This window comes from Quercus lobata, chromosome 4 (genome assembly GCF_001633185.2).
Source record: "Quercus lobata isolate SW786 chromosome 4, ValleyOak3.0 Primary Assembly, whole genome shotgun sequence".
NCBI lineage: Eukaryota > Viridiplantae > Streptophyta > Magnoliopsida > Fagales > Fagaceae > Quercus > Quercus lobata.
In genome coordinates this window covers 78,199,694-78,256,747 of record NC_044907.1, presented here as the reverse complement: position 1 = coordinate 78,256,747, position 57,054 = coordinate 78,199,694, and the positions used below count along the sequence as shown (strand labels likewise).

Sequence of the window (57,054 nt, the reverse complement as noted above, 5' to 3'; positions counted from 1 at the left end):
TCACATATGTCCTAACATTTACTTTCTTCTCCCAACCACAGGGAAACTCACCTGCATACCAGAACCATCCTTACTCTTTCTCCCACCACTCGAATGTAGCAGACTTACCCTGCTTCTTAACATAGGTAATCACGGATATGGTAGGGAGGAGTAGTCGAGGGTTTGGGGAGATGATGGCATGCAAACCTTCAAAAGGAATAACCACCTAGTAGCTCCTCGCCAAAAGAAGTCATAATTGCCTGCCAATATCCATGCATTTGGGCAGTGCGAAGGCCCACTCTCTGGGAACTGGGGATGGTGAATACTGTGAAAAGTTTGCTCCAAAACTTAAAGGTACTAGGGCGCAGAAAGGGACAAACTGAAGAGGTAGTGTCCCAAACTAACGTAAAGTCATCGGGTATGTCATGGTTAAGCCTAAACTGCCTTCTCACTCTATGGGCAGAATAATACACATACCGAATACCTTCGTCAGCCAAAAAAGGCAGCCACCCGGCATTGGTGGCAGCCAAGTAAATGATACCCCTCTCATCATAGGCTACCAATAGAGTAGTCGTCCTAGTAGTGGCCATGAAAGGCCACATCACAAAATCGACACAAGTATACCCAGTGCTGAAATCCTTACAAGCCCTCCACGAAAAGCACACCTCCTTACAAAAAAAACTCCATAGCAGGATGTCTGAAAGGCTTTAGTCCAACCTAACAATATGCCAATGGAAACTCAATAACAAAACTATCATAGAAATCTGTAATCACCTTAGGGCAAGACTGGAACTTCTTCTTGGCATGGCGAACTGGCTTGCACTTAGCCAAATGCCTAGCACAGTGCTCCCAGAGAAGGTGCTACAATATGGTACTATGAATGGATGAAGTAACTATATGGCGAGAACCTGCTTGCCTCTCATCACTCTACAAAATATCCAATTGAACATATAGGTGGCCCAAAAACAGGGGAGGGGGAGAGGGGGGGAGGGGGGCAATGGCAAACTAACTCCAACAGAATTCTTTATGGCTAATTGAAATTAAACAGGCTTCAAAGCATAATGTGGGCGCAAATACAAAACAAACTTACAGAGCCAGAACGTGATGAAGGCAACACGGAAAGCGGCAGTGGAAGCCTTTGAGAAAGCCTCAATCCAATTAGAAAGCTTCGTGTTCCCCCCGCTAAGCCCTTTTCTCAACTCAGCCTCCACGGCATCCTCCTTGGCAGAAAGTTGAGTATCACAAGGGTTTGCATTGCCGAGAATATAGACCAGCAACTGGTTGGCCACATCCTCCAAAGTCATGGTGATCTCACTGCAAGAAAAGAAAAAGGTGTGAGTGGCACTACACCACTAGCGAACCAAATGGCAAAGATTGAACAAGTCACGGTAGTTGGACAGGCACCAAGAAAAGACTATGGCTTTCAACATGCCGGCCCGCTATAGCATGCCCATGAAATCCGTATCGGAAAACTCTTTGTCAACCCACTCCTTCCAACTAAGCGATGTACTCGACTCGAATTCGAAAAGGATGGGCACGGGTAACATATCTCCCTGATGAATAGCAAGATCGGGGATGGAGGAAGCCAACAGAACCCAAGAAATTTCAGAATCATGCTATTCTAGAGATAACCAAACATAGCCCCACGAAGGAGGCGAATGGTCACCGAGTCCCACCGGGAAGTGTGAATGGGTATTGTGCCATGGATCGATGAAAGGAGGGCATTCAATACCACGGTCGCGACTCCTTTTCTCCTCCTTGGAACAATCCGATTCAGAATGGGGAGCCTCCTCACCTTTCTCAACCTCCATGGGTAGGTCATCAACAACGATCTCCTTTCCATTACAGTGGGAAGAACCTTCACTCTTTGTCGGCAACATAGAGGATAGATTATGTGGTGAGAGTGATGGGTGAGAAAACTTGGGGAAGATGAAACGAAGAAAGGAGTAAGGGAAGGAAAATGGGTTGTGAGAAAAGTAAAAGTAGTATGAAGAAAAGAAAGAGAAGAGGTTGAGACAAATAAAAACATTAGGAAGGGAAGTGACGGACCAACCATCAAAAGAGGTGTTGCATTAAATGAAGCAGAGGCAGTGATTTAGAATAGTTGATAAACTGGGAAATCTAAAAAGACAAGCTTGTTCATAGCAGAAAAGTAAGCAAGATGGGGACCACTATTTAAAACACCCGCGAAAGGAAATTGCAAAAGTACTTGCATATGAATTGCAGGAGCAATCCACATGCTCAAGGGGTTGAATATTAATGCCCATTTTTGACAAAAGGCCTAATGGCAGAAGAAACCCAACAATAAGGAAAATGAGAGGAAAAAGGAGTATAAGTAGTAAAAGTAAGGTAATAAGCCCAATGGACCAATGTGGCAAAAATGAAAGATAGCAGGCTCATGGAAACAATAAGAGGTAAAAGTGAAGTAAATGAGTCGAGAAAGCCCAATAAAAGAGATAGTAAACCCAATGGGCCAACATGATAGGAATGACAGCCAACAGGCCCAAGGACACAATAAGAGGTAAAAGTGAAGTAAATGAGACGAGGAAGCCCAAGTAAAGAGGTAATAAACCCAATAGGCCAACGTGACAGGAATGACAGCCAACGGGCCCATGGGCACAATAAGAGGTAAAGGTGAAGTAAATGGGTCGAGGAAGCCCAAGAGAGGAGGTAATAAATCCAATGGGCCAACGTGGTAAGAATGACAACCAGCAGGCCCATGGGCATGGCAGGAAAAGGAACAGCAAAAACGGAAAACCAATGGGCTAAACAAGTGGGAACTTTTACCCAAATCAATGCCCAGTACATGAGGAAATGAAAGGAAGTAGTGCGAGCCCAACAGCCCACACATCCTTCACATCGTGGGAGATAAACACAAACCCAGTATACACAACAAAATAAGACAAGGCAAGAACGGCAAGAATGGCATGGGAGTAAAAGAAAACAAACGCAAAGGATAATGGAACTCACACAAGGGCCGGGGAACCAGCTACTTGTACCCAGCCAATACAGGAGAGGTGGGCCCTCGGTTAAGGGATTCAAAGGGTGTGGTTTGGTGGTGGGGAGAAAATGGGGTCAATATTGGGATTCCTGCTGAAGCTTCTTTTGGGAAAATGTTTTACTGGGATAACATTTCACCCAAAAGAGGCAAGCAAAGGGAAAGGGCCACTTGATGCATGCCATAGGTATAGGTATAGAGAAAGCCTCCAATCCTTATCAATTGAGGAAGGCAGATATTGAGAGAAGAGAGAAACAAAACAAGGAATTTTGTCTAGAGATGGAGAGTGGTGTAGCAAATACACTTTGAGTGGAGGTAGTGGCCGGGCAATCAATAGGTTAGTAGGCAACCCTAGGGAGATGCCCACAAGAAATCAAAAAAAAATTGGTGAAGCCTCAGGGACAAAAGGAAGAAATCTCATAGAATCAAGCAGTATAAAAGGAAGAGAGGTAACCATGAATAGAGGGACAAATGGAGAGAAGAGTAAGAAAGAAACTAAGAACCATAGAACAAAATAAAACTAAGTGGTAAAAAAGGAAGAAAGCAAACACAGCTTGTCTAAGAGATGTCATCAGCATTCCTCAAAGAGGAAGTGGCCTCAACCTGCAGCTTGTTTAGGGCCGCAATCCACCCTTTGGCAAAGTAGACCTAGAGGTTTTTTTGCACCTCGGGCCACATGGTAGAAATACAATCAGTTTGGCCATGATAATAAGTAGCACGTAGTTGATCATTATTAACCATGACATAGGCCACCAGCTTAACAATCATTTCCCTAAGAGCCTTCTTAGTTCCCTTGAGCTCTTTCTCCAAGGCATCTTTTCTCTTAATAATTGCCTTGATATTCTCCTCAACCTTGGCACGAAGCCTCTTGAACCCAATCACCTAGGTCATTGTATCCGAAATATTTTTGAGAAGGTCTTCATTGTTAGTCGACACCTCCTCTAGCTTCTCCTTCGTTGCTAGGTACCTGCTCTCCACCACGGCGGCGCTTTGATAACCCTAGAAAATAGAGGTTAAGGGTTGGAGTTAGACCTAAAGCATAATAAAAATTAGGGAATGAGAAAAGGGACTTACCATAAATGCCTCCCACTTTATGTTTAGAAGAAGGTCACCATCTCCCTACTGCTCTTAATGCCTCACGTCTTTAGGAAGAAGCAAAGCCTTTCCCACGCATTCGGCCACGTGGCCCTCGCAACCTTCCCTCCATGGCCTAGCCCTTTTAGTCACGGGAAAGGGCTCTCCATCCACCATGAATGCTCTAATGTAAGCAAGGGCTCTTAATTCCATGGGAGTAGCTTCCTCTTGAATGGGGGAACCCTCTATATGAAGAGGTGGTGCCTCGGAACTTGAGTTTCCCCCGGCACCCTTTTGATGCTTTCTCCCACCTTACGACCCTCGGGATGAAGCTGCAGGAGCTTTGGTAGCCCGAGGGGCAAGTAGAGCAGGAGGAATTCGAGCTTGAGAAGTAGGAGGGGGATCTTGGGCTCGAGTAGGCAAGGGTGTGTCCAAGATTTGGCTAAGGGAGACCGTGCTCCGTTGATAAGACATGTCTATAGGAACTCCTTCAACCATGATGGAAGGCTCGGTCTCAAGGTTTTGTTGCTTGGAAACAACATCAGTGGAAGAAGATTTACCTTTCTTTCTTCTTCTTCTCCAAGGTTTATCAGCTGGGATGGCTACGGTGATGCCAAGATCTTTTGGTGTAAAAGGAGGAGCAGATCTACTGCGTGCTCAACCCTTGGTCCTCCATGCAATCTCTATGGGGGATAACACGTATCCTATGACTCGAACGTCGATATAGGAAAGCCGAGGGCCTTTATCCTTGATCACATTATTGGCGTTATGAAAACTCCTGTACACGTGAGTGTATCCGACGATGAGGTGAGCTCCTTGTAATTGACCATCCAAGTGGGCTTAGATCGAGGATCTCAAGAGCTTGTTTAGCTTGATGGAATTAATCAATTGCTTTCTCTTCTAGAAAGCATAATCCTTTGAAAACAACAAATGAAGAAAAGGTGGATTAAGTAGAGGAAAGAACTAAAGACAAAAAAAAGTTTTTGAAAAGAGCCTAGTAATTCTACCCACTTGCTCTACCCGAGAAAATTGGGCATAAGAGTTCGTTGGGGTGCCATTTCCCTGTGATTCAAAAATAATCTCCCTTCGTTTCTTTATTTGAGTCTGGGAGACAGGTGATTAGCCTTACCTCCCAGTGACATGTCTTAAAGTAAAACCCCGAGGTTTTGATATCTCAAAAGCTATACACATAATTGATGTTGTGCTCGGTAAGATTGAGATAGAGTCTCCTATTGAGCTTGGCTACACTACTAACTACTCTAAATGTGTTGGGAGTGCATTGATCTGGGCAAACGTTGAAATGCCTTAAAAAATTTGTTAGGAGATTGCTCATAGGAATTTTAACTTCCCCCTCTACAAATGCAACCAGTGGGATAACCACCTTCCCTTTCTCTTTTACAAAATCCACCTCTACCTTAGGGCAGTAACTCACCCCAACATCATCAGGAATTTCATACGCCCTCCTAAACCCAAATAATCCCTCAAGTGTATCTACCAAATATTTGAATTCACCCATCTCTTCTCTACCCAAACAAACTATAATGCTTAGAAAGGAAAATGAAAGGAAAGAGAATTAAGTGGAGAAAAGACTTACTAATTGGGAAGATTGAAATGAAGCACTATAGGAAGCTCAAACGTGCCAATAGCTCTCTTTTTCTCCCAAGAGGGTAGAATCAGGTCTGGGCATTCCCTTTATATAAGGGAGGGAGGAGCGAGAAATGACGAGAGTGGCTCTTGGTTTCCCGTGCCTCCTCAATTCCCTAAACGCCAATATCTCGCCACTTAAAAACACATGTGTCATTCATCGAAGAATGAGGAAACCAGTCACGTCTGGAGCATTTACTGCATGGCTGCACCCCTTCCCATCAATGATAGTTAATGATTAACCTATATCTCGAGACACGATCCCTACCTCATCATTAATGAAGAAGAGATCATGAGGGGCTAATGTGTGGGGATGGTTACAAGCTCGGCTCGAGGACTACAAGCTCGGCTCGAGGATTGAGGCCCAATTGACCAACTTAAGAGATGGGCTCAGCCTAAAGTATGGCGGCAAGTAAAATAGCCTATGAAGTAGAAAGAAGCCATCCTAGCCTACTAGCGTGGAAATCCGAAGCAACTTCCTTCCCTTAGGTCAATTACCGAGGTGACATGCAAAACCCTCTTCTCGAAGTAATGAAGGTACCACGACTAACTAGTTCCCTTCTGAACCAAGGTTTCCATTCTATTCAAACTTACCCTAAGAGACATGGCAAAGAGGACACTAGAACTAATGCAACAATCACCTCCACATTAATGAGGCCCCTCATAAAAAATATATATATTTACTAGCCATAACCACCTCCATCATCGGCCATAACCACCACTATGGCAACCACAACACAACGAAGAAAAAAGAAGAAAAAAACAAAACCACAACCACACACCCATCATCACAAGCCCCCACAACCAGCCATGACAATCCCCCATCACAACCAAAACCACTGCCCACTACCACAACCAAAATCCACAAAACCCATAGTCACTACCAGACACGACAACACACCATCACAACCACAATCACAAACCATGAAACCCATAGCCAAAATCCACAAAACCCTCTGCCAAAGCTGAAATCATGCACCACCACCACCCCCACAGCCACCCATATGAACACATACACAAAGAAAACCTAATCATAACCAACACACCCAAATTTCGATCTCAATCACGATCATCATAGCCAAGAGAGAAGAGGGATGGACTCAAAGTGCCATGACGGAATTGGTCATTCGCGGTGGCAAAGTGGAGATGAGTGGAAGAGATGGAATAGAGAGGAAGGGTGAGGTGGAGAGAGAGAGAGAGAGAGAGAGAGAGAGAAGCCTTGGTGTCGGTAGCAGCAACAAGGTGGTGAAGAGAGACACTTAAGGAGGAGAAAGATGGAGAGACAAATTAGAGGAGAAATGAGAGATGAGAGAGAAGAGACTGAGAAGGAGTGTGCCAAGCATGAGAGAAACAAAGAAATAAATAAAACTTTAGTAGCAAGTTGCTACAATAACCTGGTACTAGTACCAGGTTACTGTAGCAATTTGCTAAAAGTTTTTAGCTTTGGCACTATTGATAAGAGACTTCCTTTTTTTTTTTTTTCTTTTTTTTTTTTTTTTTGGTGTTTGAGGTAATAAAATAGCTAAAAAGCTATTTATGATCACCATTGTGATTGCTCTAAGATAAAACAGTAACAACGTAATAGCTTTTACTGCAATGGTATTTTTGGTATTTAAAAATATATATATAGCACCCTGCCAACCTTCACATGTCCATATATGAGGGTGACATACTAAAGTAACCATATCGAAATTTGAAAAATTTTTGTAATAAAATTTGAAGGGCGTCAAATTATTTTAGGATAGTTATAATATATACATGAAGGAATATGTACGGTTCGGTTCAAGATTTTAGAAAACTTTGTAAAAATATAACATGAAAAAAAGAACTAAAAAAGAAAAAAAAACTTATATAAAGGTATATTATGAATTTAAACGAAGAAATTCAAGACTAAAAGAATGGTTATATAGTAGTAGCACTAGTTATAGGCCTATGCACTGCACGTTGCACGGTTTTATTTTAAAGTTTCTTTTCGTAATAAATTCATGGTATTATCATTGTGATGAATGGAACCCTTAATTGTTACTTAAAAATATTAATAAGAAGTAACAATGGTAAGTAATTAAAAAAAAAACTATAATTAAGGATAGCAAAATCATTAATTGTTTTTTGCTTCCAACCTTTGCAAATATACATTTTTATTTTTTTTTATTTTTTTTTTATTTTATAATTTGATAGTTCCTCTAGAAACACAGCTATAGCCCACCTATATTTGATAGTTACTTAAAACGCGGCTATAGCCCACTTATAGTTGCATTTTTGCAAACGCAGCTAAAAAAATGCAGCTATAACTCGTTTGCTTTGTAGTGTTCTTACGTTTTGATAACAGATATATGAATGGTTTGGGTACAAGTCCATTAATGTAACAATTAAAAAAACCAGAGCAATGTTCAACTCATATGCTAAGTAAGAAGAGAAAATATTCTCTTACACTCATTTTACATTCACTATTATATACAATATTTTATCAACTATTTTACACAATATTTATAAATATTGTTGCATTGATGTACACATTTAAAAAAAACGAAAAATGTAATGTCCACATTTAAAACATGAAAGTGGATGTAAAAAAGTACATGTGAGAAAATAAAATCCCCATTACGAAGAAGGGCGAGCTCAATTCCAATGTTATATGAAAGGAGGTAGCTGAATTTAGGTTAAGTCTTCCATTATTTAATTATATTTATATATATAAATTTAGATTAGTTGTCTAGGTTTATAGTTCAACTGGCATCTTCTGGTACTTCTTATTGAGACATCTAAAGTTCAAATTTCCCCACCCCAATATAATTATCAAATTAAAACTAAAGAGATATAGATTAGCTTATAAACATCACAATTGCTGTTAAAGATGACATTTTCCCTCTAGTCTCTACATCTAGATTCTAAACACGCTAAGTATTTTCTATCCTCAATCTTTTTACTTTTATATTTCCTTATTCCTCTTCTATTTCCTCTCCTTCCTTGCATCCAAACATAGTGTAGGAGTCCGGTTGACCCTATTTATATGTTTTTCAAAACGTGTTTTTTGTGCATTTTGCAAAAGCTACTTATTAAGAAAGTGGGGCCTAATGGACTCTTGGGCAAAGGTTCGATATATACTTAACTATCAAGGCCAGTAAAATGTAGAGAGAGATAGAGCTTTCAATTAATTAATAAAAGAGTATTTGCAAAACTCTTCCACATGAAATTTAGTTAGGAGAATCCAATTTTTATTGGGCATTAAGATTCTTGAGAATTTAATGTATATAAGATTGAATAAGAATGTCTAGAAAGTAATGTTACGATCCAAGTGCCCCATATGGTTTAAGTGCAAATTTAACTATAATACCCGGAAAAAAAAATTAAAATAAAAGGAAGGGTATTTAAGTAAATCTTTTGTGGGGTCAATTTTTATAATTTATAATTATAAGAAAGTTTTTAGAAAATAAAGTTGAAACCCTAACAATATATATAAGCTTATCATGTCAATGTACATGGAGAGATATTTTGAGAGAGAAGATTACTCAAATTACTCAAATAGAGAATGTTTGACTGCACAATTAAGGTAAGAGCTTAAGAATTTCTTTCTTGTCAAATCTAAATTTTATTTAGAATTAGAGTATTTCTTTTATGTGAGTATTGTGGTCAATAGTGAAACTATTTAAATGTTCAAGAGTTTGAATAATATAAACGAAGTTTAGTTTTATTTTTGGGTAAACTGAACGATGTACCTGCAGATTTTTCTAGGTGATGAGATTTAATCTTCTTTTTATTTTTGTGTTTTATTGCGTTATGCAAAGATAGAGTCTATAAACTTTTGGGCTTAATGGTCAGGTTTCTCCACGGTTTTCTTTGATAAATAGTACCGGATGTGTACTTCTTAGGGTATATCGCAGAACTGTAGTGGTATTGGGGGAAAATCAGAAGCCTAGTAGTCTAGGCATGCTTGGAGATTTGACATAGAGTCACGTGTGTAACAAAAACAAATCAACGAGAAAACATTAACAAAGTAGAGCTCAACTTCTTTCTTTCTTCTGCTTACTATTATTATTTGTTTATTGATCTTGGTAGAAGTGAATAGAAAAGTCAATGAGGTCTGACCAGTAATTAAAACAAAAAAACAAAAAAAAAAAAAACAAAACAAAAAAAAAAGAGAAACAAACAAAGGAACACATGAAATTGAAGATGGCCCACGTGCCTACATAGTAATAGGAGTTATAGTCTTATCTTTGGGGCTTTAGTTGTGGCAGAAGGAAAAATATATATATATATATATATATAAAGAAAAATATTATGAATAGGAGGAATTTTGATGTGAGATAACAATAGATAATTATTGGATATTTTTAGTAGTCTTTCTATCTAGCTAGATACCATTATAATTCTTTATTAAATTATTTGATTATTGAGTAAGAATATTTGAAAATTGTTGTAGGTGATATCTAGAGATTTTAGAGGAATTGTTAAGGAAAAGTTTCTTTTGGAATAGTTTTTGGAAGTAAGTAATCTTATCCCAATTGGGTTTTATTTTGCTTATATTAATTTTTTTTTTTTTACTACTGAAAATTGTTTATAATTATTAGAATTTTATTTCTATTGTATTACTGATTTCAAGTAAAAAATCATCACAAATATATCTGATTACTGAATATATGATATATTTTATTTAATTGTTTTTTTTAGCTACATTGATTTAAAGTAAAGAATATAGAAATATCACAAATATATTTGAATATTGAATATATGTATGTATTTGAATAAGAAATATGTTTGTTAGAAACGATGATGTTATATATATATATATATATATGATTATGGACAATCTGACTATGAATTGATTCTGATACCCAGCCAATGGGGATTGTTCATTGGTATTCTGATACTCAAATCAATGTGGGTTATTCATTAGTATTCTGATACCCAAACCAATGGAGGTTGTTCATTGGTACTCTAATACCCAAACCAATGGGGGTTATTCATTGGTACTTTAATACCTAGCTAGTGAGGGTTATTCATTGATATTCTGATACCCAAACCAATAGGGGTTATTCATTGGTACTCTGATACCTAGCCAATGGGGGTTATTCATTAGTACTCTGATATCTAGCCAATGGGGGTTATTCATTAGTACTCTAATGCTCAATCACGGGGATATAACATGACCATAGTCATAAGATTGTTAAGAATATGAATTACGTTTGAATATTTGAACTATTTTGAGCCCTTAAAACTACATATGTGATTTTGAAAATGTTTGAGTATTTGAACTATTTTGAGTCACTTAAACTGCTTATATATTTTTGGAACCTATTGTAAGTTATAACTTTTGATATATGAAAAACTGACTACTTTTTGTACCATCTATGATATATTTATAAGATTAAAGTATATAATCTATTTGCAACTTATTATTTTAAGACTATGAAACTTTTTTAGTTATTTTTTAAAACCCATAGTATATTATAACTTTTGAAAACTCATATTACATTTTATTACTTTACAGATCTATTGTTTGATAGAACTTATTAGGATTTTGGTTACTTATTGAGTGTCAGCTCACCCCCTTTTTCCCATCCAGTTTCAGATTGTGAAGAATAACAAGTCTTGGGAGTTTTGATGTTGTGTTGTGAACAGGAAAAGAAACTCAGTGATTTTGGGATTGGATGGTCTTCTAATAGTTTTAGTTTTATATTTATTAGCCAATTAGCATTATGTACATGAGGTTTTGATTTTGTTCCTATTAAATTATTGGAGATCTATCTCATAAAGAAATTGTTGAGATATTCTGGATTTATTTGATTTAATTTTTGAGGATAAATTTTTAGTTGCTAAGAAGGCCTTGCACACTTATAGGGTGCTTACTATATAAGCGTGCGGCGGTTGTCACATGCCTATCTTTATAGTTGGGTTCGGGGCGTGACATTAACCATGTATATATAAAATTTTGGGCACCATTTCCTTGCAAGGCAGTGCAAGCTAGTTTTCAAGAGCGAGTTTTACTCATTAGTCTGTATCACTTGGTAACAGAGTTAACCACCATATCGTGTAAGCTAGTTTTCAATGGTGAGTTCTACTCATGAGTTTGTATTATTTGGTATCAAAGCTAGTCATCACGCCTAGTAATCAAATGTAGCTCGTTGTGTATGAGATCAAATTAGCTACAGTTTCATGATTGAATCTCAGAGGGGTGACCTAGAAGCTAGATTAATATGTTTTGATAAATCATTGAATAATTGATAGGTGAGTTAAGCCACAAAAAAGAAAAATGGCTACTATTAGGTCAGTGTATTGGGTGAGTGGCGCCACCAAAAAGAAGAAGGGCTAATATTAGGTTAGTGTGTCGATAGAGTGAGCCATCGTGAATGTTGGTTGCGAAGCATAGTGGTATGTTACAATCCACGTAAAGCAATTACAATCCAAGTGGTATATATATTAAGCAAGGTTAAGACGGAATGATGAATAGTGGCCTATTAAACCGAAAATCAAATAACAATTATTTTTTAATCAGAAAATCAATTAACAACATAAAAGGAAACCAAACCAAAAATCACATAATTTGCGAAGCGAAACCCCAATTCATATTATAGGAAAAGTAAAGTTTAGTGGATATTCATCTGCATGCATGTAAACATTTGATTCCCTATTTATAACCTAATACTGGAATGTTCACTAATCCTCATCACCCGAGCTATGCATCTTGTAATTGGAACGGTTTCATTTCATTCCATTATAGTATGTTAAAAAAAAAAACACTTGGCAGGGAAGGACGTCAATGTTCACATGAAGATATATAATCATGTGCGAAGTGGTAATTGGATCGCTACAAAAGACTTTTTGGCGCGCCACCCGGAAGTAATTAGTAGTAACATTACAGATGTGGGAAAGACGTTACTTCATATGGCTGTTTTCCTGGGACATAGGCATATAGTGAAGGAATTGGTGGACCAAATGTCGGTAGAACAGCTGAAAATAACAGATAGATTGGGTTACACAGCCCTGGCTGAGACAACTTTGATTGGAAACAAGCAGATGGCAGAGTGCATGCTTGGAAAGCACATGGACTTGATCAGCATTACAACTAAGTGAGGTCTTCTTCCAGTTGTTCTGGCTGTTTTCCATAGGAAAATCGAATTCGCACGCTATCTCTATCAGCACACTCAGCTGCCAAGTCTGCAGGAAAAAGATGGCTACAACGGTGGTATACTTATTATCATCTCTCAATATCCATTCGCCGTTATTATTCCAAATCTTCGCAGAATATATTTCCTTATTGTCTAATTATTTTTATTATTATATCTGTCCACCTGTGCAACACGTACAATAGATATTGCTTTGGATTTACTACGACGTGATCCAAGCTTGGCTTTTGCTCTAGACAGAGACGAGTCCTCCCCTTTGAGCGTATTGGCTTCTATGCGTTGTGCATTCAAGAGTACCGACCCGCTTGTGTTTTGGAAAGAATGGATATACGAACGTAAGTAGCACCACTCTCTTTCTCTCTCTTTAATTATTTATTTTAGGTCTTTCTCTTGCATTTCATTAAGTTGTGCACATAAAATTAATAGATTTTAATTTATTTTTTTAGACCAAATTGATTTTGTTAGTTTTTAGACCCCTTAAAACATAATTGGATTAACCTAGTTAATTAACCAAGTTATTACTTAGTCCAAATTCTAGATCTAGGTTATCATAATCAAACAATTATATCATGCATAGTAGCAGAAATATAAATAACACAATGATATGATAACCCAGGAAACCACACTGGTAAAAACCTGGGAAGGATTTAACCTAACTATCCTCAAGATAAACCTGAATCCGCTATGAAAGAATCGAAGTTTTACAATAAGACTTAGACCACTAACATCCTAAGTCCTATTGCTACCCACCAGTAGAAACTTACTGACACGACCACGTGCAAGCTCCGAGACCATGGACTCCTTCTTTCTTGGATTCTCCAACAAGTACAAGAACACCTGCTTGTGTTTCTTTAAACTTCTTAGTGCAGCAACTAAATGATCATCAACCTCTCAATCAAATCTCCTTCTTAATAATCCTAAGCATGTGTGAAGGCAACCACCTCTAGATCTCACAAGAGAATCACACACAGAGCAAAATAGAGAAACATCAAAAACGTGGTTAGGGTTTGCCTTTTATACTTAGGACAAAATATAAAACCCTACACATTTTAATAGGTTAGGGCTGAGTTGGAAAAAATCTGCAGAAAAAACATTCTGCCCAAGATTCGATCGATCAAGCCAGGCCGAAAGTCACTAATACTTCTGCAGCCACTTGATTCCAACTTTACCTACAACGCACACACTTTGAGCAAGTCTAAACAAGACTAACAACTGTTTTGATCATAGTTTGCCAACATTACACATTAAAGTTCTAAATACATTAATTCCTAAGTCTTTAGAACCTAACAGATTTTAATTTTTAAGGATTAAAATTAATACCATCTTCCAATGGATTGCAATATTGACCTTTCTTTTTCTTTCAAATTAGTATTTGTAACAATACAAAACACAACTGATCTGTATGTCGGCTTTACTATTGGCGAGAATGCAAAATGTATCGAAGTAATACAAATATCACATTCTCCATCCTCTCAGCTATGGCTTTTGTTTGTGAAAGGAACACAAAATTAGTATTATGTGTTCGAATTTGGGTCTTCGAGGCCTTCGTCATCATCCTCTGATTGAAATCTCTACAATTCCAAGCAAGGATAATCTTCGTGCTAAGGTTAGGCCTTAGTCAGAAAATTTATAAAACATGTATATTATCACACCCCAAAACCAAAAGGGTCCAAAGCTTGAGAAATACATTCCAAAGGTATTTGCAAATTTTTCCTTTTTGACAATTCAAACTGTAGGAGATCTTTCTCTTCCTTTCTTCTCCACAGGATAAGAATATATAACCATATTAAAATCTCCACATTACAAGTTAGAGTTCTATAACACATTTATGAACAATAACTAAAAATCATGTGCCTCCATATAATACATGAATATATTACAAAACTCCAATTGGATTACACAAAGTCACAATCTTACCAAGAATAAGGAACCTTAACATCAAGTCTAGGCTTACCACGCTTGATAACAAACCTCAAGTGCCCAACCTCCTATAGAATCAATCATGGCCTCATTGAACATAGCAAGATCGAGTCACCAACCATTTACAACACAAGTCTACAATTTAACATAGCATACTAATCATCATCAAAGAAGTAAGCTCCATAACCAAGGTATAGCTAATTGATCTGAAAAATTATTAGAGGATGGGATGAGCTAAAGCCCCAGTAAGTAGCAAAATTAATGGTGGTGGGGGAAATGCAAGTTTCATGTTTTAATTTGGGAAATTCTAACTAAATACTGGAAGATTATTTCAATAATAGTATGACAAGAATGATTAAATAATAAAACACAAAATTTCTCAAAGTAAATACCTTGAAACTATATACTATAATCTGTGAGCATTAACAATATAATTCCAAAGTATCTAACATAGAAATCTAACATATGGTAATTTATCACAAATATACCACACTACCACATTGACCAGTCAAGGGATCCACTCATTCACAATTGGCATGATATTGTTCTCTCTGATATGCAGTCTCTTAGCCCCATGGTTAGCAGCCTCACCCATACCCTCTAGGTTTTGTCTTTCCCCCCATGAGCAGTAAAGAGAACACGTCAAATAGGACATCTTTTGCATATGGCCTTTTGGCCCCATGGGTAGCAGCCTCACCCACACACAATTAATGAACCTCTTCCTCCCATGGGTAGCAGGGAAGAATGTGTCATCCAAAGTGAAAGGGCACTAAACTAGATCTAATTTCGTTGTCACAAAGATTACAGAAATCAAATCGGGTGATCACCAGAAAATCACACATGACATAGAGTTAAAACAATATAAAGCTCACAGGTTACGTGTACTTTCGAATACATGGTTTATATTCAGGCAATTTCAGAAAAACCTTAAATAACCAAAACTTCCACAAAGTTTGTAAGGTTTCCAAATTCATTCCTTGTCAACAAGATTTTCTATCAATTTTTCAAATAATACAAGACAAGATAAGCACCTTTAAATTTTCCAATATACCATAAAATCCATGAATTCCATATCAAAGATTAAATCAAAAGATGCTCATATTTTCCATGTCAACAATTCATGCATTTCCCCATATGTAATACCAAAAATGATGCACTTTCATATAAAATCATATGTTGTAGGTTACAACACAACACTTTTTAAGAAAACATAGTTCTATAAGTAATTTTCCAAAATGTGTTTGACCCAAAAGAAAAACATCGTTTATACAACATGGTTATTTTCCAAAAATCTCATTAAAAAGCTATTTACCTTGTGTAAGGGTGAAATTCCCAAAACTAACAGTGGGCCTGGTGACCCACGTGAAGCCTAACCATGACCCAACGGGGAATAGGGGCCCAAATGACTTCTGGCCCAACCCTGTTAAGCCTGGTTCGTTTTAGAAGACATCCGAGGAGGAATGCCTCCTCGGACACGCAAATATGGGCCCAATAAGCGTCCCCTCCGCAGTGAAGAACCCATCCAGGCGAACGTGGGTAGGAGGGTGAGCCTCACGCAGCAGGAAAAAGGAAAATGTAAGACATCATGGAGAAGCCACAACTGCCGCATTAAATGCAAGAAAGCTACCTTTTCAGCCGCATTAATGTGGAGAAGACAGGCGAACAATGTTACATTGGCCAGTGCAACTCACAGAAGGATAAGGGAGATGTCCGATGGGACAAGCATTCAAGTGAAGGTCCAGATGGCTAACAAGTGTAAGGTTCTTATCAATTCAAGGAGGCTATATAAGAGAAGGAGATCCCCATGAACAGGGGATCAGAGGGTGAAGAAAAAAAAGAGAGAGCAAGGAGAAAGAACTCCATAGTCTGTAAACAGAGTGAGAGGTGCACTTATACTTCTCCTCGGACCGATATCCTATCAAACGTAAATGGAATATTCTCACTTTCAACGTGTTGCATGGCGTACATCTAACTGACGTTCACTTCGTCTAGTCCTAGCTCTGTAACCCATTCTCTACAAATTCATTGTCTGGGGACTTTTGGGCCAGAACCACTTACTTGCTGGACCTGGGCCCCAAAAACCGCCCCTACAATTGGCGCCGTCTGTGGGAAGAACTTGTGTCTCAACAAGTGAAACAGTAAGAGATGGAAGGATCAGGTCCACGCCAAACCGGACGTACAGAATCTCAACGGCAGGACAACTCTTTAAATCTCGAGCGAGGGAAGGACCAAGATAATCAACGAGAGGGCAGTGTGAACACCTCTCACACGAGTAGGAGCCGCTCAAAAGGGAAAGATCATGCATCCCATAAGCAAAACGAGCGAAAGGCTCTACAGCAAGAGATTGAAGATTTGAAGAAGAAGTTGCGTCGAGTGCAGCAAAAACGTCCTCCACCCGCCTCGGACACTAGCAGTGTAGAGGATGGCGAATACAGGCGAAGGTCAAGAACCCCTCCGAGCGAGACTTTTTCCTATGAGGAAAAGCGGCCTCGCAAACGCAGCCACAAAAGCCCGTCTTACCAAGGCCTGGCCAATGATGCCATGAGCAAGGCCCTGGATCGCATCTCCCAGTCGCCGTTCACGCGGTTTAATCAGTGCTTCCTCGGCGGTTCAATCAGCCAACGTTTGTCATATACAATGGTCGAACTGACCCAGTGGAGCATGTAAGCCAATTCAACCAGAGGATGGCCGTCCACTCCAGGGACGAGGCGTTAATGTGTAAGGTGTTTCCATCCAGCTTGGGACCCCTGGCGATGAGATGGTTTGATGCCCTCCCGTTGAATTCCATAGATTCCTTTAAACAGCTGACGTAGGCTTTTGGTTCCCGCTTCATCACCAGCACTAGAGAACCGTTGCACTAGAGAACCGCTTTTGGAAGGAGAAACGCTGAAGGCCTACTCAGACAGATACTGGGAAATGTACAACGAGATAGAAGGAAACTACGATGACGTCGCCATTAGTATGTTCAAAAGGGGCCTGCCGACAGAGCATGGCTTAAGAAAGTCCCTCACTGGGAAGCCAGTCACCAGCGTGCGCCAACTCATGGGCAGAATAGACAAGTACAAAAGGGTCGAGGAGGACCAACAGATGGGGAAGGGTAAAGCAAAGGTTGTCCCTCAGGAGAGGAGGGACTTCAGGTCGAACCGCTTTAACAGCAGTAACAGGCCCAGAAGAGACTATGTGGAACAGTCCGGACCTACCGGGGCTCAGGTAGTCCGTGCTGTGTTCCGAGAACCGTTACACAAGATCCTGAAGAAGGTGAAGTGCGAACCTTTCTTTCAGTGGCCAAACAGGATGGCAGGCGACCCCTCAAAACGCAATCAGAATCTATACTGCGCGTACCATCAGGAGCCCGGTCACACCACCGACGATTGCAGGAATCTGAAAAACTATTTGGATCGGCTTGTCCGAGAAGGAAAGCTGAGATATCTATTGCACCGCCCTGAACAGTCAAATGTCAAAACCAGACAAGGCACATTGAGGCCACTCCTTGGCACGATAAATGTCATTCTTGCCGCGCCTGGGAGAACCAGTTCCAGCCCTTTCAGAGTAATGTCAGTGGGCAGGTTCCCGATGGAGCCAAACGAAAGGGAATCCAAGAGAGCCAGAGTAAGTGCCACGCCATTAATTGGGTTCACGGAGGAGGACAAGCAAGGAACTATTCAACCCCATGAAGATGCCCTAGTCATGACACTCAGAATAGGAGGTTATGACGTGAAAAGGGTGTTAGTTAATCAAGGCAGCGCCGTGGAGGTAATGTATCCGGATTTGTATAAGGGGCTGAACTTGAAGCAGGAAGACCTGTCGCCATACGATTCACCCCTGGTCAGCTTTGAAGGAAAAATCGTCATCCCGAAAGGCATGATTAGGCTGCCTATGCAAACAGACTCAGACGTAGTGGAAGTGAACTTCATTGTCATAGATGCATACTCCCCCTACACAGCTATTGTGGCCCGGTCATGGCTTCATGCACTAGGGGCTGTGTCGTCAACCTTGTACCAAAAAGTGAAGTATCCGTCAGGAGGTCAAGTCAAAGAAATAATAGGGAACTAAGGAATGGCCAGACAATGCATGGTGTCGGCAATCTCACGACGACCAAATAGCAAACCTTCCACTTTAGCCAAGAACGGCTTATAGCAATCAATGACCCCAGTCCCAACTGCGGATAGTGGAGGACCGGCCATGGAGGTGAGCTGTGAGGAGCTGGAGAAAGTTCTCGTCGAATCAGACCCTGAGAGGTTTTTTCAGATCGGCTCGGAATTACCAGCACAGGAGAAGTCGGTGCTAATTGATTTTCTTCGACGGAATGAGGACGTATTCGCCTGGGATCCCTATGAAGCCCCCGAGGTTGACTCAGATCTCATATGCCATCACCTTAATGTTAATCCGGCCATAACACCAAAGAAGCAACCTCCTCGACTCCCGTCAAAGGAACATGCAGACGCTGTGAGAGAGGAGGTCGTAAAATTGAAGAAAGCTGGGGCTATCAAGAAAGTATTCTACCCCGAATGGTTGGCAAACACAGTCGTGGTAAAGAAGAAGAGCGGGAAATGGCGGGTCTGCGTAAACTTCACGGACTTAAACAAGGCCTGCCCGAAGGATCCTTTCCCAATGCCGCGGATAGACCGATTGGTGGATGCGACTGTCGGACACCCCCGAATGAGTTTTTTGGATGCTTTCCAGGGCTACCATCAGATATACCTGGCTGCCAAAGACCAAGAAAAAACTACTTTTGTCACCCCAGTTGGCAACTATCATTATAAGGTGATGCCATTTGGCCTGAAGAATGCTGGGTCGACCTATCAGAGGATGATGACTAGGATGTTTGAACAGCAGATGGGTAAAACCGTTGAAGTGTATATAGATGACATGGTAGTAAAGAGCAAATTGGTGGCCGACCACATCAGAGACCTCGATGAAGTGTTTCGAATCCTGAGAAAGTACAAGCTACGACTGAACGCATCCAAATGTTCATTTGGGGTGGGATCAGGAAAGTTCTTGAGCTATATGGTAACCCACCGAGGAATTGAAGTTAACCCTGACCAGACAAGAGCCATTCATAGCTTGTAGCCTCCTCGGAATCCCAAAGAGGTCCAGAAGCTTACCGGCATGATAGCTGCTTTAAACCGTTTCATCTCCCGCTCAGCGGACAGATGCAGGCCTTTTTTCCTCCTATTGCACAAGTGGAAGGGCTTCGAGTGGACTGAAGAGTGTGCTTTAGCTTTCCAACAGCTCAAGGAATACCTCGCCCGACCATCGATCATGTCCAGTCCCGATGCCAACGAGGTGTTGTTCGCATACATCGCAGTCGCCTCTCATGCGGTGAGCTTAGTGCTAATCCGAGAAGACAACGGCACGCAGCGGCCCGTGTATTACGTAAGCAAATCGCTGCAGGAGGCAGAGAACTGGTATCTCCCCCTCGAAAAAGCTATATTGGTCGTCATACAAGCCACGCGGAAGCTCCCCCACTATTTTCAGGCACATACAGTAGTTGTGCTAACCCAACTTCCACTGAAATCAATCCTCCGCAGCACCGACTACACAGGTAGAATAGCTAAGTGGGGAACAATCCTGGGCACCTTCGACATTAGATACATGCCTCGCACCGCTATAAAAGGTCAGGTCCTTGCCGATCTAGTAGCTGAATTTGCGGAGCCCACTCTAGAAGGGGTGGAAATGTCGGGGTCACCAAGTGCTGATGGGAAACTGGTCAGCACGGTCTCCCAGCATGAGCGCAATAGGTGGAGAGCACACATCGATGGTGCAGCAAACCAAAGGGGCTCAGGAGTGGGGCTCGTTCTAGTCTCTCCCGAAGGGATAACCATAGGAAAGTCGTTGAGGCTCGGATTCTCGGCCACAAATAACGAAGCCGAGTATGAGGCACTGTTGGAGGGGATGTCGATGATCCGGAAATTAGGTGGAAAATGCGTAGGCATATTCTCGGATTCGAGACTCATAGTGGGACAAGTAAATGGGGAATTGGAGGCGAAGGATGAAAGAATGCAAGGGTACCTTGCTCGGGCTAAACACCTGCAGACCCATTTCGATGACTTCCGTTTAACGCATATACCCAGGAGTGGGAACACTCATGCTGATTCTCTCGCAACACTGGCCACCTCCTCGGCTCAGCCCCTTCCGCGGGTTATTTTAGTTGAAGATCTCTGCCGCCCAACAACAGAGGAGGCCAACGGTATTCGGGTACATAACGTCGAGGTAGGACCTAGCTAGATGGACTCTCTGGTGCTGTTCTTAAAGCACGACACCTTACCGGACGATAAGGTTGAGGTTGACAAAATCAGGAGGAGAGCTTCTCGATTCTGGCTGTCCGAGGACTCCAAACTTTACAGACGCTCGTTCTCGGGGCCATACTTGCTGTGTGTGCACCTAGGGGCTACGGAACTCATCCTGGAGGAGTTACATGAAGGGATTTGTGGGAGCCATACGGGGGGCAGGTCCCTATCCCACAGGGCCATGACGCTGGGTTACTGGTGGTCGAGCATGCATAAAGAGGCTCTGGAATACGTGAAGAAGTGTGACCAATGCCAAAGGTTCGCCCCGAACATACATCAGCCGGGCGAAGAACTTAACCCGTTGTCCAGCCCTTGGCCATTCGCACAATGGGGCCTAGACATACTAAGGCCGTTCCCCAAAGCGGCTGGGAACAAGAAATTTCTTCTCGTCGACACCAATTACTTCACAAAGTGGGTCGAAGCTAAGGCGCTGGTAAACATCAGGGACGTCGATGTCAAGAAATTTGTCTAGAAAAATATTATCACTAGGTTCGGGACCCCGCACACCCTGATCTAGGACAACGGCCTCCAATTTGACAGCAAAGCCTTTAGGGAATACTGCAATGAGCTGGGAATTATCAACCGATACTCCACACCGGCCTACCCACAGGGTAATGAACAGGCGGAAGCCATCAACAAAACCATAGTGAATGGACTGAAGAAGAGGTTGGACGACGCGAAAGGGAGGTGGGTTGAAGAGTTAGCCCATGTCTTGTGGACATACCGCACCACACCTCGCAGGTCCACGGGAGAAACCCCCTTTTCGTTGACCTACGCAGCCGAGACTATCATCCCACTGGAGATAAACTTCCCAACCCAAAGGACAACTACCTTCAACCCCATTGCTAATAACAGCCTTCTGAAAAAAAGCCTAGATCTCCTCGAAGAAAAAAGGGAAAGTGCAATAGTTCACCTAGCCTATTATCAGCAAAAGCTCAAACAGGGCTACGATGCCAAGGTGAAGTCAAGACCATTGACGCCTGGGAATCTAGTACTGAGGAAAGTCCTGGGCACCGCGAGGAACCCTGCATGAGGAAAGCTTGGACCAAACTGGGAGGGCCCATACCGTATCACTTCCGTAGCCGGCATTGAGGCATACTTTTTGGAAGACTTGTACGAACATGTAGTACCACATCCATGGAATGTAAATAACCTGAAAAGATACTGTTATTAATGAAAGACACCATATTTGACGCCGTGCTACTGTACAGCTACTTGGGCTAAGTGTTAAACAGAACCCAAGTCCTGCATGGCTCCTCGGACCACAGACTTGGGGGAAATTAACCTCGCAACGACTTTCACTAAGTGTTAAACAGAACCCAAGTCCTGCATGGCTCCTCGGACCACAGACTTGGGGGAAATTAACCTCGCAACGACTTTCACTAAGTGTTAAACAGAACCCAAGTCCTGCATGGCTCCTCGGACCACAGACTTGGGGGAAATTAACCTCGCAACGACTTTCACTAAGTGTTAAACAAAACCCAAGTCCTGCATGGCTCCTCGGACCACAGACTTGGGGGAAATTAACCTCGTAACGACTTTCACTAAGTGTTAAACAGAACCCAAGTCCTGCATGGCTCCTTGGACCACAAACTTGGGGTAAATTAACCTCCCAATGACTTTCACTAAGTGTTAAACAGAACCCAAGTCCTGCATGGCTCCTCGGACCACAGACTTGGGGGAAATTAACCTCGCAACGACCTTCACTAAGTGTTAAACAGAACCCAAGTCCTGCATGACTCCTCGGATCACAGACTTGGGGGAAATTAACCTCGCAACGACTTTAATTAAGTGTTAAACAGAACCCAAGTCCTGCATGGCTCCTCGGACCACAGACTTGGGGGAAATTAACCTCCCAACGACTTTCACTAAGTGTTAAACAGAACCCAAGTCCTGCATGGCTCCTCGGACCACAGACTTTGGGGAAATTAACATCGCAACGACCTTCACTAAGTGTTAAACAGAACCCAAGTTCTGTCTGGCTCCTCGGACCACAGACTTGGGGGAAATTAGCCTCGCAGCAATTCTGTTTAAATTATTGACTATCATTCTTTACACATTCATTCATTCACGCTTGGTTTTCAACAATTAATGGCAGAATAAACATTCATTTATGATAAAAACAGAAGAGAAAGTAAAACAACAAGAATAAAAGGAAACGACACCATTCATTAAAATCCCCAAAAGCGATCCTTTTACAACCCTTAAACAGAACAAAATATGAAAAGTCTAACAAGGAAAATCCTACGCTACTTTCCCAAATCGGATCCCTGAGCAGGCCCGAGCTGGTCATCTGTTGGTTGTGGCCCCGAAACAGTCTCCTTAGCCTGTGCAACAACCTCCCTGATTGAAAGACTGTCCTCGGGCAACTTGTCCTTCACGGCCGGCTGCGCATCCTCAGCTTCAGGCATAGCAGAGTCCAAGGCCAAAGCCTTCGTTGGGAGAGGCTCTTCAGTCACGGCCTCGTCGGGGATCTCACGAACTTCCTCAGGAAAAAAGATATTCTCAGCTTTCCTAAGATCGGAATCCGCTGGGACTGCCGCCCAGTCCAAAGCTACACCCCAAGACAGGGTAATGTACTCCCTGCATACAGTAGCCACCTCCTCGGCCAGCCTGACCTCAGTATCCTTGACCCCGCGTTCATAAGAGGCTGCCACTGCCTTCTCAGCCGCCTCCCTGGCCAAGCGGGCCTCCCCCTTAACCTTTGCAAGCTCGGCCTTGAGATCTGAAACCGTCTGCTTCTCTGTCCTAAGATTTTCCTCGGACTGGTGGAGCTATAAGCACAGATCCTCAGCCTGCTTAGTGGCATTTTTTAGGCCGGCTTCTGCGCTGTCCCGCCCCTTATTTGCCTCCTTTACTTCATGGCTCAGGCTATCGTTTTCCTTCTTGAGGTCACCAGTAGCCCTCTCGGCAATGCGGCGGGACTGAGCCTCACTATAAAGGTCCTCACGTGCCTTTTTGGCCCACTCCTCAGCAACGAAGATTTGCTGAGTGACCTGCGCCAGAAAAATGAAGGCTTAATCAAAGAGAATGGTGAATAAATGGATGTGTAACAAGAGAACGAGATAGTAAAAGTTTTTGCTTACCATTGCCATGTCCCTCTTCAGCGACATGAAGAGTTCTGGTTGCTGAGTATCCCGGAACCCCTTCATGTCGCGAGGCAAAAGAAGAGGCTGCTGCAGGGCCTCAGCCAAGAATGACGCCTCTCGTCGTTGGGATTCCCACAAGGTTGCATCCCAAGAAATTGGAGCGCCATCCAGTTCAAGCCGCGGCGACCATATCCGTTGTTCCCTCCGAATGACGCCTCGTCTCAGCTATCAATGGACTTGGTCTAGAAGAGGGTAGGAACTCCAAAGCCTCAAGGGAAGAAAAGTGATCAAACGAGAAAAAGGATTGGAAGATATCTTGGATAAAGGAACCAATGTCCTCTTCATTTGAGAGCCAAACATCTGAGTTGTTCTTAATCCCATAGATCATAGTCCTCCTTCTACAGACTAGGGTAGAGACATGGAAGAACCTAGTATTTCGATCCCTTTCGAGAATGTAAGAAATTCTAGACTTCAGCGCCCAAAATTCTTACTCTTGATCCAGAATAGAGTTATACTCCTCCATGAGCTGCTTCTCTAAGGACAGAAGGAAATTATTGGGGTTAGTGGCTATGGCACGCTGGGCACCTTCAAATCTAGCTAGAACAACACGCTTCCTGTGGAACAGGTTTCCAAACACATTTTTATTCCAAACCTTAATTCTTTCAACAAAAATGGGGACAAAAAGGGAGTAAACCCCATTACCATCCCACCAGACATCATCAACAACATTCATAAAGGAAGGGTGGGACATCCAAATACGCTTAAATCTAAAAGGGTGGTTCCTGGAATGTGCAATGCAGGGGTCAAGGGATAAGTGGATGGGATAATGGTTCGAGTGGGTTCTGGGGACATGGGAAAGAATAGCCTTAGGGAAAAGAGTTTTCCAAGCCGGGTTAGCCTAGGCCCTATCTAACCTCTCCAAAATAAGCCCATCAAGCCCTCTTTTATTAGTCCAAGTGAAGCGAAGGCCTACAAAGCCCAAGTCAATCATGTTACAACTATCCATAAAATTATAAAATTTAGTGGCCTGATGAACATTTACCCAATTATCACCGAATTTCTCTCTACCAAAGACAACCTCATTGAAGTCCCCCATAATCAACCAGGGAAGGTTATGAAGACTAGCAAGAATCTCAAGGTTATCCCAAAGACAACGTCTCTCAGCAATTCTAGGACTAGCATAATTCAAAGACAATAACCAGACACAATTAGAAGAGAGGGGACTTACTAATGCGTGGATTTCCTGCTTAGTAGAATTCAAGTTTTACACATTCACCTCATTTGTTCACCAAAGGAGCCAGATAACACTCGCTAGCCCAATGGTATTTGTGAAGTGCCAGATAACACTCGCTAGCCTATGAGCAATCAAAGCCTTTCAAACACCATCCAAACGGGTTTCAGAATTGAGTAAGCCACAACCTTCTATCATATGGGAAGAGGTATTGAACAAGATCCTTAATATTTCACTAGATGAGATTTTTTTCTTGTAGTTAAAGTGGAATGTTTTTTAGAGGCCTATTAGTTAAATTATATATATAAGAATAAGGAGGAGGGTAATTTTTTAAAAATCAAGAGGGGTTAGGGTCCCTTTCCCTCTCTTCCTCTACCAATGCAAATAATATTTAATTTAAATCATAAAATGAATCCATGTCAAATGTATAGAATCTTAATACTAGAGGAATTCTCCCATCCGCCAACCCCCTAAAGTGTTGAATGCAAGGTGAATACTTACTCTAAAAATTTCAAAAGATTATACATTTAAGGTTTCTTAAATATGACATATATGTTAAGATAATTTGTTTATGACAACTTAGTTAACTACTCTAAGCTCTCTTGAAGTTTGGAGAAATGTCAAAGACCTTTTGCATTTTTACAATGATACTTTCCCCATACGGTTATTTTTTTTTTTTATTAATTTGCTTTTAAATAAATCTTATTCTATTACCAATTTGGTTAGTAAGCATATCTTGTGATTATTCTAGATGATGATTTAACTTGAAAGAAAAAAAAAATATATATATATATATATATATTGACTTAATTTGTAATGGACAAAAACGTTCATAAGCGTTATTTGTTATAAATCAAAATCTCAAATGGTAAAATGTCATTAACAAAAACAAGAAAGGGTTTTGACATTTCTCTCAACCAAAGGGATGCTATCGAAATTTACCCTAACTTTACTTTAATAAGGTAAACTATACTTTGAATTTGACAAATATGGGATGAATTTTATTTGGGCCCCCAAATTTAAAATTTATTATTATTATTTTGGTTTGTCCAATATTATAAAAAATAAAATAAAATAAAAAAGGACATTTTAGTCGATCTGTAATTTTTTTTCATTTTTTGCGAGGTTAATAATGTTGCATTGGTAATTGAAGTGGCATTCTTTAGTTGATGTGGCATAATTAAACATTATTTCTTCTTTTCTTATTATTACTAACTAGTAAGTTGCTTGTGCGATGCATGGATAGCATTATAATATATTATGTAAGATGGTTTTAGAGAATGTTGTATCAGTCACATCCTTTACAAATTTACAAATCTACAACATTTGACCTTAAAATCAAAATTACCACTGTGAAAGAGTTCCCTAAAACTCTAAGACTGACTGAGAATGGTGGCTAAGTTCGAGGACAACGAACCTCCAAGAAGAGAGAGTGAGAGTGAGAGAGAGAAATACAAGTAAAACTGAATGTGTATTCTTATTGCTTATCGACAAAGTACATTTATCTCCCTGTTTATAAAATTCAATATACTAACTGAATACATCTCTTAACAGAATACAGGTATAGCTAATAAAACTACTAGCCAGTTGTCTTAGCCAACTAACCACATATCAGCAACTAACTAACTGATTAAGCTATTGAAACCACATCACCAATTACCCTCAATAGCCATCACAGCTAGTGTCTTAACAATTTCCCCTCTCTTAGAGCACCTTGCCCACAAGGTGGGGAAATTAGTGTTAGAGATTGTACAAACTTTCCCAAGTGGTAACATTAGTACTGCCTCCTTGCCATTGAACCAAAACCAGTGTGATAACCTTGTTTCAAAGTCGGTGAGATCTCTGCTACAGTACTGCTACTGGTTTCACATCACCAATTACCCTCAATAGCCATCACAGCTAGTGTCTTAACAATTTCCCCTCTCTTAGAGCACCTTGCCCACCAGGTGGGGAAATTGGTGTTAGAGATTGTACAAACTTTCCCAAGTGGCATCATCAGTACTGCCTCCTTGCCATTGAACCAAAACTTGTGTGTTAACCTTGTTTCGAAGTCCGTGAGATCTCTGTTTTGCAGCACTGCTACTGGTTCAACATTGATGACTCCTTTTGCTGTCATGGCAAGATGGGTGGGAATAGGAATGACCTTCTATCCCAATTTAGCTTTCAAGCATGAGACATGGAAAAATGGGTGCACTATAGCCTCTGTTGATAGATCCAGCTTGTAAGCTACTTCCCCTATCTTTTGTATCACTCGGAATGGACCATAGTACTTAGGAGCTAGTTTCCCAAGAGTCTTGTGACTAAGGGTCTTTTGTATATAAGGCTGCAACCTTAAGAATACCCAGTCTCCTGTTGAAAATGATCTCTCAAACCTATTCTTATCAGCTTGAAGTTTCATTCTCTCTTGAGCAAGTACCAAATTATGCTTCAACAACGAGAGAAACTATTGCCTAGATTTCAAATGATTAACCACAACTTCAACCTGTGTAGTACCAGGTATATAATCTAGTTGCCTGGGAGGGAGGTAAACATACAATGATTCAAAAGGGGTTAATTTGGTAGAGGTGTGAAAATTGGTATTGAACCAATATTCTGCCAAGCGTAGCCACTCCACCAAACTAGAAGATTTGTCAGCTACAAAGGTCGTCAAGTATGTTCCAAGCTCTTTCTAACCACTTTAGTTTGACCATCTCTCTATAGATGGTAAGTTGATGGCATGGCTAACTCAACTCCTTGCAATTTCATCAATTCAACCCAAAAATGAGAAGTAAATATGGGATCTTTTTCACTCACAATTAAAGAAGGCATTCCATGGAGTTTCAGAATATGTTGAACATATAGGTTTGCTACCTTAGAAGTTGTGTAAGGGTGGGCTAAAGGAATGAAGTGAACATACTTGGTGAGCCTGTCCACCACTACTAAAACCACATCCTTCAAATGAGACTTAGGCAATCCCTCAACAAAATCCATGCTAACAGCTAACCAAGGTTTGGAAGGAATAGGCAAAGATTGCAATAAACCAGCAGGTTTACAATTCTTATGTTTCATCCTCTAACAATTGTCACATTCCCTGATATACTGTCTTAAATCCTTCTTCAAGCCAGGCCAATAAAAGTCTTGGTTAAGTTTGTGCAAGGTTTTAAGATATCCAAAATGTCCCCCTAAAGGACCATCATGTACATGCCATAAAATAGAGGGTTTAAGCCCATATTGTGCCCCTAAGAAAATCTTACCCTTATACAATACAAGCCCATTCTGATAAGAAAATTGGCAATTCTCCAGCTAAATGGAAAGCTGAAAGAAGGTTTTGGACAAACTAATCCGTCTCATAACTAGCCTTAAGATCCTAGATCTAAGTAGGAGTAGAAAAAGAAATAATAAAAAAGGTCCCCTCAGTAGGAAACAAATCAAGACCCTCTACAGAAAACAAATTAATAGTAGAAACATCCATGGACTCTTCCCTTTGTCTTGACAAAGCATCTGCTACCACATTTTCCTTACCCTTCTTATACTCAACCAAAAAATTGTAACCAAGGAGCTTCATAATCCATCTTTGTTGAGCTAGAGTACCCACTCTTTGATCCAGCAAGTATTTATGACTCTGCTGATAAGTTTTTATAACAAAAGGTTTACCCACCAAGTAGTGCCTCCACTTTTGAATAGCTACCACCATAGCAAGGAACTCCTTTTCATAAGTAGAAAGAGCCAAACTACTACCTTTTAAGACTTGGCTGTAAAACGCAATAGGCTTTGGATCTTGCATTAGGATAGCATCAAGACCAAACAAAGAAGCATCACATTCCACAGTGAAAGTCTTGGAAAAATCTAGAAGGGCTAACACTTGAGGATTAAAAATAGCAAGCTTGAGTTGTTGGAAAGCCTGAGCAACAAGGTCAAACCAGACAAAAGAGTTCTTCAAAAGAGCAGTCAAGGGTGCAACTATCTGACCATAACCTTTAACAAATTTACTATAGTAACTAGTGAGACCCAAAAATCCACTCAAGGCTTTGAAATCCTTAGGGATAGGTCATTGTTGCATGGCTACAATCTTCCTTGGGTCAGTGTTCACACCCTCCCTAGAGATGAGATGCCCTAAATACTCCACTTCCTCACAAGCAAACATACATTTGGATTTCTTGGCATATAAATGGTGTTTAGCTAATAACCCCAAGACAGTTCTAAGATGCTCCACATGGTCAGGCAAAGATCTACTGTAAACCATAATATCATCAAAGAAAATCAAAACAAACTTTCTATGAAATGGCTTAAACACCTCATTCATTAAAGATTGAAATGTTGAGGGGGCAATTGTTAAGCCAAATGGCATCACTAAAAATTCATAGTGGCCTTCATGAGTTCAAAAAGCAGTTTTAGGGATGTCTTGCTCCCTTATTCTAATTTGATGATATCATGATCTCAAGTCTAATTTAGAAAAGAGACAAGCCCCATGAAGTTCATCCAACAATTCATCAATAACAGGGATAGGGTACTTGTCTTTAATGGTAGCTTGGTTTAAAGCTCTAAAATCGATACACATTCTCCAAAAGCCATTTGCCTTCCTTACCAATAGGACAGGAGAAGCAAATGGACTCTGACTATTTCTAACAAAACCTACTGCCAACAACTCCTTCACTATCTTCTCTATTTCATATTTTTGGTAATAGGGATACCTGTAAGGTCATTGACAGATTGGTTGTGTTACTTCTTTGAGGTTGATTTGATGTTCATACCCTCGAACAGGAGATAACCCCATTGGAGTGGCAAAGACTGCTCTAAATTCCAGTAATAAAGCTTCAACATTCATAGGACTCGGATGCTAAACCACTGCAGAACCAACCCTCTTTTAGAATCAACCCTCCTTTAGAAGGTTTCTTAAAGAACTGAGCCCGTTCTTGGAAGTTAGAGCCTACAACTTTAATTCCCTGTAACACCACCTGTTGCCCACAATGATGAAATTCCATGGTCAAGAGCTTAAAATTCCAGATGGTTAATCCTAATGTACTGAGCCAAAGAGTTCCTAAAACCACTTCACAACATCCTAAGGGTAACGCATGTAATTCCACCATGAAAGTATAACCTTGCACCTATATTGCTACATCTCTACATACCCCTTGTGTTTTGATAACATCTCCATTAGCCACCTTAACCTCTAATATTTGAGTAACATCCACTAAAAGCTATAATTTCGGCAACAAAGCAGTATCAATGAAGTTATGAGTACTACAAGAATCTAAGAGAATGATTAACCCTTCTCCCATAATCATGCCATTAACCCTCATTGTGCCTGGAGTGGGACTACCAACAAGGTCATAAAAAGAGTAATCTTAGCCTCTTCTATTCCCTCATCCTGAGACTTAATGACACCCACCATACCATCTTCTTCCATTCCAGTAATTTGCACCCTTGAGTTAGATCGAGTTTCAGTCATGGTGGATGCAAGGAACTAGGCTCTGATACCAAATGAAAGTGTTCCCTAAAACTCTAAGACTAACTGAGAATGGTGGTTGAGTTCGAGGACAGCTAACCTCCAAGAAGAGAGAGAGAAATTCAAGTAAAACTGAATGTGTATTCTTATTGCTTACCATCAAAGTACATGTATCTCCCTATTTATACAATTCAATTTACTAACTGAATACATCTCTTAAATGAGTACAAGTATAACTCATACCTACTAGCCAATTGTCTTAGCCAACTAACCACATATCAGCAACTAACTAATTGATTAAGCTATTAAGACCACATCACCAATTACCCTTAATGGCCATCATATTTGTCTTAACATGCTGTCACTCAATATAAAATGCATGCCTCCCTTCATTGGTTGTAGCCAACTCGTACGGGTTAGAATTAGATGAGATAACAATGGCAGACATGCACCAATAAGCTAATCCATTTTCTCACTCTAAAAGGCTACCCTCTATTGAGGATAAAGGATTCGTCTAGGCGTAAGCCATTCAGGCCCATTCCCTCAAAGTGGATAATTTCTACAACAGGATCCTCCTACGAGGTTACCCACGTTAAGGAAGTGGTTCCCTCCTTGGTCTTAGTCCCGTAACACAACTCAACATGGTAGACTAACCTTTTCCTTCTTTGATTCCATTACTTATCATTATTATTTCCTTTCTTGTCTTTGCAATTTTACTTATGATACGAATCTTGTTGTTGTGTTGTCCTTTTCCTAGAGGATCCCTTATTTACTTTGCCTAACAATAAACATATTTCTTCTATTATTATTTTATTGCATTTGTCTGCCGTAACTCTTTTGCAATAGCTTCGCCTACCATGAGCATATGACCAAAGTTTCAGCAAAAAAGGGGTATAGTTTGTGCACAAGCCGGTCCGAGGTGAGTTGCAATTGGACTGGTCCTGACTCTCCTATCCAGAACACTTGGGCCTCAATGCAACAGGAGGCAGCCCAGCCCAAAATGGCAAAAAAGGCCCACCACAAAAGTTTAAAGTCTTTAATTTTTACCATCATTATATAAATACCTAACTGTATAATTCACTCACCAATTATACTGCAAGGTATACGCATTCCATCTACTCATGCCACCAATGAAATTCCCATAAGTATTGGAAACTCAAAAAACGGAGAAAATTATCAAGTAAGAAATATTGGATTAGGTACGTTTTTATCTAGACTCTCTTTCCTTAACATGTATGGTATGCTCTAATATGTACTGTAATGGAATGTCTATTTATCAGTTATACAATTATTGACATAAAATAACATACATTACAAAATATAAAATAAAATAAAACCCCAAAAAAAATGTACCAATGTTTTCTCAATTCTCTAACACTTTAAACTGCATGGCTATTTTTACACTTTTTGTTTTTGGATGAACAAAAAATGGGTAAGGGGCGACCAACATGGCAATTCTATCTGAATGTGACTATAGTAGCACCCTACCCACTAGGTTCAGGGCCCAGCTAGGGTGCAGGGGGACCACGGTGAGCCATAACTTTCTAACCTCACAAGGAATACTAGTGAACCTTGAACTGCTAAGGAAGGTAACCCAAGTGAGTCCATATTCAGACTTGAACCTTGAACCTCACACTCAATGCATCTTGTGCATCACCTAAGACCACTAGACCACACCCTCGGTGGTATTGGCTATTTTTACACTTGTAAGTGCAAACTATTGATATTAGATTTGAGAATAAAGCTACCGCATCAAATTATTTAATTTTTGAGGTTAAATGTGTTTTCTGAATTAATTAGGCAGGGTAAATAAAGTACAGCTCTCTATTGTTTTTAAATGGACTGATTTCCCCCCATCTTTGCAGCTCGTCGGCTTGTTTCGAAACTCCTTATAATATTGGGTACGCTACATTTACTCAATCAGTAATCTCAAATCTTAGTAATTGATTCTGTTCAACTTTTTGCATGCTCTTTCTTTTCTTTTTTTTTAGTATTTATTTTCTTAATCTAGTTGATTTAGAAAACTTCGTTTTAATCATTGACATAGGGATCAAACAAATTTATGAATTGAAGTTGCTTCATTACTAATCTGCCCAACTTCTAAGCCAAGTGTGCGATGAGCTACCGGGTTTAAGTGATTAACAATTGTCAGATGCTCGTGTTCTTGATGCTGTACTTAAAGCTATCCAAAAAGGGAAAATTGAGATTGTTATTGCTGTAATGAGCACAAAAAATGAACTTGTGTGGAGCAAAACAAAGGAAACATCAAGAAACACATTTATGTGGGCTGTTCAACATCGTCAGCGTAAAATATTTTGCTTCCTATACCGATGTCATAAAAAGAACGCAATATTGCCTTCAGTAGATAGCAAGAACAATAACATGTTACATGAGGCAGTCTAGGGCCGGTTGAACAATAGATACAATTAATGCAATGGTCTAAGGCCCCTAATAAAAGAAAGCCCCCTCTTGTATAAAAAAAAAAAAATTATATATATATTTTTTTAATTACAAAAAAAAAAAAATTAAGTACTTTTATTAGTCAATAAAATGCATTAAAAAGGTTTCATTGTATCCTAAAAAGAAAAGAAAAAATAGTCAAATTTCAGCTTATAAAATTAAATTTTAAAGACAAATTCATTAACTAATTCTTGAAATATACTAAAATCAAAACTAATACCAAAAAAATTCATTAATAATACAACGTAATTGTCTTGAAATATGCTAAAATAAAAATTATAAATTTCTAAAATAAAAGAAAAAATCTCTCATCTCTCTATCTCTCTACCTCTCCATCTATATTCTTACCTTTTTTTTCTTCATCTTGATTCTTGATCTTTTTCTATAAGCTCAATCATTCTTTGTAATAACTTAAAATCATTTTTTTGTTCACTGCCCTTCAATTCATAGTAGATTCAAAATTGAAGAGGGGCAACATGGGTTGTGGCCATAGCAGAAATAACCCCTCTCTCCCTTTCTATCTTTCCGAAAATTAAGATTGAAGAGTTTGCTTTTTATTCAATTTAAATATTTTAAATTATATTTTTTTTAATCTTCTTCACTACTTGATTGATAGGACAACACATCTTGCACAGCCCACAACACTGCACAGTAACAGTGCACACAGCTTGATAGGACAAGATTACACAGTTCACACAACACTGCACAATCTTCCTAGAAGCCACAACACATCACAAGGCCATAAGGTAAGCCCATAGTTCACACTTCTGACTTCACAACTGTCCCCCATACACCACACGGCCACACACTAATTAATAAGTTATCACATTTTTTTTTAATGCAAACTCTTACTTTATCAATTATTATAAATTATCACACCAATTAATAATTTGATGTATATCATATCAACTCATTTGAATTATAATGATACTAATTTATTGAACCATGTAATAAATTAATTTTTATTTGTGCAGGTTTAAACTTTAAAGTGGTTACTGTTTTAGAAAAATTGCAATAACTAGGTGCTATTATTCTATGCTTTAAATTTTATTTTTAGTTAAATTATCATTTTTAATTATAAATTGTGTTTTATTTATCTATACAAAAGCTTAATAATTTTGCATCTCAAAAAGCAAGAAAAATAAATTCTAAGTAAAAAAAATTCAATAAATATTATTTAATTAATATTTAAATATAAAAATGGCTCATTTAAAATTTTCGCTAAAGGCCCCCAAAGTTATTTAGCCGCCCTGGCAGCGATTTTAGATTCTTCCTCTGGACTACATACCGTTCCAGGTGCAGCTCTACAGATGCAAAGAGAACTACAATGGTATAACGTAAAATCACTCAGTTTGTATTATTTTGATCTAATCCCTCAGCTTTACACAATTTAGTTTTTTTTTTTTTTTTTTGGGGGGTAGGGGATGATACTTTATTCAAACCGGAAGTCGGAAGAGACTTGTCTTTAACAAGCTTTTCACTCAATGGCATGATCTCCTCCCAACCGGTCTTTCTAAGCACCAATTCATGAAATTCATCTAAATTCTCCTAAAAAAGAAAATGATCCCTATTTTAGACTTGCTTCTACACAGAACACAGTCAGTGTCACCATTAAATCTTCAATGCTTCATTTGTTATCTCGCATAAAACTGTGAAAGACTCTTTAACATTTTGTTTTTTGAATCACGGAACTAATGACACACAGAACACCCAAAAGGCTTAAATGCTTAACTTATTATATGTCTTTAAAATGAATACCACTGATCTAATATAATATTTTTTGTTTTAATTTAAGATAAAAATAAAAAAAATAAAAATAAAATAAAATAAAACTACTATAGTCTAATATGAATATGCATGTGAAACTCATTTCTGGGGGAAAATGTATTTAATATCAAGTGATACCATGTACAAGAGTTAGGCTCTTTTGGATATACACCACTGTAAGTTTATTTAAAAAACCTTCTCCCCTCTTCCGTATATATGTGTTAAAAAATACTTAGTTTTCTCAACCAAAAAAAAAAAGTGATACCATGTCAGTGATATCAAAATTTAATAAGTGAGAGACATGTCTGAAAAAAAAAATAATAATAAAAAAATAAAAATAAAAAATAAAAAATTCTCACTAAAAAATGAAAGACATATGTTAGTAAGTAGTTATTTTTGCACATATATCTTTCATTTATTGAATTTTGAAATGGATAATGTGGTATCATTTGATTCAAAATACATTTTCCTCTTGTAGAATTGAACTCGCCTTGCGTCCTACCTCACAAGAACTAATACATGCAAAGTGATCATCACACCAAGAGTGCAGAGTACAATATATATATATATATATATATATATTGGTAACAAACTAGTCTAAATTAAATTAAGTAAAGTCTCTTAGGTCTTAACGAAGTGGCATCTTATAGTTTTTCGCTATAGATATTACAAGCAATAATAGATTTTTTTTTGGGTAATGAGAATTTTCAATCCTACAAATCATTCACTAAGAATAAATTGAACCATTGATCTCACTTCTTTATAGTGAGAGGCAGACCCGGCCCAACAAAATTTGGGGCCTAAGGCAAAAATTTTATATGGGGTCTTTTTATATGTAAACATTAATTAAATAAAATTATATAATACTAATTAAATTAAGACTAATTTGATGTAAATACAGAAATTGATGAATAATACTAGTTAAACTAAGATTAATTCCATATAGAAGATTGAATATTATAGTTGAATCAAAAGGAACTTACTTTAACTTGAATATATGATTATGCATAGTTAAGTACAGTTGTAATCTAAATTTTAATTTTATATATTCTTTCTAAGAGAAAGAGATAGGTAGATATTATTTGGTATGTGGCTTAGTAGGAGATTAGTCGTCATTAATGATTTATCACATTTACTGCATTTTATTTGAAATATCTTAGGGTTTCAATTGGGTTAAATTTTTATTGATCTCCTATTTTAAAAGTCTGGTTAGAAATGAAAAAGAAAAATACTAAAAATACTACAAAATGTTCACAATAAATGTGATTATGACTGTATTTGATGAATTTCAACAACTTAATTTATTTGCGTTTGAATTACTTTTTTATTTGATTGGTGATATGTCAGTTAAATCTATAGTAAAATTTGTGGTATCTTTAACATCACTCTTAAAAAAAAGTACCAATTATTTAAAAAATGTTATATTTTTATAAAATTTTGGATATTTTACTAGGGAGATGGGATCTTTTTTTAGTAGAGAAATTTTTTATTTGTTGTGGGGCCTTAGGCCTAGGCCTAAGTTGCCTAGGCCTTGGGCCGGCACTGGTGAGAGGAAAAAGACGCCAAGTGACAAAGGTGTTTCTAATATAATATTTTATCTCAACCATTCCATATTTGTTCATGAGGATTTGCTTAATTAACATAGGAGGTGGAGAGCGTTGTCTATCCTTCTTTATTAGAATCTACAATCAAAATGGTTGAACACCCTGAGAATTGTTAACGGAGACCCACAAAGAGTTGGTTGGTAAGGATCAAAAAATTAATGGAGGACACAACAATTTCTTGTATAGTGGTTAGTGCTCTAATTATTACTATTATGTTTGCAGTAACAATTACCATTCCTAGTGGCAACAATTCAAACACTATTATTATTTTTGTGTGTATTCTAATAAGTATTACTATTTACTAAAAAAAAAAAAAATACAAACTTGCAAATATTCTTACACAGCAAGGTGTTTATGCTTTTTATAATATTTGATGCACTATCTCTCCTTTCTTTATCAATTCAGTATTGATGTTTCTTGGCATACTCACGTCACGTTATGCAAAAGAAGATTTTCTTAAATCCTTGCCCAAAAAGATGGTTAAAGGCTTTTTACCCTTATCTTCTTCATAGCAACCATGATGGAAACCTTCTGTGATTGTCTTTTTATTATTTTACACAGAAAATCATGAATAGTCATTCTTGTCATTTGTCAGAAATTTCGCCTATTTACCTTGACGCAATTTCGCCTCCTTATTGACATGTTCAACTCAACTTTTGGATCTGGAAACTTTGACAGAAATTTGGACTCTTGGTTGTAAGTTTTTCATTGTGACGTAGGATTTATTGGTGTTACTTAAATAATTGGCATATGGGCAGAAATTTTTTTATTTATTTTTCCTTTTCTTTGGAAAGATAACTTGTGAAATTTCAGCTTGTGATGCATAACTTGTGAGTTCCTTTCTAGACCTAATTATCCTTAAAATATTTGTTCATGCTTATTCTTTTCTTACGTCACACGGTATCATCTCATTGTGCAAATTATGTCAAATTGGCCAAAGAGCTGAAATCAAGAAAAATAAAAGAATAATTAATGTTGTTTCTACAACATTTTCAAAGCCAAAGGAAGTTTTTTAAGGAGCTACATGAATTGGACTTATGCGCAAAAATCTTCTCATTCCTAAGCAGAACTCAACAATACACAGAACGACCTCAAAAGCCGATACTACACAGAACGGGCCTACAAGCCTTCTCTTGCCTCACGAATTGGGTTCAGAAGTCCAAAGTTCTTCACTACACGGATCAAGCTTGAAGCCTATATATAAGTTTTTTTCAATCAAAGCCCGAGGACTCTTGTCTACACAAAATGCACTATAGGAATTAAAAACTTCAATTTAAAAGCCATTGGGTTCACTCAAACTAATTGGGTTAGAGGGCCACGCTCAAGGATCAAGCCGAAGAAAAGCCAAGGCAATCCAGCCCATCAAGAGAGAAGAAAGCAGAATAAAAGAGAAAAAAGAAGTAACCAAATACTGGGAAATTTATGTGTCCCACGTTTGAGTGATAGATTAAACTCATGTCTTAAGTTTCTTATTTCATGTCCTAAATTTCCTATTTGTGAAAGTTACATGTTAGGTGTAACATTCTTTAGGTAACTCTCAATTGGTATAATCTCGCTCTTTGGTTAATAAATACCATAAAGTTACAATTTTTAAGTTCCTTGATGGAAGGAGAGTTATGGAAATCTTAAATTAAAAGGATTCTTAATCTAGCCTATATATATAGCCTATTTTTCCATCAAAATGTGATATGTGAAGTAAAGTTCATAAACTCAAAGACCCTTTTTATATATACATTATCATATAATAAGTCTTCTTTTTCTCTAAACATTTAAACAACTATGGGTGGAGGTATATTTATGTTTCTTTTCTTCCTTGGCTCTAAATTTATTTTACATTATACACTCTATGACACCCATCACATGCATGACCTTAATTCATTTTGATTATCCATTTTCAATTATTGAATGGAAATTAAATTAAACAATACGATACTAATTAGAGGTATGTAGTGTGTCCCACAGTGGCATGCAAAATGTTGTTGAAGTAGCATTTTTTTAATTATATACTCACATTCCGTAGTAGTCTAGTAATATATCTGTGTGCTTAGTCTGATATCTGTGTGCTTAGTCAGCACCAGCAATACTCGGTGTTTTGTACACCGACAATGTTCCTTATATGCGACCATCATGCACTAGAAATAGAACTATGCATGTTTGCCAATGCAAGTATCAAGTATGTGCATGGAATGGTAATCCTAGTATATTTGGAGGATATGCCTTGGGCATATGCGAACATATGTACGTTGTCAATAATTCCTTACCCAATTTATCATTCGCCTACATGAACTTGGAGATTCCATCATCTGGTGCCATAATTTAACACTATTTCACTCAAGATCATAAAAGGCATGATGTGACCAATGTCTTAAAACTCTTAACATCATTAAAAAAAAAAAAAAAAAGCACTTACAGCATTCACTTGCCATGCGTACATTACCTTACCCTTGAGAAGGTCACTTACAAAGAACATCCTCCACCGCATGATTGAAGATACGACATTCTGTGAGAACCCCAATTAATGGACTATATAATTAATTTCGATTCTGGATATAAGATACGTTATTTTTATAAAGTCAATGATCTTAAAAAAAATTCTGGGTATGTTTGTATACCACCTATTTTGCTGAAATTGAAAAATTATTGCTGAAAATACTGTAGATAAAAGTAAAAGTTAGTTGAAATAATACGATGAGACTGATAAACAGTGCAAAAAAGTGCAGTGAGACCCATAAATAGTAACAAAAATAAACTGAATAATGAAATAATTTTTATTTTTAGGTGGGGTTTGGATAGTGTCTGCGTTGCGCGCTTGTGTTGTTTTTCTATGGATTCCGTGCACTGTTCATAGGACCTGCAAGTACTTTATTCAGCAAAAACAATTTTAAAACTGGATCCTACGGCACTATTCACATATTTAAAAATTATTTTGCAATAGTGTTTTCAGTTTTTAGTTTTCAGTTTTTAGCAATAAGCAGTATCCAAACAGATCCTTAATCTCTTCCCAAATGCACACTCTATGTAAACCACACAAAAAATCAAATAAATGCTACATGTAATTTCTATTTTGAAATTGATCAAATTTAATGGTTTAAATTAAATATTGCAAGTTTAAAATTTATCCACAGTCACTTCGTTTAAAATTTTAAATGATGTGATACTCAATACACGATCAGATTTATAAAATAGATTTCAACCGTAAAATAGATTCCCTCAATCCCTTGATAGGAGTTGTGCACTTGTGCACTGATAGTAGCTGTGTTCTCCTGAATTGATAAGTGCTGGTAGTTAGTTACAGTGGTTAGCCTTACCTGCTGAGCTGGCATTGTATTGAGCTTGACAGTTAGGATAAATTGGTTAGTTAATACTAGTTGTAACAGATTGTATTTGGGAAGGGAATTGTACTGTAAGAAGCTCTAGCTCATTGCAAAGAGGCATATCAGAAATGTTCAGAAAATTGCTCTCTTCCTCTTTTTATCTCTTAGTTTCTCCCTCTTCCTCTTCTATCTCTTAGTTTCTCTTTCTCTGTTTTTACATCTTAATTCCAAGGAGGCCTGGTTCCCACGAAAAATTACTTCAATTCCATAAGAATCTATGCATTATTATCATCCCTATATTTAATGTGATTATATATATATATATATATATGTTTTACAAAATTTATTTCATTCTTTTTCGGTTTTTAAAGAAAATGGGTAGGAGAAACCAAGTTTTTACAATAAAGACATCTTGGATTTAAATCTCTTTACTCCAATTATCTGCCAAATTATCAAAAGAAATTATTACCAGTTGTTATTGCTTTATATATAGATATATATATATTTGTATATTTGGTACTCAGAAAAAATACAATAACACACAAGGACTAGCTAGACAAGTAATAATTGCTAAGTAATAAATGTAGTGGATTTATGCAAAGCAAAAAAAGTATTGTTAAATATTTCCCTATAAAAACATTGTGCACTATGTACTATGTCAGATGGGGGTGCATCATGAGGCCCACCCTTGTGTGAAAGGGAGGGAGTATATTTCCGGAATACCCAATAATAACCCCAAAAAATTATATTTAGTAAGAAGTTATCCGTAACATTGCCATACGGATGTGACCCTATACAGATGTGACCATGGCAACACTGCATAACTCAAATCTGGAAAGATAAATGGGTTCCAAAACCAACGACATTCAGAAGTGTAAGTCAAGAATAGAGCTTAACCTAGACAATAGTGAACTGGTCTCGTGCCTCATTGATCATGACCTGCATGTGTGGAGAACAGAGTTAGTCCATAGCATCTTTCTCCCCCATGAAGCTAAGATAATACTTTGCATCCTACTCAACGCCCTTCCCACAGAGGACCACCAAATTTGGTTAGCCACTGCAAATGGTGACTTCTTTGTGTAAAGTGCATATCACATCACCCAAAGAATTCTAAATAGCCAAGACAATGAGCAATGCTTTGACAATTCGCCTATGACTACAATTTGGAAGTCTATCTAGAGTCTAAAGTGCCCAAACAAAATCAGGAACTTCATTTGGCGTGCTTGCAAGAATATTCTACTAGCAAAAACTTGGCTTAGGGACCGCCACATTTCAACAGAAGTTGATTATGACTTGTGTGAATCAACTGAAACGCCAGAGCACACCTTTTGGGGTTGTGATCTCTCTAGGGAGGTATGGAATATCTGTGATGTAAAGCAACCCAGCCCTTCATGGAACCCAAAGGATTTCATTGATCTCTTTTGGCTGCTGAAAGAGAAAAACGACCACACAGAACTGGAAGTTCTTGCAACAGCCGCATAGGGCATTTGGAATAATAGAAATGATGTTAATCATGGAGGCGCCTCCAAAACTGCAATTGTGATTATGAACAAAACTGCAAACCTCAGTGCCCCTTGGCCTACCCAAGCACCGGCCTCTTAGAAGCCCCTACCGTCTGACTGGTATAAGATCAATGTCGATAGTGCAGTGTTCAAGGATGTTGTATATATAGATATATACATGGATAGGTTGTAATAATGATGTTTGAGTTTGCAAGGAATGTGGGAATTGATAGTTGAATTCGAGGACAACTAACCTCCAAGAACAGGGATAAGGGAGAACAGAGATAGAGAAAGAGGGAATAGAGAGAAGTAGTAGAGAAAAGAAGTATTCAATTAACAAAACTATTCAATGATCCTTTACAACCCATTCCCGAGTCTAATACTCTCAGCCACTCACTCAATGCTAGCTGTGTAACTACCTTAACAACTAATCATTCTAACTAATTCTTACATCAGCTAACACACATCTGGCACATCACCACTACAGTAATACACGTGTCACTTCCCTACAATATAGGTATACAATGCTAACTAATCAATACAGTCATTATCTGCAACATAGTCCTATACACACCCAAGCTGCACTAGAAGCACACCCTTCATCAGTTGAGCACGCATGCTCCATCAGCAACACACGCCCCCCACATCATCAGCCTAGGCACACTCTCCAGCACCACCCATGCAGCACCACACGCATTAGCCATCAGCACCACACGCACTGGCCATTAGCCCCACATGCACACATACAGTTGGATTACTAACAATGCCCTCTCCTTCAAAAAACCTTGCCCACAAGGTGTGGAAACTTCTTTTGCAATTCAAACAAACTCTCCCAGGTAGCATCATCCTTGCTCTCACCCTGCCACTACACCAGCACTTGAGTGATGAGTCTGCTCCTCAACTGATGAGTTCTGGTATCCAGAATAGCCACAGGCTCAAGGGCAAGGATCTAATCTGCAGACATAGTAGGCAAGGCAGGTCTAGGAATCACATGAGCACCCAATTTAGCCTTAAGATTTGAAACATAGAACACAAGATGAATTTGTGACCCCTCAGGTAGATCAATTTTGTAAGAAACCTAGCCCACCTTCTGCACAATCTGAAAAGGCCCATAAAAATGAGGAGCAAGTTTCCCAAACTGTCTGGACTGCACTGAGGGCTGCTTGTATGGTTGAAGCCTAAGATAAACCCAATCCCCCACCTCAAAGGACCTATCCACCCTCTTTTTGTCAGCAAACCACTTCATTCTCTCTTGTGCCACATTTAAATTGTGTTTCAACAAGGAAAAGAATTATTACCTATCCTGCAAATAAGAATCAACAGTTGCAACCCTTGTCACACCTGGTACATACTCTGCAACCTTAAGAGGAGGATAGCCATAAAGTGCCTCAAATGAAGTGAGTTTAATGGAGGTGTGGAAGTTAGTATTGAACCAAAACTCAACTAAAGGTAGCCAAGCCACCCAAGAGTGAGGTCTATTAGCAACAAAGGCCCTCATGTAGTGCTCTAGACTCTTATTTACCACTTCAGTCTGCCCATCAAATTGGGGATGATATAAAGAAGACATAGCCAAGTTAGTTCCTTGTAGTTTCATCAATTCAGACCAGAATTTGGAAGTGAACACTAGGTCCCTATCACTCACAATTGTAGAGAGCATACCATGTAACTTGAAGACATACTGCATGAACAACCTAGGCAGTAGTGTAAGGGTGAGCCAATCGAATGAAATACACATACTTGGTGAACCTGTCCACCACCACAAAAACCACTGACTTCTGTTGAGACTTAGGAAATCCTTCCACAAAATCCATGCTAATGTCTAGCCAAGGCCTATTAGGAACAGCCAAGGACTGCAACATACCAGCAGGTAAGCAAGTTTCACTCTTCAACCCTTGGCAAGCATCACATTCCCTCATAAACTGTTTTAAGTCTCTCACCATACTAGTCCAATAAAAATCTTTCTTAAACCTTTGAAAAGACTTCAAATAGCCAAAATGACCCCCTAGAGGACTAGCATGTACCTGTTGCAACACCTGGGCCTTCAAATCCTGAGATGAACTACCCAAAAACAGTCTACCCTTGTAAAACAACAAGCCATTACAAAAAGTAAACCCAGCTGGAATGTCACTGCCTGACTGAATAGCAAGAATCATTTTCTGAATTGCAGAATCAAAATTATAAGTCATCTTGAAATCATCCAACCAAGTGGGAGTATGGAAAGAAATAATACAAAGGGTTCCCACATTAGCACCCTTAACAGCCCCATCCTCAACAGCCTCCCTCCTTGAAAGTGCATCAGCCACCAAGTTTTCTTTCCCATGTTTATATTCAACCAAAAATGCATAGCCAAGGAGCTTAGTAATCCATTTTTGCTGAGCAGGGGTCCCAATCTTCTGTTCAAACAAGTATTTAAAGCTTTGATGGTATGTTTTAATCACAAAGGGACTGCCAAGGAGATAAGGTCTCCATTTCTTCACTGCCACCACTAGAGCTAGCAATTCCTTCTCATAAGTTGAAAGAGCAAGGCTTTTACCCTTCAAGGCTTGACTGTGGTAAGCAATTGGTCTTTGGTTCTGCATTAGGACAGCTCCAACACCTACACCAGATGCATCACACTCCACCACAAAGGACTTACAGAAGTCAGGTAAAGCCAAAACAAGATGATTTGACATTGCATCCTTAAGAAGTTGGAAAGCATGAGAAGCTTCAGAGTTCCAAATAAAGGAATCCTTGCTCAACAAGGTTGTTAGAGGGGCAGCAATTTGACCATACCCCTTGACAAACTTCCTGTAGTAGATTGTCAAACCCAAAAATCGTCTTAAGGCCTTAACATCTTTGGGAATAGGCCACTGCTGCATAGCAATAGTCTTCCTTGGGTCTTTTCTAACCCCATCACCAGCAATAAGGTGTCCTAAATACTCCACCTCCTTACAAGCAAACACACACTTTGATTGTTTAGCATACAATTGGTGTTTCACCAAAACTTCCAACAACAATTGAAGATGATGCACATGATCACTCAAATTCTTGCTATAAACAAGGATGTCATCAAAAAATACCAAAACAAATCTCCTTAAGTAAGGCTTAAAAATGGAATTCATGAGGGATTGGAAGGTGGAAAGTGCATTGGTTAGGCCAAATGGCATTACCAAAAATTCATGGTAACCTTCATGAATCCTAAAGGCAGTTTTAGTAATATCCTCCTCCCTCATTCTGATTTGATGATACCCAGACCTTAAATCCAATTTAGAAAAAACAGTTGCACCAAACAACTCATCCAATAGCTCATCTATGACAGGTATGGGGTATTTATCCTTAATGGTTTCTTGATTTAAGGCCCTATAATCAATGCACATTCTCCATAAACCATCAGCCTTCCTAACTAAAAGGACTTGTGAAGCAAAAGAACTGCTACTGTTTCTAATTAAACCAGCAAATAGTAATTCCTTAACAATCTTTTAAATTTCATTTTTTTGGTAGTAAAGGTACCTGTAAGGCCTCTGGCAAATAGCTTGAGCTCCCTCCTTTAAATTGATTTGGTGTTCATGATCCCTTAAGGGAGGCTGCCCCTCTGGTGTAGCAAAAACTTATTTGAACTCATCCAACAAAGCAACCACTTCTTCAGGTAGTTAATCTGTACCTTCTGCAGTTGACAATTGAGGCTGGAAGGAAATGTGTAGAACCAGCCCTTTCTTAACTGATTGCTTCAAAAAGGTATCCCCATCTTGCAATTGAGATCTTGTACTTCTCAACCCTTGTAGCAGAACTTGCCTGTGGTTATAACCAAAACTCATTGTAAGCAGTTTGAAATCTCATTGAATTACTCCTAAAGTGCCCAACCACTGAGTCCCTAAAACCAAATCACACCCCCCCCCCCCATTGGCAACACATGCAAATGTACCAAGAACTCATGCCCTTGCAACCAGATTGGCACTTCCTCACAAGCACCTTGAGTCTGGATCAGATCGCCATTGGCAACCTTGACTTCCAAAACTTGAGAAGTGTCAACATTAATGTGCAAATGTGACACCAAGGCAGCATCAATGAAGTTGCAGGTACTTCCTGAATCCATGAGAATGACAAAGAACTTATGCTTAATCCTCCCCATGACTCTCATAGTGCCTGAAGTAGCAGTGCCACTTGATAACGCCTTAAAATGTATACTTGTTATATATTTATATGGGCGTTATCTCTTTATTACTATGCTTAATTTGTATAATTAAGCCATGATTTGCATTAGTCCCTATTATTTATCTTTACATAATTTCTTGAATAAGATGCTATTTATTGTATGTAATTTTCTACTTTCAGGAAATCATGTGAGAAAGATGAGTTTACAGGAATTTGTGAGAGAATGAAGGTCAAACTAGAATTAAAGTGGAGCTAAAGGACCATGCTTAAATGTCTAAAGAGGTGCAGCTGGAGTGCTTGGATCGTCTACCATGATTGGAAGCTTCAAATAAAAAAAGAAATCAAAGAGGCAGAATCTGAAAAGGAAAAATCTGATTTGAGCACTGATCAGTATTTTGGGCATATCTCTCTCCTCAAAAATCCAATTGACACAAGGCTTGATGGGTTGGAACCGTGACTTAAATATCTACAATTTTCCAGTTTTGAGTTTTCCGAAATTCTCAATTTTTAAAGGCCGAAATTAACTCACAAGTTACTGCTGTAAACCTGGACAGAAATTAAAATAGTAAAAGTTTTATTTTCTTTGGACACTTAGACATTAGGGTTTTGAAGGGAGGCTGTATAGAAGGAATTTTGGAAAAGAAAACCTTGTATTTTTCTTTCTCTAATGGCAGCCTAAACTCTTTACTAGGGCTAGGGGTTATGTTTCTTATATACGGTATGAATATTCAATGTGATTCTTTCTAAGATTTTATCAACAACATATTTGATTGTTAAATTAGATTTTTTTTGATGTATTAGTTCTTCCATGCTTTCAATAAGTTCAATCATGTTTTTCTTATTTTTTAGATGAATTTCTAATAATTTCAAATAGAAATCAAGTTTTAAAATGAATGGGTTTTTTCTGAAAACTTTTCTAACCGCATTATCAATCGAGGTTATCATACGTTCTTGAATTGTCTCAGTTCAACCGAATCATAAGTTTTTAATTGTATAAGAACAATCAATTATGAAATAGATATTTTCTTAGATCACAAAGAATTTCATATCGATATAGGGAAACACCCTGATGCCCTAGTATTTACATTATTGATTTAAATTAGTTTTTATTATTATTGTTGTTAACAATCACCAAGCAAAAGTATTTTTCTTCTTTACCCAAATTTTTGTTTAATTATATTGTCTTTGAATCTATCCTACTCCTTGTGGTTCGACCTTGGTACTCCGAGAATTATATTGCTACGATCTCCTGCACTTGGGAGTGAGCAAGCACCACTCAATGCACAAAGAGTGATCTCAGCACCCTCTTGGTCCTGCCCAATCTGATCTACACCACCATTCTCCTCCAATTCAGTGATATGCACCCCAGAGTTGATGTTTTCTTGAGCTAATTCCACATAATCCAAAAGAAATAACATTGCATTCTTGCATTTGTGGCCAGGACCCCATTTCTCATCACAATTATAGCATAAACCCTTCTTCTTCCTCTCTTCCATTTGATCAGGAGAAATTCTTTTAATTGGCAGCCTAGCTTTAGACTCCAAAAAAGTAGTTTTAGGTGGAGCACCTAGAATAGAAGGCTTTCCCTGATCCAACTTAGCATTCTTCTTACAACTCCAATTATATTTCTCTTGTATTTTTGCCAAAGCAAAAGCCTCATTCAATGATTTTGGATTGAGCTTCCTCACTGGCAACCTTATTTCATCTTTTAATACACTAAGGAAACAACTCGATTTATGAGTAGCAGATAAGCCTTTAATACTATTGGACAAAACGTCAAATTGAGCCTTATACAAGGCCACTGAGGCAGTCTGCCTTAGCCTAGTGAGAGTTTCTATAGGATCATCATAGGCTGTTGCACTAAATCTTATGTGCAAAGCTTGAACCAATGACTCCCAATCAACAAAAAGACCAGCTTCTTCACTATCTTGAAACCATATCAAAGCCTCACCCTCCATGTGAAATGAAGCAAGCATCAACTTCTCTGTAATTGGGGTGCTGTAATACTTGAAATATTGGTTGGCTTTGTAAGCCCAACTAGCAAGATCTTCCCCAAAAAACTTTGGAAATTCCAACCTCATAGGGCAAGACAGAGCAAAAGATGAAGAATTGGCGTATCTGGTTTCACCATTTGTTGGAGATGGAGGCAATACTCCTTGATCAGAACCACCACGCCTCTATACCAGAATTGCCAATCGTTGATTCGTCTCATTCAAAGTTTGTGTGTGCACTTCTTGAATTGTTCGCATTTCTTGAATTTCTTTAGCATAATGATCAAACGTAGTCTTGACTGAAGCAATGGCTTCCTGAGTAGCAACAATGCTTGATCGTGTTTCTGCCATAGCCAAGGAAAGCCAAGTTCTGATACCAAATGCAAGGAATGTGGGAATTGATAGTTGAATTCAAGGACAGCTAACCTCCAAGAACAGGGATAAAGGAGAACAGAGATAGAGATAGAGGGAATAGAGAGAAGTAGCAAAGAAAAGAAGTATTCAATTAACAAAACTGTTCAATGATCCTTTACAACCCATTCCCAAGTCAAATACTTTCAGCCAGTAACTCAATGCTAGCTGTGTAACTACCTTGATAGCTAATCATTCTAACTAACTCTTACATCATCTAACACACATCTGCCACATCACCACTACAGTAATACACGTGTCACTACCCTACAATACAAGTATACAGTGCTAACTAATCAATACTTCATTATCTGCAACATAGTCCTATACACACCCAAACTACACTGGAAGCACACCCTTCATTAGCTGAGCACGCATGCTCCATCAACGACACAACCCCCCCCCCCCACATCATCAGCCTAGGCACACTCTGCAGCACCACCCTATGCAGCACCACATGCACTGGCCATCAGTCCCCCATGCACACATACAATTGGATTCCTAACAAAGCTTTTACTCGATCAATTGAAATGATGAGGAAAATAATCCTTAAGTCTCTGGATGATTCGATCACTATTCGATTCCTACTCGATCAATCGAAAAGAACATTCGATCGATCAAAATGAACCCTCGACCAATCGAAACTTGAAAAAACTGAATTTTCTGCAGAATTTTCTAGTGGCTGTTTTGAAAGTTTGAAGATGTTTCAAGTCTTGTGAACGGTTTTATAAAACATTTTAACTCTCTATACATGTCTTTTGATGAAATATAACCCTATGGGTATAAATGGAGGCTTATGTTCACTTGAAAAATACAAGAAAATCCTATGATTATTCTCCAAAATTGCTATCTGTAAAACCCAACAACTTGGTTGTATCCTAGGGACAAGTTTGCGATAACCATTTAGCAACAAGAGTGTGGGGGCAAATATTGTTTAAGGATAACAATTTTGTGCCTCCAAGTTATCTATTTCTGTTTATGTTTTGTGTTATCCTTGTACTTCCTTTATTACTTTTTATATTATTCCCAACAAAGGAGGCTACGTGATAATAACTTAATTTTGCATATTTATATCATTATTAGAAAGTATTATCATACTTATTTTGAGTTAATTCATGCATTTTATAGTTGGTTTTGGAATAATGCTGAATAATCAATTTTGTGCTTAATTGAATTTTAATGTATGAATTTGTCTTTTGTAGGATAATAAAATTAAATAAGTGGATTTGTGCAAAGAAGAAATCTAATGGACTTCAATTTTACAAGGGCGATGATGATGTCAAATAAGACCAACCCAATTAAATTCAAGTCCAAATGGAGTAAGGAATCAAAAGAAATTTGCACCAAATCCAAGTCTAATTTGAATTAGGATTCCAGCTTGCACACCAGTTAGTATTTGGAGCATAACTTTTGAGTTAAATGTCCAATCGAGATAATTCAAGTTGGGATGGAAAGCTAACTTAAAGGGTTACAACTTTATAGTTTACCAGAAATCCGAATTATGAAGTTAAATGGGCCAAGGAAAGGGGTGAAACCCAACCGTTTATTGGTATGTTCTTAACAATTATTTATTGGTTTTAATGCTTATATTTTTATATTTTTGATTGTTTTACTCATCTAGAAAAGTGTTTAGTTCTTTATAATTCTTTCATTTATCGTAGACTCCAAGCACGTTAAATGCTTAGTATTCCCTGCGAACTAATTCACTAGTTCCATTTTGCCTAAAATCAATCAATTTCATAAAATTACCTTAGACAATTAATTCTTGAGTTCTTATTGTTAAATCATCCGACTAAGATCATCCTTCATATGAATTTTAGTTGAATAATAAAATAAATATTGTTAAGACTACCAATAAATGTATTGTGTGTGGATGCCCAAAACCTTAGCGCCTTAATATATTGTTATTTTCTCTCAATTTAGATTAACTTTACTAAACCATCAAAAATCTCTTCAATTAAACTTTATTATTTTAGTTTTATTCTCTTGTGGTTTGCTAATCAATTCCCTTTTCTTATGGATTCGACCTCGGACTTACGGAGTTATTACTTCATGACAATCCTGCACTTGAGAGCATTAGTTAAGTCGCAGCAAGTTTTTGGCGCCATTGCCGGGAAATTAGGCAATTAGAGAAGCGTTCCACTTCGTTTGGAGAGGTTTTCGGCATTAAATTTCTTCACATATTTGGTAATATCTCTCCAACTCTTTTCTTTTTAAGCAGTTTAGTTTTCTTTTAGAGTTTTTCTTTTATTTTTACTTCTTTTTATTGTTAAAGGTATTTTGTTTTGTTTTCTTTTTCTTTTTCTTTCTTGCTTTACTTTTGCATGCGTGTTTGTTGTCGTGATAGTGATAATCGCTTGATTAGAATTGAGTCTAATAATTTGTTTGGAAATTTATCTAATTCTTTCACACATTCTGATACACTTGATATCATGGCGGACTTAGAGAGTAATCATGTTAACGAGAATAATTTAAACAATGAAAACTTCCATGCTCACCAACCCATTAGAACTCTCAGGGATTATTTGCAACCTACTAGGAGTAGTGCACCATCATGCATCATTTTTCCAACTAATGCAAATAATTTTAATTTTAAGCCCGGTATGATTTCATTACTTCCTAAATTTCATGGCTTAGATTCTGAAAATCCTTACCTACACTTTAAGGAATTTGAGGAGGTATGTTCTACCTTCTATGACCAATCATGTAATAAAGAGACCATTAGGTTGAAGTTGTTCCCTTTTTCTCTTAAAGACAGGGCAAAAACTTGGCTTAATTCTTTAAGACCTAGGTCAATTGGTACTTTGCAAGAGATGCAAACTCAGTTTTTAAAGAAATTTTTTCCAATTCATAGGACTAATGCACTTAAAAGACAAATAATGAATTTTTCACAAAAAGATAATGAGACATTTTATCAATGTTGGGAAAGATTTAAAGATTTGCTTAATGCTTGTCCACATCATGGCTATGAAACTTGGCGTATAATTATTTTTTTCTATGAAAGTTTAACTTCAAAGATGTGCCAATTTGTAGAGATGATGTGCAATGGAGAGTTTTTGAATAAAGATCCTGATGAGGCTTTTGATTATTTTGATCTCTTAGCTGAGAATGCCCAATCTTGAGATACCACTAATACCTCAGATAGGTCTAGAGCATCCACCAACCCCTCTGGGGTTGGTAAATACCAACTTAGGGAAGATGATGACCTTAGTGCTAGGGTGGCTAGTTTAACTAGGAAGCTTGAAGTCATGGAATTAAGGGAGGTCAATGGAATCAATACTGTGCCTAAAATTGATGAAGTTTGTAGAATTTTTGATACCATGGAACACTCTACCAATGAATACCCTATAATTCCAGCTTTTAAAGAGGTGTTGCATGATCAAGCAAATGCTATGAACATGGTAAAAAAATCATACCCTTCCCCCTATTCAAAGACATACAATTCAGGGTGGAGGAATGACCCAAATTTTAGTTGGAGGAATGATAATGTGGTTGCACCTCCTACACATTGTTCTTCAAATTTTGTTCCTTATAATCCCCCTCCAAAGAAGAGTCTTGAGGACACTTTGCAACAATTCATGCAGACTCAATCCACTATTAATAATCAGAACTCACAAGCCATAAATGACATTAGGAGAACTCTCACTAAATTGACCACATCCATGAGCACAATAGAAAAGGGTAAGTTTCTATCTCAACCACAACCAAACCCCCAAGGTCAATTTTGTGTTGATAATTGTAGTTCCTCTAAAAATAAAGTGAGTCAAGTTAAATCTGTAACTACTCTTCGTAGTGGAAAAATCATTGAAAAAGATATTCTTAAAAGCAATACACATGATGAGTCTTCCAAAATAAAGAGTAGTGATGAAATCCTTGAGCCTAAATCTAATGAAATTGAAAGGTGTCCTATCCCTGCTCCTTTTCCCCAAAGGTTGATTCCACCTCAAAAAGTGAATCAAAATTTTGACATCCTTGAAGTGCTTAAGCAAGTTAAAATGAACATTCTCCCTTTGGATGCCATAAAGCAAATTCCATCATATGCTAAATTTTTGAAAGATTTATGTACTGTTAAGTGTAAGCTTAATGTACATAAGAAGGCATTTTTGACTAAACAAGTTAGTGCAATCATTCAAAACAATAGACCTCCTAAGTTAAAAGATCCAGGATGTCCCACTATTTCATTTGTGATTGGTAATTCAAAAATAGAGAAAGCTTTGCTTGATCTTGGGGCAAGTGTGAATCTTTTGTCATATTCAGTGTATGAGCAATTAGGTCTAAGCGAGTTAAAACCCACTTCCATAATTTTAAAACTTGCCGATCGATCTGTGATTGTTCCAAAGGGTGTTGTTAAGGATGTCTTGGTTCAAGTGGACAAGTTTTATTTTCCTGTTGACTTTATTATTTTGGACATTCATCCTGTTTCTAATGCTAATTCTCAAATATCTGTGATTTAGGACGCCCATTTCTTGCAACTTCTAATGCATTGATAAATTGTAGAAGTGGAGTCTCAAAATTATCTTTTGGGAATATGATCCTTGAACTTAATATTTTTAATACTTGTGAGCAACCTAAGGATGAAGAGGATTGTGCATGAAGTTGACTTAATCAAAACACTTGTTTAAGAACAATTCAACAAAACATGTTTTTCAGATCCATTAGAAGCTTGTCTAGTCAATTCATGTGATTTTATTTTTGATGAGAATTCCGAAATTGCATACATTCACTGTCTTTTGGAATTTGCACAGGAATTGGAAGCAAGCAATTGGAAATTGAAATATGAGGAGTTTCCACCTTGTGAGATAACGTTGTTGCCATCTAGTGAGCAAGTACCGAAATTGGGATTGAAGCCCTTGCCTATTGAGCTCAAGTATGCTTTTCTAGAAATCGATGAGACTTTTCCTATGGTAATATCTTCTAAACTTGACTCTTCGCAAGAAGGTAAGTTATTAAATGTTTTGAGAAAACATAAGAGTGCCATAGGATGGAACATAGCTGACATTAAAGGAATTAGCCCATTGGTTTGTACTCACAAGATTTATTTAGAGGACAATGATAAACCGTCTAGGGAGATGCAATGTAGATTGAAGCCTACAATGAAAGAGGTAGTTAGGACTGAAGTGCTCAAATTGTTAGATGTGGGTATCATATACCCCATCGCTAATAGTAAATGGGTAAGTCCTACTCAAGTGGTGCCTAAGAAATCTAGAATAATTGTGGTAAAAAATGAGAATAATGAGTTAATTCCAACTCGTGTCACCACAGGTTGGCGCATGTGTATTGATTATAGAAAATTGAATGTAGTCACTAGGAAAGATCACTTCCCTTTACCTTTCTTGGATTAAGTTTTAGAGAAAGTAGCGGGTCATGAGTACTATTGCTTTTTAGATGGGAATTCTGGGTACTATCAAATTGAAATTGCACTTGAAGATCAAGAGAAAACCACATTTACTTGTCCTTTTGGTACTTTTGCATTTAGGAGGATGCCATTTGGTTTATATAATGCACCTGCCACTTTTCAAAGATGCATGCTAAGTATTTTTAGTGACATGGTTGAGCATTATTTAGAGGTTTTTCATGGATGATTTTTCTATGGTTGGTGACTCTTTTGATGAATGCCTTTCAAATTTGCAAAAAGTCTTAACTAGGTGTGAAGAAAAAAATTTACTATTAAATTGGGAAAAGTGTCATTTCATGGTCACAAAAGGGATTGTATTAGGCCACATTGTTTCTTCAAAAGGCATAGAGGTGGATAAAGCAAAAATTGAGTTGATTGCTAATTTGCCTACACCTAAGACTGTTAAAGATGTGAGATCATTCCTAGGACATGTTGGATTTTATAGGAGGTTCATAAAAGACTTTAGTTTCATATCTAGACCTGTGTGTAACCTCCTAACAAATGACACTCCCTTTGAATGGACCCAAGCTTGCCAAGAAGCTTTTGATAAGCTGAAAGGCATGCTTACCACTACACCTATCATGCAACCACCAAATTGGACTTTACCTTTTGAAATTATGTGTGATGCAAGTGATTATGCGATTGGAGCTATTTTAGGGCGAAGAAAGGATAAAAAAATCTCATGTAATTTATTATGCAAGTAAGACTTTGAATAAAGCTCAAATGAATTATTCTACAACTGAAAAAGAGTTGTTTGCTGTGGTATTTGCCTTAGATAAATTCTATTCATATATTATTGGTTCTATTGTTGTTGTTTTCACTGACCATGCAGCTTTAAAATATCTTCTTTCAAAGAAGGATGCAAAGCCAAGGTTGATTAGATGGATTCTTCTACTACAAGAATTTAATATCACCATCAAAGATAAAAATGGAGTAGAAAATGTGGTGGTAGACCATCTGTCGCGCTTCACCTTTAATGAATCCATGGATGCATTGCCCATTAGGGATTCATTCCATAATGAACAATTGTTTTCCATCTCTACTTTGCCTTGGTATGCTAATATAGTCAATTTTCTTATCATAGGCCAAACACCATCTACTGGAGTGCTCAAGATAAGAAACGCTTCATGGTTGAGGTACGCAATTTTTTCTATGATGATCCTTATTTATTTAAGTACTGTCCAGATCAAATCATTAGGAGATGTGTCCCTGATAATGAAATATTTAGTGTCATCTCCTTGTGTCATAATGAAGCTTGTGGTGGCCACTTTTCTTCAAGGAAAACTGTTGCAAAGATTTTGCAATGTGGTTTTTATTGGCCTAATATGTTTAAAGACACTCATCATCTTTGCAAATCTTGTGAGTCTTGTCAAAAGGTTGGAGGAATAAATCGTAGAAATATGATGCCTTTAAACCCAATTTTAGTTGTTGAAATTTTTTATTATTGGGGCATAGATTTCATGGGTCTATTCCCTCATTCTTTTGGATATCTTTACATTCTAGTGGCTGTAGATTATGTTTCAAAATAGGTTGAGGCTATTCCTTGCAAAAAGAATGATCACATAATTGTTTTGAAATTTTTAAAGGAAAATGTTTTGTCAAGGTTTGGCATCCCTAGGGCAACAGGGCCGGCTCTATGGTGGAGCAAAAAATGCAACCGCCTAAGGCCCCAAGTTAAAAAAAAGGCCCCTAAATTTTAACCAATAGGATTATTTATAATCAATAAATAAAATAATTTTTTTTATTAGATGAAAAACAAATAAAAAAAATAGAGAAAAATGCAACGTCGTCCACAATATTTTTCACAACACTTTTACAACTAATGCTAAGTAGCAAGTTGTTACAGCCTATTGTTGATGGCAAAAAAATAATTATAGTGATATTTTCAAATAAAAAACAAAAAGCAGTTTAAAATCTAGGATTTGTTGTAAAAAATATTGTGAATGTTGCACTTCTAAAAAAAAAAAATAATAATAATAAGAGTTTATTTAGCAAACTTTTACTAGTTTTCATCTAAATCTATCGCTAACATCATTGTTTTACTTACCACTATCAATCTACCACATCAACAAATATGAAAAATTTTGTCAAATTTTTTTTGTCTTAAAAATTCAAAAAAAAAAAAATTCTATGTAGCTCATGTTAATTAGTAGTAATTTTACATTTAAATAAGATGATCAATTTTCACCTTAGGCCCTCAAATGCATCAAGCCGCCCCTGTAAGGCAATTATTAGTGATGGGGGCTTGCACTTTTGCAACCGACCTTTTGAGGCATTAATGAGAAAATATTGCATAACACACAAGGTAGCCACCCCATATCACCCACAAACAAGTGGACATGTTGAGCTTGCCAATAGGAAGATTAAACAAATTTTGGAGAAGACAGTTAACCCAAATCGTAAAGATTGGTCTTTGAGGTTGAATAATGCACTTTGGGCATATCGCACTGCCTATAAAAATATTCTTGGTATGTCTCCCTATAGACTTGTTTATGGTAAAGCTTGTCACTTGCTTATGGAATTGGAACATAAATCATATTGAGCAACAAAGATGTTTAACTTTAACTTAGACAAGACTAGTTCATTGAGAAAATTGCAATTGAATGAGTTGGAAGAAATTCGGCGTGATGCATATGAGAATTCTAGGATTTCTAAAGAAAGAATGAAAGTTTTTCATGACAAACAAATTTTAAGGAAATCTTTTGAACCATCTCAAAAAGTTCTTTTATATAATTCTAGGTTACATTTTTTCCCCAAAAAATTGAGATTTAGATGGACTAGACCTTTCATTGTTAAAAATGTTTTCCCCCACGTTGCCGTAGAAATTGAAAATCCTAAGAATGGTAACATATTCAAGGTGAATGGACAACGTCTTAAGCCATTTCTTGAGAATTTTTCACAAGAGGAGGAATCCATTAATTTGGAGGATCCCATTTATCAAGACTTGCCAAGCAATTAGCATTAGTGTTTGTGTCTTATTTTAGAATTTTTTTTCTTTTTATTATTTTTGTTATTTTGTTTTCTAATCCCTTTTGCAGGTGTTAAAGTTTTGTTTTGTTCATTTATGTTCATCTCTTCAAGGTACTCTCTATAATCTTTACTCTTTATTGTTTTTCCTTGTTATCATTGAGGACAATGTAAGTTATAGGTTGGGAGAAGGAACTTGAGATGATTTGCATTTGTTTTTATTTTATGTTATTTTTTTTTTTTGGGTTATTTTTAGTGATTTTTGTTTTTGTTTTTATAGTCCAATTTTCAAAAAAAGAAAAAAAAAAAGTGTTGCTTTAGCAAGAGTTTTAAGTCAAAGTTTTTTATGCTACTTCTATCTAAAGAATTCCACTATTTTTCATGCTCAACTATCATGCACATGCACTTTAGCCACATGAACATGTTTATTGGTTGAGAGATAGAGATGACTTTGAAAATCTTGAAAATAAAATGTAGAGACTATAACCAAAGTGAATTCTTGAGCCATTCATTTTTTTAGAGGGTTATTTTCTTTTGATCTCATTTTTCATTTGGAAGCACATAACTTTGATGTTACTTAGTCTCATTATTCTTTGATTTGGTCGAATGCTAAGAATTCATCAATTTTATGCCATACTTGAATAAGTTAAAGTCATGGATTTTGAAGAACTATCCCAATCCTTAAGAGATGATTTTAGGCCATCTTTGTTAATTTTGAGCCTTTATTATTTTCTTTCT

At 37.9% G+C, this 57,054-nt stretch overlaps 1 protein-coding gene, 1 non-coding gene and 1 pseudogene across 2 annotated transcripts; 2 read left to right on the top strand and 1 right to left on the bottom strand.

Moving 5' to 3' along the window:
* The first annotated feature begins 18,033 nt into the window (after positions 1 to 18,033).
* Positions 18,034 to 18,792, top strand: LOC115985862. The gene has a single exon (XM_031108760.1). The coding sequence runs from the start codon at positions 18,034 to 18,036 to the stop codon at positions 18,790 to 18,792; it is 759 nt and encodes a 252-aa protein (XP_030964620.1).
* A 31,594-nt stretch (positions 18,793 to 50,386) lies between these two features.
* Positions 50,387 to 55,891, top strand: LOC115985861 (annotated as a pseudogene).
* On the bottom strand, positions 50,816 to 50,922 carry LOC115988238. The gene has a single exon (XR_004091409.1). It is a non-coding gene; the product is annotated as a small nucleolar RNA R71 (small nucleolar RNA).
* Positions 55,892 to 57,054: the final 1,163 nt, after the last annotated feature.

Excerpts from the sequence above, each read along its gene's own strand:
- LOC115985862 (XM_031108760.1), top strand. The coding sequence starts at position 18,034 with ATGGCAGGCGACCCCTCAAAACGCAATCAGAATCTATACTGCGCGTAC.